This window comes from Ipomoea triloba, chromosome 15 (assembly GCF_003576645.1).
Source record: "Ipomoea triloba cultivar NCNSP0323 chromosome 15, ASM357664v1".
In the NCBI taxonomy this organism is placed as follows: domain Eukaryota; kingdom Viridiplantae; phylum Streptophyta; class Magnoliopsida; order Solanales; family Convolvulaceae; genus Ipomoea; species Ipomoea triloba.
The window spans coordinates 4,493,348-4,564,277 of NC_044930.1; the positions used below are offsets into that span (position 1 = coordinate 4,493,348).

At 34.3% G+C, this 70,930-nt stretch overlaps 8 protein-coding genes and 1 long non-coding RNA gene across 11 annotated transcripts; 6 read left to right on the plus strand and 3 right to left on the minus strand.

Annotated features, from left to right (window-relative positions):
- Window positions 1–1,391: 1,391 nt before the first annotated feature.
- Window positions 1,392–1,854, plus strand: LOC116007174. The gene is made up of 2 exons (XR_004095205.1): window positions 1,392–1,478; window positions 1,580–1,854. It is a non-coding gene; the product is annotated as an uncharacterized LOC116007174 (long non-coding RNA).
- A 3,335-nt stretch (window positions 1,855–5,189) lies between these two features.
- Window positions 5,190–8,029, plus strand: LOC116007422 (solute carrier family 40 member 2-like). The gene is made up of 8 exons (XM_031248089.1): window positions 5,190–5,330; window positions 6,000–6,150; window positions 6,253–6,449; window positions 6,591–7,076; window positions 7,160–7,331; window positions 7,431–7,568; window positions 7,643–7,753; window positions 7,850–8,029. Exons 1-8 carry the CDS (start codon window positions 5,224–5,226, stop codon window positions 8,003–8,005), a joined length of 1,518 nt encoding a protein of 505 aa, XP_031103949.1. The 5' UTR covers window positions 5,190–5,223; the 3' UTR covers window positions 8,006–8,029.
- A 10,969-nt stretch (window positions 8,030–18,998) lies between these two features.
- LOC116006927 (F-box/LRR-repeat protein 3) lies at window positions 18,999–23,455 on the plus strand. 2 transcript variants are annotated; one of them, XM_031247447.1, is made up of 8 exons: window positions 18,999–20,197; window positions 20,864–20,989; window positions 21,273–21,377; window positions 21,456–21,849; window positions 21,940–22,069; window positions 22,164–22,458; window positions 22,548–22,799; window positions 23,038–23,455. In XM_031247447.1, exons 1-8 carry the CDS (start codon window positions 19,553–19,555, stop codon window positions 23,089–23,091), a joined length of 2,001 nt encoding a protein of 666 aa, XP_031103307.1. In that variant the 5' UTR covers window positions 18,999–19,552; the 3' UTR covers window positions 23,092–23,455. The 2 variants fall into 2 exon arrangements, with proteins under 2 accessions (XP_031103307.1, XP_031103308.1); XM_031247448.1 differs by having other exon boundaries at window positions 19,002–20,197; window positions 23,041–23,455.
- Window positions 23,456–28,162: 4,707 nt separating this feature from the next.
- Window positions 28,163–31,189, plus strand: LOC116006478 (probable WRKY transcription factor 26). Of its 2 annotated transcripts, none has more exons than XM_031246872.1 (5): window positions 28,163–28,641; window positions 28,793–28,942; window positions 29,546–30,132; window positions 30,224–30,382; window positions 30,498–31,189. In XM_031246872.1, the coding sequence occupies exons 1-5, from the start codon at window positions 28,315–28,317 to the stop codon at window positions 30,925–30,927; spliced, it is 1,653 nt and encodes a 550-aa protein (XP_031102732.1). In that variant the 5' UTR covers window positions 28,163–28,314; the 3' UTR covers window positions 30,928–31,189. The 2 variants fall into 2 exon arrangements, with proteins under 2 accessions (XP_031102732.1, XP_031102733.1); XM_031246873.1 differs by having other exon boundaries at window positions 28,165–28,641; window positions 29,549–30,132.
- A 75-nt stretch (window positions 31,190–31,264) lies between these two features.
- LOC116006479 (CASP-like protein 4B1) lies at window positions 31,265–32,922 on the minus strand. The gene is made up of 3 exons (XM_031246874.1): window positions 32,433–32,922; window positions 32,161–32,296; window positions 31,265–31,614 (listed from the first exon to the last, which is right to left on the minus strand). The coding sequence occupies exons 1-3, from the start codon at window positions 32,714–32,716 to the stop codon at window positions 31,423–31,425; spliced, it is 612 nt and encodes a 203-aa protein (XP_031102734.1). The 5' UTR covers window positions 32,717–32,922; the 3' UTR covers window positions 31,265–31,422.
- A 10,403-nt stretch (window positions 32,923–43,325) lies between these two features.
- On the plus strand, window positions 43,326–45,490 carry LOC116006921. Its single transcript, XM_031247442.1, has one exon. The coding sequence runs from the start codon at window positions 43,757–43,759 to the stop codon at window positions 45,302–45,304; it is 1,548 nt and encodes a 515-aa protein (XP_031103302.1). The 5' UTR covers window positions 43,326–43,756; the 3' UTR covers window positions 45,305–45,490.
- A 1,180-nt stretch (window positions 45,491–46,670) lies between these two features.
- LOC116006399 (probable protein phosphatase 2C 65) lies at window positions 46,671–49,528 on the plus strand. The gene is made up of 5 exons (XM_031246750.1): window positions 46,671–47,321; window positions 47,653–47,949; window positions 48,290–48,407; window positions 48,487–48,710; window positions 48,964–49,528. Exons 1-5 carry the CDS (start codon window positions 47,085–47,087, stop codon window positions 49,351–49,353), a joined length of 1,266 nt encoding a protein of 421 aa, XP_031102610.1. The 5' UTR covers window positions 46,671–47,084; the 3' UTR covers window positions 49,354–49,528.
- On the minus strand, window positions 49,502–51,797 carry LOC116006400 (aldose reductase). The gene is made up of 7 exons (XM_031246751.1): window positions 51,583–51,797; window positions 51,345–51,469; window positions 51,145–51,232; window positions 50,587–50,793; window positions 50,410–50,481; window positions 49,822–50,058; window positions 49,502–49,750 (listed from the first exon to the last, which is right to left on the minus strand). Exons 1-7 carry the CDS (start codon window positions 51,721–51,723, stop codon window positions 49,661–49,663), a joined length of 960 nt encoding a protein of 319 aa, XP_031102611.1. The 5' UTR covers window positions 51,724–51,797; the 3' UTR covers window positions 49,502–49,660.
- A 6,417-nt stretch (window positions 51,798–58,214) lies between these two features.
- Window positions 58,215–60,633, minus strand: LOC116005605 (patellin-6). Its single transcript, XM_031245849.1, has 4 exons — window positions 59,758–60,633; window positions 59,556–59,680; window positions 59,121–59,262; window positions 58,215–58,695 (listed from the first exon to the last, which is right to left on the minus strand). The coding sequence occupies exons 1-4, from the start codon at window positions 60,502–60,504 to the stop codon at window positions 58,435–58,437; spliced, it is 1,275 nt and encodes a 424-aa protein (XP_031101709.1). The 5' UTR covers window positions 60,505–60,633; the 3' UTR covers window positions 58,215–58,434.
- Between the last annotated feature and the right edge of the window lie 10,297 nt (window positions 60,634–70,930).

Sequence of the window (70,930 nt, forward strand, 5' to 3'; positions counted from 1 at the left end):
GCACCATATCCCAATAGTTCTTGCTCCATGAAAACCGCATAGCCAAATAATCCATCTATTAAGGCATGCTATTTTTATCTCTTAAATTCACTTCCAATACACATTTTGATATAACATCATATCATATGAGGTTCTTTTATATATATATATATATAGGATTTGGATCCAGTGAGATCCCTATACTTACACGAGATCGTGAGATTACATCTAAACCATCCGTTGGGTTTATTTAATTGCCCAGATTAAATATTGTGTGCATAGGTAAAATTAGATGTAATAGGGGTATTTAGGTATTTTGGATCATTATTTTTAGAATTAAATTTTCCGTTCCTTTTTTATTTCCTTGTTGATTCTCTTTCCATCATACCCGTTTGTTTTCCTGTTTTCGTTGTCGTCAGTCGTTCTGCACCCATCGTCGTGAAGTCGCGTTTTCTGCGTGTGATCATACTCTGACGTTGCCGTTCATCGTTGCCGGAGCCTGAGCATCGTCGACGCCCGTCTGCAATCATTGTCGTCGGAGCCTCGTCTGCGCGCGGTCTTTCCTCGTTTCTCCTTTTTTCCGCTATTGGTTCCCTTTTTTTATTTATTGGGTTTTTGTGTTATGTGGAGTGTTTAGGTTCGGGGATGGTGGTTTGTGTTGGTAGCGGATAGCAGCTTGTATTTTTTTCCGGAGATGGGTAACATCTTGTTTGGATTTTTTTTGTTAGGGTTTTTCGATTTTGGGGGGNGTGGGGGTTTAGGTTGGTCGGTTTTCCAGCGGGGGGTTGGATTGGGGGTGGTATTATTTGATTTTTACGGTGTTGTTGGGTTCTGTTTTAGGGGCTGCGGGGGTGGGGGGTTTAGGTTGGGTTCTGGATTGGGGGTGTGTGTTTGGTTTTTACAGACTAAACACTAGAGTATGAGAGAGTTAAATTAAATCCCTTTCATAGTTGATAGCGGCTAGTTGCCTGCATTTAGTAGGATCGCCATTCACATGCAATGGCCTCTTATTCTAAGGGTTAAACGGAGATATTCCTCATATGTCCATCTTGTAATCATTTTATCATGCATACACTATTAGAACAATTCTTCACTTAGTTTATACCTACACACATGATGACTGCAAATTAATTCTTTGATCACATATAGGTGACTGCAAATTATTTCTTTGCTATTAACTATTAAGTCTTTGATGAATACTCCTAAGCACATGATGTTTGCAACTTAATTTGTAACTAATTCTTTGATGGCATACTCTGTTGAGTTGTTTTAGAGTATTAGAATAGGACTATGCGTTTTGTACGTACTCTTAGAGTTCTAGTTTAGTATAATACAGTACAAGTATTATTCAATGCTATACTAGGGAGACCTTTTCAGTTTAGATTATTATCCTCTAAGGCGATTTTTGCTTCCCTAAAAAGGAACTATAATTGAGAAACTCACAGAAGATACTCTGAGATATTGGAATCATCTCACCGAACTCCTATCCATATGTGAAGGTTGGTGGAATATATCATCTTTTTCATTCTGCAGTCTCGTAAAACAGCACTATAATTTTTTATTTTTGCCATATTTCATGTATTTTTGTTGCCTCTTGCAGCTCAAAGACAAATTGGAGAGGCTTACTTGAATGAAACAAGCTCTAGATCTCATCAAATTCTTAGGGTGGTATCAGTTGGTCAAAAACTTAAACAAGGCTGCCATATAAACCATATGAAACACAAGCTCCTAGCGATGAAGATTAAGTAATATATATTTTCATAACTTCTTTTTTTGTGTATGGTAATAGTTCGTTGTTAGAAGTACTATGTACATGACCATAATTTTTGTTGTAAATAATTTTGATGTTTAAATATATTTTCAATTTGAAATTTAGTGCGTTTTGTTGATTTAACAGCAGGTATAAACAAATTTATGGTAATATAAGTGTGTGTGCACCGTAGGTTTTATGTGTGTGCTCTGTTGGTTTTGAGTGTGTGCACTGTAGATTTTACGTGTGTGCTCTGTAGGTTTTAAGTGTGTGCAGTGTAAGTTATAAGTGTGTGCGTTACGTCTGTGCATATTACTCTGTGAGTGGTAGGGGGGTGGGGGGGGGGGGGCTCTTTCCACGAAAGACACCATATTTTTAGTGTATGCATTTGAGTGTTGAAGTATGTGCGTATAGTTAGTGGTGGTGTGTGCGTGTTTGGTATTATATGAGGAAATTAGTAATGGAAGTGTTTGAAATATGGTGCTCTCTAGTCATGATTAAATATTGTTGTGTATATGATATTAGCTGTGCGTATTAATTATGTGGTATGTGCGATCTAGTTTGTTGGTGAAATTAAGTGCAATTTGTGGTGTGGGGTGTAAATGAGTTGAGGGAGTAAGTGTGATGTAGATCGTTTTTCCACTTTGTGCGGGACAGGTTTGGCGTGTGTGCGTAGTCACTCATCATAATATGGGTCTGTCCACTTTAGTTTATAATATGGGTATGTGCACTTTAGTCATTCAGCCTTTTGCACACGCCCAACTTCATACGCGCACACAATACTCAGATTTCTAACACACTCTTGTTCATGCCGAAATTCACTAATGCACACACCTAGGAATAAAAAAAAAAATCAACAATTCACAAAGCATGCAAATCCAACAATTCACGAAGGTCCAAAGGCACGACTAATATTCCTACAGAATTATGCACACACCCGAACTCACAAATGCACACACCTATGAATAACAAAAAAAAATTAACATTTCAAAAAACATGCAAAACCAACAATTCATGCTGGTCCACACACGACTAATGTTCCTACAGTATTGTGCATACACCCAAACTCACAAATGCTCACACCTACAGTTCCCATTATAATCAAAAGTACCGTGATAAAAAAAAAAAGATGTCAACCTATTCATTGACTTGTCATTATTTTGCGTGTATTACGGTAGTCATATGCACACTGTTTGCAAGAAACAAACGTTGTTGATCATGTGTGTGTGATAAAATATTCTCGTGAACATGAAATGAACACTACACCGCTGAAATGCACCTAATACACTCCAATCAAAGTTGCACCAACCACCAAGACTGTGTGCACACACGCTAAAAGAGGGCACATGTTAGAGTACTGTTCCAACAGGCTTTCGCACACACCTAACTCCATGAACGCACACACCTACGAACCAAAAATAAATAAAAATTTCAGACGGAACTTACTGGCAATGTTGTCTGTCATTATCGCGTCTGGACGTCTAATATCCTTTCTTTATTTTTCTCACTATTTTTTTGGTTAATACCACACAAAGAAACAAACAAAAAAAAAAAAAGAAAAAAAAAAGAAGTATATAATGGGTTACCATGATTAGGATTCCTTAATATATGGAAATTATTATATTTCATTTATTTCCATTATCAAATTACAATTCCATCCTTTTGAATTAATTTTGTCCTAATATAAATGATATTTGAATATCAATCCTAACCATTCATTCCAATAAAGTTACTACAACTTTTGATCATCTGATTATTATTCACTTCTCACATTTGCTCATCAACTAAATTCGTCGCATTTGGTGTACAAATATGTTTTTGTTGCTACATTTGGTCTTGTCAGCCAAATTTCTAACAATTACTTGCTGAAAAATGTAAATATTCTTTTATTCAAAGTTGTTACAGGAGAAAATTTCAGTAATAATATTGTGTATTTAGATTTAAATGACTAATTTTTCTTTTATAACAACTTTAGGTAAAAAAAAAATTACATTTTTAACCGAATAATTGCTGAAAATTTAGTTAGCAAGACCAAATGTAGAAACATTAATAATTGAAAGTTAAATATGACAAGTAATAATATAAAAATTGAGGGACTATCGAGACATTTAAAAAAAAAATAAAAAGGAAAAGAAGGAAACAAAATAGGCTTTAAATAAGTTAATATAAAATACACGAACTAATAAGAAGCGGCCTGTCCAGTGTTGACCTTAAAGTCATAGACAACTTTTATGTTGTCGTATATATGGTTTTAGTTTAAACAGTAATCGCCGCAATTGAAGAGATGGAAATTTGCCACAACTACCCAATTATAATATCCAACATCATATTTTTGTTTTTGTTCTCTTTCTAAAGACTACCCCAACAATTTTGTCTTTGTTTTTCTTTTTTCTTTTTTTTTCTTTTTTTTTGTTGCACTTGACATGTCTAATAATCATTCATTGTAATATTGGATAAAAATTTTTAAGCTCAATTGATTTTTGAGTAGTAGATTATAAGTCAAAAAGAAAAAAAGGATCGAATCCTTACGATTACAACTTATATAAGTTCCACCCAAAATTGCGGGTTCCTAATAAGTACCAAATACAAGTCCTCTCATCTAAATATCTAATGGACCACAAGCTTCTTGTGACATTAGAGTATTAGACACTAGTCCTCCAACCTAATAAGTCTTGTGCCCTTGTGGCATCAGATATTGATCCGACCTCATTAAGAGCATCCTTATCAATGGATTTTTTTGTTCATTTTTTAGGAGTTTTTGTAAGTGTGATTACGAAAAAGAAAATGGGAGGGGATGAAAAAAATCAAATAACAAATCTGAAATAACAAAAATAAATAAATAAATAAAATTGCGCCTGACGCGCCCAGCGGGCGCGTGCGCTGGGCGCATTTGTGCTTTCCACGCACAAATTGTGCGGCTGAGTTTTAAAACATGTGGGTCCCATTTTCTGAAAAAACCCAACATTAGCAGATGATTCCTCCCCCTCTCTCTCCTCCCTTCTCTCCGCCCATGTGGCACTTTTTATGCAATATCTCACATAATAATCCCTGATAGGGGTGCTCTAATGAGCCTCCAAATTACTTCTCTACATGCTCGAGTAAAATGGCATCTAAAAATACGATTTAAATGTCAACCCTAAAAATGTAAATTACCTTTAAATTTACTAAGGTTGATCAATTAAACTATTATTGAGCAATTATATTATACGAGCAATCAACAATTAAGAAACTCATAATTTCAGGAAAAAAAAAGTAATACGGACTAATAAATTAAGACACTCATGTAATGCAGATCTAAAGCATGGTTTCTCCCGCTCATGGGTTTTGTCCACGTTGACTATCCGCCATTACTACAACTCTTCCCAAGACTAAAAAGTCAGCAATCATCATACTTGTCCCAATCATTAAAAGAAACCCTTTGTTTTTTTTTTTTTTTTTTTTTCCAGGGGAGAATCTTGAAAGCCATAGCAAAAGGGGGAGGAGAAAGAAGCTTTATGATGAATGAGCCATTGCTTCATCAAGAAAATCAACGGCCCCCTTTTCCATCATCTCTGCTCATCTATCTATATTTTGGACACTTCCTTTCCAGATGGACTGCCAGGTCATTTCTTGCTTTCTTTTTGTGTACCATCAATTTCTGTCTTTTAGTGGTAATTTAATTTGATTCATTTTATTCAGGTTTCAGTGTTCTTTCTGGTACAAATTCATGCAAGCAAAAAAAGAAAATCAGAACTGGAAAACTAACAATTTTAATGCCCAAAACTTAGTTTCAGCACAACATATAAATTGATTATTAGGCTGGATAGAAATTTAGAGGGTTCTGTTAGAGGATTCTAAGAAATTTACTAATTTAGAGGATTCTAAGTGCAAAAACAAGAGTTGTATAGTTGAGGATGCTGATTCAAACTAGTAGTGATTCTGTAGAACTAGTTGATGGAACACGTTTTTCAATTTGATATCAAAGTTAGACTTAGACGAAAAGGTCAGGAATATATTCTTCAATTTGGTATCAAAATTAGACCTAAACGAAAAGGTCAGGAATATATTCTTCAATTTGGTATCAAAATTAGACCTAAACGAAAAGGTCAGGAACACATTCTTCAATTTGGTATCAAAGTTAGACATAGACAAAAAGGTCATGGGTTCGAAGACAATGTTTTTTGACACTTAGATTTTTAGCTGAGACGAAACATGTCCTTCAATTGGATACAAAGATTAGTTTTTGTAAGAGTTCATGAAAATTGAAAATGCACCTTCTTCCTAATTGCAGGATGTGGGAATTCTCTGTGGGATTGTATATGATCAATCTGTGGCCCAATTCTTTAGTCCTTGCTGCTGTTTATGGTGCTGTGGAGTCTGCTTCCACAGCTTTGCTTGGACCAGTAGTTGGAAAATGGGTGGATACGTTTACATATGTTAAGGTTCATTCACTCGACCTCTCCTAGTTTCATTCGTGGTAATTGTCTGTCATGAATTCGCAGTTTAGTCTGTTCCCCACACATAGTCTGATTTTGTACTCGCAGGTTCTCAAGCTATGGTTGTTAAGTCAAAATCTCTCGTTTATCATTGCCGGGGGTGCAGTGGTTGCGCTTCTGGTTTGGGAAGATTTGATGTCAATCAACTTCTCGGCATTCATGTTACTCGTAATACTGATCAATGTCTCTGGAGCTGTTGCAATGCTTTCCACTCTGGCAGGAACGATATTGATCGAACGAGAATGGTGAACCGTCTTAAGTCTATATTTGATTAGTCTGTTGCTCTAATTTTTGAATTATTCTTTGGAAATGAGTCTTAGTTGTGTCGAATTACATCGATGCAGAGTTTTACAGTGCGAAAGATGAGAAAATTGATTCGTTTGCAGGGTAGTGGTGATATCAGAAGGCCATCCTCCTGCACTGCTGACAAACATGAATTCGATAATAAGGCGAATCGATTTGATCTGCAAGTTATTTGCCCCTGTCGTTTCGGGGTTCATCATAAGTTTTGTCTCCCTAACTGCATCTGCTATGGCTCTAGCCCTGTGGAATATCGTATCGGTTTGCCTAGAATACTGGCTTCTAACATCGGTGTTCTTTGGGATTCCGGCTTTAAGAGAAAGCAGTGAAAGAAGGGTCTTAAGATCCTTGCCAAACAACACAGAAGAACGCCCCTCGGTTCATCATGAACAGGAAAGCTCGGTTAATTTGGATAGGAATGCATCTGCAGAGACATCTAACAGCAGCTGGTGGATAAAAATAAGCGATCACGTGTCAAGAATTCCTTATATCAGTGCTTGGAAAGTGTACTTGCAGCAAGATTTAGTTATCCCGGGATTAGCTCTTGCGCTGCTCTATTTCACAATCCTCAGGTAATTTTAGTATTGTACCACTGTCTATCGAATTTAGGCAAGAAGATGCTGTGATTAATTAACTTTTCGACCCTCGATTGCAGCTTTGGAACTTTAATGACTGCTACGCTAGAATGGGAAGGCATACCTGCATATATCATTGGCATTGCCCGGGGGATAAGCGCAGCAATAGGAATTGCTGCTACGTTTCTGTACCCCGTCTTGCAATCCCAGATTTCAACCCTTCGAACAGGGCTATGGTCAATCTGGTCTCAGGTACTAGTACTAAACTTCTGAGGCATCACGAAACCATGGCGTGTGACAGAAACAACGATTTTCTTGACTTTGTATCGGTTTTTTTAATTTTCTCCACAGTGGAGCTGCCTCCTGGTATGCGTAGCGTCCATATGGATGCACGATAAGCTCGTATCAGCGTATATGCTTATGGCGGGAGTAGCTGCATCGCGCCTGGGGCTATGGATGTTCGACTTATCAGTCATTCAGCAAATGCAGGTAATAAGCACAATGTTGAGTCTAACATAGTTGTTAACATTGCACTAGTTACCATTGTTGTCCTTTTTGAGTAGGACCATGTTCCCGAGAACGATCGTTGTGTGGTAGGAGGGGTTCAAAACTCGCTACAATCTATATTTGATCTGATGACTTATCTCATGGGCATTGTCATATCAGATCCCCAGGTAACCTCCTTTGTCTACCTTCTAAATAGGAAAATATTTCGGTGTCTCGCTAACTTGGTTGGAATTGCAAATTTGTTGTTTGTGCATTTGGTTTAGGATTTTTGGGAGTTGATATTGTTGTCCTTTGTGCTGGTGACACTGGCGGCCATTTTGTACAGTATACACATCTATCGTGTGAGGAAGCACCTCTTCCATTTTGAGAAATTGCCTATTATTGGTAGGCATTTCTATTATTCAAATAGAGTAAATTAGATAGTTGTTTTTCTTTTTTAATTGTTAGCATTAATGTTTTGTATTTCTTGATTTCCATCCCTCCATGGGATCTACCTATTCTTAATAGTTGATTGTATTGGTGTGGTCTTATAACGTTTTATGTATTTTTTTTCAATAAAAAGAAATGTGTGACAAAATATTAAAAAATTTTAAAATGATTTTATTTTTGAAAGTACAGCTATTTAATTATAATAAAATTTGATATAAAATACAAATATCATATAGAATAAATATATGAATGGATATGAGTTAGATATGTAATATTTACCATCCAACATTCCAACCCATCATTCAAAACGCATACCTACCTTAGCAACGTTGTCATACCAATCATCCCTCTTGTGAAATAGTTCGTAAATTGCATATGAAAGGTAAATTGCATTTTAAAAAAATCATGTGTCATGAGCTCGATTGAAAAAATGTTAGTAAGAATCAAACTTGTGAACAATTACAAGAATCATATTATACACATGTTTTTTGTTATTTTATTTGGTGTTTGGCCCTGTTTGGTAAATAATCAGCCTATCAGCCAATTTTGACTTATTTGACCACTATTAGTTGTTTGGTTAATAAGCTTTTTGTAACTCCAAAATGCTAAAATTTAAAAGGCTACTCAAAGCAGCCTTTTCAATTAGCTTTTTGAAAAAAAGAAATTATACCAAATAACTATTAGCTAACAGCCAATTTATTAAACAAATTTCTACAATCAGCTAATACTATCAACAAATCATACCTTCTAACCTAAACAGCCAACCCAATCAGCCAACACCATTTACTCAGGGCAAAAGTCTTTGTTTGATAGTTGTGAAGGAGTTGTCAAGAATGTGGTGGTTGGAAGCGATAAGGTGGTTAGCGGTTTAGTAGTATCACAGATTCGTAGTTAGTTGCAGTAGTTTCAGCAGCGGTTTAAGCATTTATTAAACCAAGAAATTATCCCTCTTTTTATAGAGCAATAAAAATTTGAAGAAAAGAAACAAACAAAAAATATTTTTTTTTTCCAATTTGAAAAGAGAAGATGGAAAATATGAAACTGAAAAATGCGAATGACATCAGTCTATACTCTATAGTCAATACCTTTATTCTAAGATTTATTTGGACCGTCTATTTGTTGTATTTTGTGCCAGTATATTTTATAGATTTATTTTAAACTATATTCTTGGACATTTTCATTTTAAACTATATATTTTGTGCGTAATAATAAAATCTTTCATTATTTGTTTGGACTGTCTATTTGTCGTATTTTATGCCAGTATATTTTGTAGATTTATTTTAAACGGTATTTTTGGACATTTGCATTTTAAACTACTCCGTATATATTTTGTACGTAATAATAAAATCTTCCATTATTTATTTGGACTGTCTATTTGTTGTATTTTATGCCAGTATATTTTAAACTATGTTCTTGTATTTAACGATATTTAAACTGATTTGTTGATAGAGGACCAAAAATGGTCATGCCACAATAATACTAGGACCAAAAGTGAATGTTCTAATAAAAAACGACTAAAAGTGGATTGTCACCCATAAATCTAGGACCAAAATGGAATTAACTCTAAATAAATATAAATATTATAATATGCAATATTACAATTATGCAATGCAGTATATGTTCATAACTACTTTCTCAACGTACTGAAGTATAAAAAGTCATTATCGCCTCCATTGAGACTTGAATCCGCTCCTTCTATATGAGAGTGTAATTTCGGTGCCACTAGATCGCAAGGTCTTGATAGTGAAGCAATCTATTAATTTTAATTTAAATTGGTTTAAGTAATTAAGTGACGGGGAATTTTCCATACGGAATCAGCATCTGCCATGTGATGCCGTCATGCCGCCATTGTAAGCCACGATGATCCTATATGGTGTAAATGCATGCATGGTCCAAGATTTCACGATAAACCTTCACCATAAGAACTTATGCGGCGCCATGTATGACCTTATAGACACTGATTTTTGTTTGCACTAGCTAGTGAAATAAAAGAAAATATTGAAAGATTTAGGGTGTGTTTGGTCGGGGGTTTAGATATAGGGAATGGGTATGAAAGTGATTGCTAATGTTTGGTTGATAGGTTTTGAGAATGCTACTATGGGTTTGGAATACCCCATTAATGAGAAAACTCATACCTTTTTTAAATAAGGGTTTCATTTCACTTCCTCATTTCTTCCCCAACTATTAATAATCATTCACATTCCACCCAACTACCAAACATGCTAAATACTTTCACCAAAACCCATTACCCTTACCAAGTATTTGATACCCATTCCGATTCCGATTCCCGTGTGCGAACCAAACGCAATCTTAGAATATACATATGGAAATATTATTATAGTTTAAAATATTAAATCTCAGTCAAGTTGATTAGGATGTTGAATTGGTAACTACAAACTTATATGTTTTTTCCAGGATCACAAGAATCAGATAGTGGTTGAGGATTTCCCTTGCCATTAAAAAAAAACATTTGGACATGGATGCATGCTTAATTTTTATATATTACATATTAACATCCCTAAAACGTAACATAGATTTAGATTCTTAAACATTTACTTATATATATATATATATATATATATATATATATATATATATATATATATATATATATATATATATATTTGTGTGTGTGTGAAAAAAAAAACATTTGAACATGGATGCATGCTTAGTTTTTATAAAACATTATTACATATTTACATCCCTAAAACATAGATTTAGATTCTTAAACATGTACTTATATATGTGTGTTAGAGATCAAATGCGGATGTTGTGCCCAGGTGAAATATGCGGTGAGATAAGAGTCATTGATCTTGCTAAAATCAACGTCCAAGATTAACAAGGATTAAAAAGACGCGGTGGCAATTTAGTCATTTTTCGTATTGGTCAAACTTAAGTGTGTAGTTTTTGTACTTAAGGTGCATCGATTGTGAACCTTCTTAAGGTCCGTGGTTTCTGTGCTTAAAGTGCGTCACTTATTCAGTTGAGAACTTAAGGTACATTTTTTGTTGAAACTTAAGTGCGTCATTCTAAACCTTTAGGTGCGTCTTTCCATAGCTTAAGGTGCGTCATTTTAACATTTAAGGTGCGTCATTTTAACATGTAAAGTGCGTCAATTATAAACTTAAGGTGCATACGTTCTACGCTTAAAATGCGCCATTTTTATGCTTAAGGTGCGTGATTTTACTACTGTCACTTTACCCAGAAAATATTAAAGAAGAAAAAATAAAAATAAGGGAAAGTGTATCCCCTAAAGTTCGTTGTGAAAAAATTAACTGTCACTTTACCCAGAAAATTGGCACTAATATAGCATAATTTGAGGGTTTACATAGAAAAAGGATGGGTTCACATGTTTACCTAAAGAAAAGTTAGGATTCAGGTTTTATCTGGGGAAGGGATCAAATCTTCCAAAGATATATCCATTTTTTAAATAAAGATAATACCATTTTCATATATCAAATCTTATATACCTTTTTTTAAAAAAAAAAATTATTTGATTAATTTAATTATAATCAGATCAATCAATTTAAAACAATTAACAGATATAAAACATTATAATTTTTAATTGGTTGAGCCATTCAAAATTATTGAAACTTCTACAGTGGTTTGTTTAAATTGGTTATTTTTTCAAAAATGAAAAGAGTTGAATTATTTTAGTATTTTAATCAACTTGGCAAAAATAAAAATATAGCGTGAAAATATTAAATTGTCGCTATCCATTTTTTAAAGGTAATGCGGCGATGTTAAGCAATGAGATTACCTCCTGAAAGGTAATGCAAAGTATGCGAGATTACAGAAATGTTATTTTACCTTGTGCGTTCAGTTGGGATTGTATAGATGTAACACTAACATGTTTAGTTTATGTCTTATTTTAAGGTATGTTGTATAATTAATAGAGCAAAATTGAAATATTAAAATTTAATATAAAAAGTAATTATCTTAAAAATTTACATAAAGATAATGTAAAATTATCAAAACAATCTCATAATTTGAACAAAAATTATATAATTATATAATATGAACATACTAACATTGAAATAACGCACTTGGAAGTTAAGTATAGAAAGAAAATGGAGCAAATAATTGATACGGAATGGGCATCGTGCAATAGTCGTTCGACACGTGTATTTACCGTCGTGGATACGATGAAATAAATCGCCCGAAGATTTCATAATAAGTTGACTGATAAACCTTCACCAGAAGAGTTATCAGTGATGCGGCGCCAAGTACGACCTTTTGGCACAGATATTTGTCGCCAAATCAAAATGACTACTCGCGTACTCCATAAGTCGTCCTCTCTTTTAGAAGCTTGTCAAGATATGCCATAGTGAAATAATACTAGAGTAAGTGAATTATTAATATAATTGTAAATTAATTTTATATAAAAAACAAGTATTAGAGTATTATTGTTTTAAAACAGATTCAAAAATATCTTTTCATATGAAAAATTATTATTTATTGTGAGTTACGAATCACAAAAAGGATCAAGTTACAATCATTAAAATATTTCATTATCCAAAACAATCGCACATTTTGTGAACCAAGTTTCCCCTTAAGACTTTAACTAAGGAAGAGATATAAAATTTAGTCTTCATTGGATATAATGAGTATTTATTTTTCACAAAGGTTATTTAAAATAATACTATTAATTTGTATATACTTAATTATATTTTATTTTAATGTCAAAATTTATTATTTATTAATCAAATAATGACACTTTTATATTGAAATGACCCAATAGATTTTAAAGAGGTAGGGAAAACAAAGAATCGATGTTATTGATTAAATGCTGGCCTTCCCTACTTCGTTTTTATTTATTTTAGTTAGTATTTGTTTATAATTTTTTCTTTTTAAAAAAAAACTTTAAATGTATTTTCTAAAAATATAATTTTAATTATAAATATTAAATTAAACACTAAAAATTATTATAAATTACTTGAGTCAAGTTTGATTAATCATTTTATATATACAAAATAATATTATTTTTGAGAAAATAACACTTTTTTTTTTAGTTCTACTGACTCTATTACATTGTAATATCTGTTCGTAACTATTTTCTCAAACCTATTGAAGCACAAAGAGTCAACAGATGCCTCCACTGAGGCTCGAACCCACTCCCTTCCACATGAGTCATAGTGATATAATTTTTTCATACTCAATTTTAAGCATAATATATTTCCCCCTTCAAATATCCCAAAAGTGACTAATTTTAAATAACCTTTATTAACATAGCTATTAAATATTGACAAAGCAGCACAATGAGAATTAAGAACCGCAAATTATCTATTGTTTATCTTGTAATGTCTAATTGTGCAATTGCGGATACCTGCTTGTGTGATTCGCACATTTTCACGAGATCAATGATATTCATTTGATCATGCCCCTATATATATAATTGAAAGAATTTTTATGTAATTTAAAATTACTCACATTAAATTATCTTTCCAATAATCAAATAGGTTGCCCTCCCCCTTTAATTATAAGTTTAAATTACACAATTTCAAAATTTAACTAAGTTTTTAAACTGCTTCAATTCATGCCTTCATCAATGCTATTTAAAAAAAAAAAAAAAAAACTCTGATTTCCTTATTTCCTGAATTAGTTGGATTATATTATTGATTTCATGAACCTACCCAAGCTTATGAGGAGAATTAACAACCCTGTTAAAGATTGAGTACAATTAATCAATAATCACTTTGAGAATAACTATTGGGAAAATGTGATGTGGTTACAATTGTCAAGGAAAAAAAATTATATTACTATAATTTATAAGTCAAAAGGTCCATTTTTTTTCTATTTTCTTTTACTTGGAATAATAACTTCTTCTTTTTTTAAATTCTCTTTATAGGTGAGATAATACTCACGGAATTGGCATCTGATGCCACGTCTAATAGTAGTGGATCTGATAGAGTAATTTGGACCAAGATTTCATAATCTAATCTAAATTAAAATAAATTAAAGTAGAAACCTTCGCAACAAGAATTATGCGCCACCAGGTATGACCTTAAGACAAGATGACTACTAGTGTAGTCTTTAAAACCATACCTAAATACATAATAGTCTAATACCTTCATTAATGCAACCACTATTATAATAATGAATAGAATATTAATGAATTCCAAACATGCATGCGTACGGATATGTTTTATACTTTAAGACAATAATAACATTAAAAAAAACGCGTGAACTTTATAACTTAAAAAATCACACACCGTTACGTCACATTAAAGTCTGTGTACGAAAATATTTTATACTTTAAGAGAATAAAAATATTATAAGTGTTCAAATTTTATGATTAATAAGAATCGTACGTCATTACATCAGTCTAGATGATTGAATATTCACGTAGAAACTATGTAAAGATTTAAAATATGCATGTAGAAATATTTTATAGTTTAAAATATTAAAGAACATTCAAACATGCATATATTCTCAAATTTTGTATATACAAAAGTATAGTTCATTACTGCTTTAAAACATCAGTCTAGATTCCTAAACATTCATACATGCATAAAAATCATTGTTTTATAACAATTTTTTTTTACAAAATTCTTTTGCTATATTTTCATCATCGACCTCTAAAAGTTAGAAGGTCTGTTAAAGGGTTTGATCTACCGATTATCTGTCTGAATATTTATGTTAAAGTAATTCTTAAAATTTAAGGTTATTTAACTTCAAGGCTCACAAAACACTTACTTTCAACTATCACTTTAGTACGTAAACAATGTTTAGCTTATGTAAATTAATGCAAATGGAAGATGAATTATTCATGGTTAACAAATCACTAAAATTTGACATGATGATTCACTACCTAACGAAAATGTCACTTTAAATTATAAACGGTGGTTTGCTCTAATCTAGGATCAATTTACAGGTTTACTATACGTAGCATGAATGTAGGGTTCACAGGTTTACCTAAGGAAAAAGATAGGATTTAGGGTTTTATCTAAGGAAGGGATAAGGAATCAACCTTCAATTCAATATTATTTGTATATACTTTATCTTGTTTTATTATTATTATTTTTTAAAAAATTGCATTTAACACTTTAATTTATGTGAAAGTCTGCAATCGCTGTCAACTCGAAAGTGAACTTTAGGTAAACCTGCCTTGTGATGACCCAATTTTTTTTTTAAACTAGTCTAAATTACTTATAGCCGACCAATATAAACCGAAAATGTCAATAACTAATAGCTCTCTCAGACAGTCAAACTTGAAATCTTGTAGTATAGTTTTTTTCCCTTCAATTATAAACACACTATATTTCTCCACTCAATTATCCTCATAGTGGTTAATTTTACACAGCTCTTACATAGTTGTTAAATAATGACAAAGCAGCTTGCAGGAAATATACAATTTGTAAGACGATTTTATGTAATTTTAAACTATCTTATTAAATTATTCTGCCATAATCAAATAAATTGTTCTCTCCCGCTAATTATTACTTTAAATTACATAAAATTTCTTTTCAACTAATTCATCAATATTTAACCGTTAAGAGTTTAATAAAATTAATCACTTAGAAAATAACTATGATTAAAAAAATATTACACTAATAATTGAGAGAGAAAGCAGTTACATTATAATAATTTATGGATAAAAATGTCATTTTTCTATTTTAATTTAATAGGAATAAATAACTCTATTAACTTTTAAATCTCTATATACGTGAGATAATCGTCACGGAATAGGCATCGGATGCCGCCACGTGTTTTATCGTAGTGGATCGGATGGCGTAATTTGCACCAAGATTTCATAATCTAATAAATTTACAATAAAGTAGAAACCTTCACCACTTGGACTTTATATGCGCCACCAGGTATGACCTTAAGACACATGTTTGAATTGTCTACGCATCAAGATGACTACTAGTGCAGTCTTTAACTCCATACTTATTAATACATACCTTCATTAATATTTGCACTATTATAATACTTATATGAATTTCAAACATCTGTACGGAGATGTTTTATATTTTAAGACAAGAATAACATTTGAATATGTGTAAATTTTATAATTAAAAAAATTACACATCATTACGTTTCTCTAAAATTTGTGTAGACCAATATTTTATACTTTAAAAGAAGAAAAACACTCGAACAGACTCGAATTTTATAATTAATAAAACTGCCGCACATCATTACGTGCATGTCTATAAAATATCAGTCTAGATTCCTCCAAACATTCACTCACACTGAAAAGCTCATTGTTTATCAAAAATTTAAAATTCGACTATAAAATATAAGATAATTAGAACATGCAAAGCTAGCTATGAGTCAAAGTTATTACTCCCTTAGGAGTTTTAATGTATTTGCATTTTTCGGTCTAGAATATGAATTTTCTAGTTCGTTAACTTGGAAAAGATTCACGTTTCTTATTTACGCCCCTATGAGTAATAGGATGCATTATACATGTTGATTTAAGACTTGTACAATCAACGATCGACCAACACGATACTTTAGAAAACAAGAAAATTGCTAAGGAAGAATAGAATAATTATAAGAAAGTGTTTTATTACTTTGTCAAAAGGGTTGCAAACACTTTACAATCCCATTTTTAGGGTACTTATACACCTCAACTTAATTATAATACTCGACCTAAATTAAAAAAGTAAATCTACCCCAGAGCTTAGTGTAGTTGATTAGTCGCTTGACATAAAGATTATGACAAGAGGCGACAGTGTGAGATTCGAATCCCACGGGAAGCAAATATGAAAAAAAAATGTTCAAAGATGTTGGAATGTCTAGATTGGATTATCTCTTGTGATCACATAAAGATTATGATCTGACCGGTGGACTTATTATTATTATTATTTTGGGTAAATAAAAACAATTTTTTTTGGGGGATGGGGGGGTTTAAGGGGGTAAAGGGGCAAAATGGGAAGAGGAGAAAGGTGATACTTGGGTAGAAAGAAGCTGTACGAGTCGGAACCTCCCTCAGTCCCTTTGGCCTTACTACCAAAATGAAAGGCGAAGTTGCCTCCCTCCATTTTGTGGACCCTACCTTCCACATTTTCTCTCTCTATCGCTTATTATTACACCGAATTTCAAATGTTTTTTTTTTCCTCAAAGCAAAGCCGTTCTTATCAAGTACGTATCCATATGATATATTCCGCATTTCCACCCTTAATAAGTACGGCCTGACCCTACTCTCAACATTATATTATATTACTTAATATATTACTTTATAAAAATAAATATTAATATCAACATCCATTATCAATTTCGCACCTAATACCTTATACCAATCAGAATCATAGTAAAAATCTAAATTTTTATTCGATCAAATATCATAATAGTCATTTCACTATTTCAAAATAATAAAATTGACAATCAACTTTTAACTAAAACAAATTATTATTTTTCTTTTACTTTACATTTGCAACATAATTTAGTGTTCAAACTAGTGAATGCTTGTCGTACATTCATTGAAGATTGAGAACAAGTATTATGCAAATATTTCAATAGGAGTAGTTTAAACACCCCAATTTTCTAATTAACTCGTCAATTTAATTTGCACTTTAATACTTAAACGCATTTAATTTTATAAAGTAAATTTCACGTTTAGTTATTGACAATTATGAATTTGTCACATTTAATTATATTCTTTTTAATTTTACATCACTATATCCTTAATTTTTATTTGTTTGCCACAATAAGTCATTCATTTAAATTTTTGTCATTTCATCATTTAATAAAGAGGACTAACATATACAATTTTAGCATTCAAGTCTCTTAACATGCAATTTTTTTTCTTCTTTTGTAAACTCTTTTAATTGAACGATGAAATTATATGTTAATCATACTTATTAAATGGTGAATTAACAATATTTTAAAAGAAAATACTAATTGTGACAAACAAATGAAAGTCGATGACATAATGTGGCAATTTTTTTTTAAAAAAAACAATAATAAATGTGACAATGTCACAATAGGGTATAAGTAGAAGTGAAATTTGCTCTAATTTTACCATGATAGATGTTACGCAGTTCAAACATTTTTGGGTGTAGTTGAACTTCATATAAATAACTAATTAAATATCATGTACTAAACAATTAAATAAATGTATAAGGAAACTGATGATTTTAGTCCATTAATTATCATATGCAATATAATTTTTCTCTTTTAATTCTGTTTTAATTGACAGTTTTAACTTTTAATCTATTGATGAGGAATATACACACGCGAACATGATTGTGGAATACGTTCACTTCCTGATCAGGGATAAGACGTTCATGTTAGATATTTTGTAACAAGGTACACATAAACCTTCTTATGCCTCGACCAAGACCTGACTATCTAAGGTCAGGAAAGGTAAAGGGCATTCAAAATCACCACACCGATTGCAAACGGTTAGGTAAGGACATCATAGCTATCATAACTCACGTGGAGCCATACTGACTGTTTCGTTAGATGATTAGACTCATCGAGACAAATGGCGCCCCTCCACTTGCCGTCGAGTTTGATGATAACATGTCAAAGAGCCGGCAAGTGTCCCCCAAAAGCCCCTATATGAGGCGCATTAATTGCACCATAAAGAGAGGGAATGGAATCGGGAACTTACTATCTTTCCTTTCTCATTTCTCGTTCATATTAGTAAAGTGATTAATCATCATTGATCGAGCTCAATAATATATACAATTTACTTGGTTTACTCGTTATCTTGAGTTATACTTATAGTATGATATAATTAATGAATTAAAATTTTCTTTTTCCAAAAGTCTAAAAAAGAATATTAAAATTATAAAGAGGATATAAATGTTGATTATTAAAAACTACAGTGTTCTCGAGTCTCGACGTTGATTGAGACCTTAGAGCACCGGCTTCCGGTCTTCCACTAACCCCGAAAATAAATTAAAAAAAAAAAAAAAGATTCGGTAGAAAAAATTGCGGTTCAGTACAAAATGTGAGTGAGTACGTACGTTTCGTCCGGACCGGACCTGAATATGTCCTTCCTCACATACTTTCTCCACCGAGTGAAATGGTCCACATTGAAAATCAATTCCACTTTTTTTCTATCTTCCCAAACTGCCCTCCTCATTTTCCCCATCCTTTTCTGTCCTTTACCGTACGGCACTTACGTTTCACTTCTCCAATTCCCACAATGCCCTTCTAATCAATCAGCTGAGATACCATACCGAGGGTGTTTACGTCTTTTTCCAATATGTGTGGGAGGGCAGTAGAGTAAATTGCATGTTCTTCTTCTTCGCTGGATTATCAACATATCTAGACAAGGCCTGAGTGCTTTTCTGTTAACGGTTGTTTCTTAATCTACCAGACATTTTTGGTGATATCGGAGCTTTGTGTTCATTAAAAGAAATCTGTATCTTCATCGCCTGGGCCTTCAAAGTTCATATCTCCCCCGAGAAGTCCTATAAATAAATTCTTCGTCAGAACCATCTAGTCTTCTCGGTTTTTCTTCACAACTGTTCTCGGAAAATCAAGGCTGAAGCAGCAAAATCTTGGGGTTTAGATGTAGAAAATCCCAAAAGTTGACTTTTTAAGCTGTTGGGTTTATAAAAGCTTCAATCTTTGCAGCAATGAAGAAGCAGAAATCCAGCATGGAGTCCAGTTTCAACCACTTCGATCGTCTCTCCGAGGAGATTTTGTTCACGGTTCTTGATTCCCTGAATGAGAACCCAGCCGACAGAAAATCCTTCTCGCTTGTCTGCAAGGCATTCTACGACGCTGAGTCTTCTCACAGGAAAGCGCTGAAGCCCATGCGGTCGGAGCAGCTGACAAAGATTCTGAAGAGATACCCTCACGTTTCTCATCTGGATCTCTCTCTGTGCCCCAGGGTTTCAGACGATTCCCTCGCGGCGATTGCGGGTTTGTGCAGGGAAATGCTGAGGTCAATCAATCTGTCTAGGTCTAGGTTCTTTACCCACGCGGGGCTGTCGAATTTGGTGATGAATTGCGGGAATTTGGTGGAAATTGATCTGTCAAACGCTACAGAATTGAAGGATATGGCGGCGGCCGTCATAGCAGAAGCTAAGAATCTGGAGAGGCTGTGGTTGGTGAGATGTCGGGGCGTTACTGATATTGGAATTGGGTGTATTGCTGTTGGGTGTAAGAAGTTGAGACTTCTTAACTTGAGATGGTGTTTGGGTGTTGGAGACCTAGGAGTTGGTCTGATTGCTGTCAAGTGTAAGGAGATTCGTAGTTTGGATCTCTCATATTTGCCGGTAATGATCCCCTTGTCTTTACCCCTTAGCTTGATGCTTCATTGCTTAAAAATGTTGTCTTTGTATAGTTATTTGTTTCATGGTTATGTGTAGTTCATGTTACTGATTTTGGGCTGCAAGGAAATGAAATGGGAAATGGACATAACATAGATTTAAGTAGAGATGAGAATGCTAAGATAGATGTCTGCAAATGTAAGACCAGATCATTTTAGCAATTAACATAGCCAATGCAATGAGTTATGGTTGATTTAGGTTATAGAGGTTTGAATGGAGAAATGGGGGTTCTAGGTTTTTATGTATTTTACTTTTTCTAGGGGAAAAAATGGTTTAATGAGTTTTTGTTGGCCAAGAAGGGCTGATGTAGTGATGTGGGATCAAAGCTTCGAATTCAATGCTGTTACGTTTTTTATGTGCAGGAAATCGCCAGTGATTTCATAATCATCATTATATGCAATTCTTTGTTGGTAATATGTGTTTCTTGAATGTATAGGCTCTATATTGAGCCATTGAGGTGATTGATAACATTCTGCAATACAAACTTGGTTTGAAACTAATTAAACTTTGTTGGTAGCCGTATTTGATCCATTGTAAGCTGCAATCTTCTTTTTGTTTCTTACTGTACAGTTTATGTGATTTGTTGATTTTCTTGTCTTTCTTGGTCTGCAGATCTCTAATAAATGTTTATCATCAATCTCGAAGTTGCAAAATCTTGAAGATTTGGTGCTAGAAGGATGCTATGGTATTGATGATGACAGCCTTATAGCTCTCAAACAAGGATGCAAATCGCTAGAGGTATTTACGTTTGATGGAATGATTCAACATCCAGCTTCTGTATTTCCCTGACAAAATAGGTGTCAGACAACATCCAAATGTTTAAAGTTCATAAATCTGGTTTAATTTAAAGTAAGGATTTAGCAAGTTTGTCACTTTTGTAATGTCTCTGTTCCCTGAAGTTTAACGCTTTCCCCTCCCCCATCCTCGACTATGAAAAAAGTAAAAGACAATTCTTACTTTACCCCAAAATTTTTGTTTGTTCACGAGATATTAACTGTAAACTTCGTGTTTCCTTTGACAGACACTTGATATGTCAAGCTGCCAGAACGTTAGTCCTGTGGGTTTATCTTCATTGACGAGCAGTGCTGGATGTCTTCGACAACTTACCTTGTCGTATGGTTCTCCTGTAAGCCCCGTAACACTTCGAGTCTCCCTTTCTCACAAATTTCATTTTTGCCCGTTACTCACTAATGTTGGTGAACAGGTCACTCTTGCTCTGGGCGAGAGCTTGCAGAACCTTTCTATGTTGCAGTCCATTAAACTAGATGGTTGCCAGGTGACGTGTTCTGGACTCAAGGCGATTGGGAACTGGTGCGTGTCGCTAAAGGAGCTGAGTTTGAGTAAATGCCCAGGAGTTACAGATGAAGGTCTTTGCTCCGTGGTTACAAAGCACCGAGAGTTACAGAAGCTAGACATCACTTGTTGCCGCAAGATAACTCACGTGTCGATTTCCAACATAACGAATTCGTGCTCCTACCTGACTTCACTCAGGATGGAGTCTTGCACTCTGGTTCCGAGAGAAGCTTTTGTTTTGATTGGACAGCGCTGCCGGTTTCTCGAGGAGCTTGACGTTACAGATAATGAAATTGACAACGAAGGTCACCGCTGTTCCCTGATTCTGTGACAGTTGTTCTTGTTTGAACTCTCAGGATTTGATTATAATTGTTGTTTGCAATATGTACATGCAGGCCTAAAGTCCATTTCAATGTGTTTGGGACTGTCCTCGTTAAAATTGGGCATTTGCCTGAACATAACTGACAAGGGGCTTATCCACATTGGCATGTGCTGTCCAAATCTCAAGGAGCTCGATTTATACAGGTCTGCATTTTATAGTCCACCGCTTGATTACCGAAAACTATCATTTCTCGTTCACAAAAAACATAACATGCTTATTATTCCCCTTAACTAACAGGTCTGCTGGAGTTACTGATTCGGGCATTTATGCGATTGCTCGTGGCTGCCTCAGCCTTGAGATGATTAATATAGCCTATTGCAATCGTATAACTGATCATTCCTTCGTATCGTTGTCCAAGTGTTCAAAGTTAAACACGCTTGAAAGTAGAGGATGCCCTCTTCTCACATCGTCGGGACTAGCTGCAGTTGCTGTCGGTTGCAAGCTACTCGCTAAGCTAGACATTAAGTGGTGCTACAATATCGATGACGCGGGAATGATTTCGCTCGCTCAATTCTCGCAAAATCTCAGACAGGTATGCTGTTTCTTCCCCATCACGTGCTCTAGTAAGCTCAACCCGAATACCAACTTCTAACTGACGCTTCATATTCATCGGTTCCGTAGATAAACTTGTCGTACACCTCGGTCACGGATGTCGGTCTCTTGTCCCTCGCTAGCATCGGCTGTCTCCAGAGCATGACGGTACTCCACGTGAAGGGGCTGAGCCCTAGCGGACTAGCTGCTGTTCTTCTGGCATGCGGTGGACTGACAAAAGTGAAACTGCCATCTTCGTTTAAATCTATTTTTCCACTACCTCTCATCGAACATTTACAAGTACGAGGTTGTGCTTTCCAGTGGAGCGACAAGGTGTTTCAGGTATGTTTTTTTCTATCTCAACCTCGTCCAATTTTTTTTCAACAAAACATAATCAAAGAACATGTGTATACAACTGCCTCTTTACAACATCATAATGCTCAAAACCCAAAGAACACATGAAAGTTCGATTTTAGGGTTACACATGAAAGTTGGATTTTAAAGTTTGGTAATAATCCACATGATATGCACAACATTAAAGTGTGCTAACTAGACTTTTCATCTGTCTTGCTTTGACTAGCAGGCGGAATTAGACCCGAAATGTTGGAAACTTCAAATGGACGACGTGGAGTAAAGACTAAAGATCCGCCATTTTTACTAGTCCTCATCGGCAACCAACACAAGATGATAACAATAAAGACGCGCAACAAAGGTGCGAGGCGTAGCATTTACAGTCTAACGCGAATTTTACTCGTGTGAATGTTGAATCACGGGACAGTTTAGGATATTCTAGGATGTGAATGAGATATACGGGCCATTTGATGATGATTAAACTGCGGCTTTTTAATCGATTTTTTTTTGTGGATTGGTATTTATCAACTCTACTGATCATATCTCTTGCAGACAGAGTAGAGAAAATTTGTGTGTTAATCAATGTGATTAAGGAAGCCTGTTGTGCATCAATTTCTAGAATGGCAAAGTCAAGATTTTGGTTGGAACATGTTTTGAAAAGTAGTTGTTATTGGAGCCTGGCCATTAGATTCTTGAGAAAAATATTAGCGTGCAAAACCAGCGTGTTTGACTATTTTCGCCTGGAGAATTTTGCCCCCCAATAATATCTTCAACCATACGAGATTCAGATACAAAATTGATACTCAAGAAGTTAGGGGTTGTGTAATTAATGATCAAAATTCCCACCTCCCTCCATCGCCCATCCCTTGATGGTTAACTTTTAATACAGTTGGTTTGATAATTATATGATTTTTTGTTGAGAGTTGGCGTTTAGTTTTTTTAGTTTACCTTGATTAGTTATGGACAATCAAGAAATTTTTTACTAGCTAGGGACAATAGTGCACATTCGAATAGTGGTGGTAAGCTGGTTAACTCCGAAATTTGTCACAAAAAAAAAAAAAGGAAGTAATAACTGGTTGGTTAAATACGAAAACGTCGCGATATATGGGTGCAATTTCAGCGTAAAATAAAGGATGTCAAATAGACTATTGAACTTGTAACTTTTGTATAACTGAGTCATTGAATTTAAAACGTGTGCAATTGAATCATTAAGCAAGCAAAATGTATAAACTTGAGAAGTTTTCTAATCCCCGCCCCACCCCTAATTAGCACAATAGAGAAATAGAGAAATAGAGAAACTCTTAGTACATACTATATAAGTAATGTAATCATATTCTATTTATATAAACTAGAAAATTATCACAATTACACATACTTTATTTGTTTGATGCTTCAATTAGGCATGTTTTAAATTCAACGATCAAATTACACAAAATTGATAACTTCATCTATTTAACTTTTCTTTCTTAAAATTAATTTTGTATAAAACTATTGAAACAAGCTGGTGGGGTTCGCCAGCCTGCCATAATCTGTCATTAGACAAAGCGGGCCATCTTATAATCTTGATTAGTTGAAAAAAGTTCAACGTAATCTTCAGTGTTATTAAAATAGCAAAAACAAACTTACCAGAAAACGATAAAAACATTTAATTGTATATACATAATAATAGAAGATGAAGACAAAGAAAGTCTCAAGATAGATAGATGCATATAGACACACAGAAAGGGCAAAGAAAATCTACAAAAATGGAAAAACAGACGCATCAATTTAGTAGGCGTGAAGATTATGATAATCTTCATTGTCCAGTGCTACCTAGTATTGGGCCCCCTTCACAGATCACAAATGTCATAACCTTAAAAAAAAAGAAAATGGAAGATTAGATTAGCATTCTCATCACAAAGCCGTCAAGCAAAAGACTTCCATCATCTCAGTACTCGACAAAACAGACTTTCATCGATCTCATTTCAACCTTAAGTATTAATTTTATTTTATATGCTTTTCAAAAAAAATAAAATTATATGCTCTTTGATCAAGTTTGTAATTACAAGAACTTTCGCATATTATTATTGTCACATTTAAATTCTAGCCTCTTGCTCATTACATTTGAATGAGATTGGCGATCTTTTTTTATCAAATACAAGATATGACATTGAGCTAACAATAGAGAGGCGAGAAGAATGACTAAATTTAGTAAAATCATATGAAAATCAATGCGATTATTTGTCAAAATTAAATTTTAAAAAATACAAAATTAAGGACTAAACACCTACTCATCCAACATAGTACATCATGTAAATTTGTGGATCTTTTCAAAATCTTAGTATAATATAATTATGAAAAAATGTGTACTTGACATCCATATCCTAGCCTGTCATAATCGATATTTGTCAATATTGGCATGCTAGCTAACACTAATTACAGGGTTAGTTTTTCAAAAGGAAAATGATTTTTTTCCTTCATGAAATTGTTATCGAATACTTTTTATTTTGACGTGACGTTTATTCATTGAGTGTAATGAATATATTAGAGTTGGGTCTGGAGCGAACTAGCCTAAGGAAGTGAGCTAAGTCGACACAAGCCTAGAGTCAGGCACTCAGCCCAGAAGCCCCGAAACTGGCCTCCGTGGCCGACCTCGAGGCCCTAAAATCGACCTCCGTAGTCAGCCTCGAGGGCCCAAGGTTAACCTCCGTAGTTGTAGCTGGCCTGAGGCTCCAAACTCGACCTCCTTAGCTTGCTTGAGGCCCAAAAGCTGAACACCTTGGCTGGCCCCAAAGAAGTTGGCATCCGTGGTCGACCCCAACTCCCAAGGCCTCAAGGCCAACCTCAATGGTCAACCTCGAGCGCTTAAGGTCAGGGCCAACCTCAATGGTCAACCTCGAGCGCCTAAGGTCAGTTCCGTAGCCGATCTTGAGGCCCCAAGGCCGACATTAGTGGTCAACCTTAGGCACCCCAGGCTAGCTAGTGGCCCCGGCCCGTAGCCAGCCTCAAGGCAGACCTTAGTGCTCGGTCTTGGTCGCTTCTCGACCTCAAGGCTAAATACTAGCGGGCTAGTCGAGGCTTGGTCAGAGGAAATCGTAACTGTCCGTCCAATTTGTGTGGAGTAGTTATAGAGCGGATTTAGTTTAAATAGATTCTTTTGTCTTATTATCACATCATCTTGTAATCTCCTTACAAACCATCTTAATACAGGGCACATTGTCCTCCGAGAGACCGAGACTAATATCTTGTCTTTACATATTTTCCTTGTCATCATAGTTCTTTTAATTAATTGGATTTTGTTAATTCAGGCCCCCAGGTTATTTAATTCTATCGGGATGCTATGAAAGTATGAATAGATAGACCCCGTCACTAATTTTTTTTAAAAAAAAGTTAGTTACTAATTGGATAATGCCACATCATAAACTTACAATGATGGGAAGGAAAAAATAATAAGTCGTTTGGTTCACGGAGGGTATCTAACATTACTCTTTTCAAAATTAACTAGTTAAAAATTAATCGATTTAAAAAGAAAAATTTTAAATCCTATCTATATTACGTACATAAAAAAAAATATATAAAAGAGAGAGAGAAAACTTATCGTGCATAAATGAATTTAATTAATACTATCTGGACCTTGAGTAGTTGAGTAGGATTACTCTTAAGTATTTCATTGGACATGGCTCCCACTTGCATAATAAACTTCAAAACACAACTTTTTTTTTGTTGGTTTCATTCGCAGCAATTTCTGCCATTATATTTTGGATTAATTTAACAAAGTGAGAACCTTCCAAGATCATTGCATTAATATAAATAAGGATTATCAAATTGTTAGTTAAGTAAGATGACTTGTTGTACCACCTGCCTTCAACCAATACCCATAGAAAAGAGTGCAAAATCTTTGGCAAATTGGTAATCTCCATACACAAGTAACTCCTCGTGCAATGACTACATGCACAATAATGGAAATGTGTTGACTTTATTGATCATTGCGATATTTAGGCATTGGATTCAATTTTCTAGATCATATGGATGAAATTAGATTTTGATTTTGATGTTCATGTTAGTGGTGATGCTTAATTTAGGTCAGGTAAAAAGATTGATTTGAAAAGAAGAGAGTAGAGAGCGAGTGATATTGTATGTGTATTCAAAGGGAAAAATTAACATATAGACGTTATTAAGGTTGCTTTTAGTGAAGGTTGAACTCATGATTAAGAATTTTGACTATATAGTTTATGTTCTTACAAATCATATCAAACTGACGGGATATACGACAAATATAGTGTAGAATGTCCTAGGTCCGACAAATTCTTAAGACTTCTCCACCTTCGGAGTCGATTTTCGATCATAGAAGCATCACATCAACTGTCACTGTCTTGAAAGTCACATCAGCACTGAACACGTGTCACTACCAATCTAAGCCACGCGTGACTGTCTACCGCGTTAACCTAGCTTGTTAGCAAATTTTCAATAGTATGCGTGTTCCCTACTCTGATCTAACTATATACATACTGTGCTCTACTAAATTTTCAACCTAATCAGAGTTTTACAAACTCACTTGTAACCTGAGATTGTAATTGACATTTGTACTAAAACCAATAATATTATTACTTCATTTCATTTCATTATCTCTCAACTTTATATTATAATACCTGGTAGTGTATAAATCCCATGCCATCCACGCTATCAGAAACTTAAGCATGATTCTCTTTTTGAGACAAAGCAACTAATTACTTTTACAATTAAATTATTTAGTTGTTTAAACCAAACCAATAACTGTGGAGTACCCTACAAAAATGCAAAATCCCAACAAAAAAAAAAAAAAAAAGAAGTCTTCGTGTCGTGTACAGAGGGGAATCAAAATACAGTTTTGGAATAAGCGTATGTTACGATGCACATGTGCTGCTTAATATACGGAGAGATGTTGAGGCACATGTCCGACTTTATGAATCAATTTAATCTGCTCACTAAAAATAAAACTTTTAAATTATTAGACAAATTGATCAGATTATTCATTTAATAACCACAAAATTTTAAGAATAATCTATTAACTTTATTAGTTTGAATCGGTAATTAACTTAGATTAATTTATATTTATCTAAATTTACTTAATATAACTTTCAATAGTGATTATAGATTTTTCGTGTCATTAGAAAAAAAAATTGAGAGCATGACGTGGCATGATGACATGTGAAGCGTGGAGCGTGCAGTGTTCTGGCGCGCAGAGGATCGTGTCACCTCCAGTCTGATTCAGCCGCCGAGAGGCGGTCAAACCCACAAGCTTTGACTCGAGCAAAGACAGAAATATGTGTTTTCCGCGGTCAAACCTCCATCAAGCTTCCTAGAAGAAGCCTCCATGACCTTTTCACCAAGCAATCCACCACCATACATATTAAGCCTCCATCATCTTCTCCCTCACAAAATCTTTCATTTTTTCCATTCAGATTTCATCTTTCTCCGTTTATCTTCTCTGCAAAAACCTGAGAGAGATCGGTACAACGCAGCAAAAGCCAGTCAAACTAAAAAAAAAATGAGTTCTTCAGGTGGAAGTTTGAACACTTGTGTGGATAATTCCCATCACCATAACTCCTACTCTTCTTTCTCCTCTTTCTCCTTCACCGATCTTCTCTCCAACAACGAAGAATCCAAGAACCCAGAAAAGGGTTTGGGTTCTTCTTCTTCCTCCTTTAACTGGGGGATTTCAGACACCCACGAAATCCCAAAGTTCAAGTCTTTCCCGCCGGCGACTTTGCCCATATCACCGTCTCCGGTGTCTCCTTCGTCTTTTCTTAATATCCCCCCGTCCTTGAGCCCTTCTGTGCTGTTGGACTCTCCTGTCTTCTTCTCCACCTCAAATGTAAGCTCTTCCACTATTTTTTTTTTTTTTTTTGTGCCGTCTTGCATTGACTTTGAATTGTTTATGGGTTTTTGGAGCATTATTCTTGGTGTTTAGGTTGTTGTTCGTTTTCGAGGGGTTTGAGGTTATGCTAATGTTGTTTTGTGCGCAGGTTCTTCCGTTATCTCCCACCACTGGTGCATTTGCTGGATTAAATAATAACCCTAAGGATGAAGAAAGGAAGAGCAATGATTTCTCCTTCCAAAGTAGGGCTGCTTCCTCTTCATCCATGTTCCAATCTTCTCTTGGAAGAAATTCAATGGTAAATATATGTTTCATTTCCATAGTTTTGCATAGTCACTCCCATTAATTGTGTTATAACTTCCATACATACATAAACACATGCATATATACACACATACATACATAAATTTCTGTGTATGAGTAGGTAATTTTCGGTAGAAAGAGAGATTTTTAATTTGAGTTACTAGATAAAACTTATCGTCACTATCCGTTTTTAAATCCCGCCTTGTCGCCCTAATAAACAGAGGTAAATCTGCCTAGGTTGGTTAGGTTATTCATGACTGATCGGCTTAAATCAATAAGGCCAATAGGCTGCTTTAGCTGGAAATAGGCTGACCAACTTGACTAGGTTATCCAAATTGTTTGTTAGGTAGTATTAGATGTATGGATGTTAACAAAAACCTTCACAAAGGTTGAAGCAAAATAAGCATATAGCTATAGTTAGCTTTGTACAAAAGTAAAACAAGAAATTTAAGGTCGGGGTTGGACCACACAAAAACATTGAATCTAACTGATTAATTAGTATAGTTGATGACTTGATGGTATTATAAACTCATTTCTTTCTTCCTAAATTATTGATGTGGAGGAAACATCATTAAATGAGTGTTTTGGGTTGTTTAAGCAGGAAGAACAAATGTCAAGGCAACAACAACAACCAAACATGGGATCTGCAGATTTCTCCACAATGAAGACTGATGTAAAACCAGAACTGCCTCAAACCCATAGCTTCTCCCAGGAAAACCCTGCAATGCAGCAGCCTACAATGGTGCATTACAGCCAGCCATCTCAGTATGCAAGAGCCCAGAAGGCAGAAGACGGGTACAACTGGAGAAAGTATGGACAGAAGCAGGTGAAAGGGAGCGAAAACCCGAGGAGTTACTACAAATGCACATTCCCAAACTGCCCTACAAAGAAGAAGGTTGAGAGAAACCTGGATGGACACATCACTGAGATTGTCTACAAGGGCAACCACAATCACCCCAAGCCTCAATCCACCCGAAGATCATCGTCGTCTTCCCAGTCAGTTCAGATCAACCCCGAAAGCTTTAACATTGACGTCGCGAACCAATCAAATATGATGCTTGGAAGCACTCAGCGCGACAGCTTTATCACCCCTGAGAATTCCTCGGCTTCTTTTGGCGATGAGGATCTCGAGCAGGGCTCCCCATCCAGAGATGACGATGAAAACGAGCCTGAAGCTAAGAGATGGTGAGTTTTAACTTTTAAGGCTATATAATGTGGAATTTTGGATGGTTATAGTTGATTAGTACTAATGATATTTATGGTTGGGTTTCTGCAGGAAGGGTGACAATGAAAATGAGGCAATATCTTCTGCAAGCAGAACAGTGAGAGAACCAAGAATTGTAGTTCAGACAACAAGTGACATTGATATTCTTGATGATGGTTATAGATGGAGAAAATATGGACAGAAAGTTGTCAAAGGAAACCCAAATCCTAGGTAAGGATTCCATATATGATATATCCAACCTGTTACAGGAATTTATGTCACATTATTACATCCTTAAACTGTTATGGAACTTCAGTCCTGATATTCATCTTACAATTCTCTGCAGGAGCTACTACAAATGCACGTTTCTGGGTTGCCCCGTGAGAAAGCACGTGGAGCGAGCCTCCCACGATCTTCGGGCAGTGATCACAACATACGAGGGAAAACACAACCATGATGTCCCTGCAGCACGCGGTAGTGGGGGCTATTCCCTCAATAAACCTCAGCAACCTCAGCCTGCCGGTAACATGGTCAGCAGTGCAGCACCAGTTGCGCTGAGGCCTTCAACGATGCCCAACCACTCGTTGAACTACCAGAACGCCATTTTTAACCCGAGGCCACAGACCACACAGAGCCAACAGCCAATAACCTTGCAGATGTTGCAGAGACCTGCAGGGAATTTAGGGTACTCGAGCTTAGGGAACTCGACGGGATCCTACATGCCCACTGGAAAAGACGAACCTAAAGACGACTTCTTCAGCACTTTCCTAAACTGAGATTTCCCAGGACAGGAACAAACCTGCAGAAGTTTCTGGGAGCAGTACTAGTATATAGCCATATAGGTTCATCTCTAAAGTTTTTGCTGATTTATCATGTCAGACAGTAGTTTAAGAATTCATAGGTTTATGGCTGTCAGATCTTAGGAATCAAAATAAGGTAGTGTATTTTTTTCATTTGTTCAATGTATCGCTAAGATGCATACATGTAAACACAGTTGTTCAATTCATTTACTAATTAATTAAACTGCAATTTTCAACACTTTCTGATCTTGATGCCTATTGACCTGTTAAAATCACCAAAAAAGGACCATTTCATAGGAGAAATCAAACTGAGTTTTGAAGAGGATAAATGAAACTCTATTAACTGTACTTTTTACACCAAGATTCAGCACACATGTACATGGCCAAAGTTTATGTGTATAATCTACAAACGAAAACAATAAACTAATGACAGAAAGAATCATCGTACAAGTGTCTGGTATGATGGTGTAATCAAATGTAGGACTGGCGAGAAAATTTATATCCAGAAATGACAGCCGAAATCGCCATAGCAAGGAATGCCAAGAACTCCATACTTATAGCTGATGCAGAGGAATCAGTAAATAGGTTGTCATTGCTTTCTCTCATCCTATTTGTCATTGGCACTGCAGATGATGCTGAGGATATTAACAAGTATGCTGCCACCTGCAATTTGTTGAACAAGAACAAAATGAATATAGGGCAACCCTAGCCAAGTTACTCGACATGTCCAGTAACCACAGGGTTTCAAGTTTGACTTCTATTGGGACCAGCCTATTAGCTTTTTTTGGTTTGAACTGATTGGCTATGGACAATTGATTGTCGGTTAGGGTCAACTGGGTCTAGCTGTCCTGATAATCACAAGGTTCTAAGTTCAACCACTACGAGAAAAAGCTTATTAGCCTTCTTGGTTTTAGCCGGTTAGCTATAGACAAGTAATCATCGGTTAAGGTGAATTGGGTTGAGTTGTCTTGGTAACAAAAAGGTTCCAAGTTTGACCATTGACGGGAGCATCCTATTAGCCTTAGCCTTATTGATTTGAACCAGTCAGCTATAGACAAGTGATCATTTGTCTGTTAGGGTCACTAAAATTACCCAATACATACACTCGGGTAGTGATTATGGGTTTCCTTTGTCACAACAACAAAATGAATATTCAAGAACTCATCATTCAACAATGGAATGAGAAAAAGAATTGAAAATAAAACCAACCTGATCACCAAAAAAGTCTATCATAGCCCAATTTCGTCCGGAAGAGTATATTCTTCCGGTGGAAAGTTCATGGAGTTGCCGGAAAGTCTGCAGTCCAGAATACAGCGTAGACAGAATTGATATTGCCAACACATACCTATTCATCACGAAATCCCACAATTCACTTTCGTAATTCGTAAGGAAACCAAAAAAAAAAAAAGAAATTCAAAAAAAAACCCACGACCGTACTACGAAAGACTAAGCATTTATGTAAAATTAGGATCTGGGAATGCCTGTATTCCTCGTATCTGTCGAAATCTTTCCAATCCCCATGCTTATTACTAGCCATGATGATGAAGGCGAGCAAGGAGAAGAGCAGAGCGGCGGCGCGTGCGCCCAAAGAAGATTTCTTCAGCAAATCCTCTCTCCTCCACCGCCGGACGATGTTCCCCACTCCGGTACCCATCCCCGCCGCCGTCTGGCTCTCGGCATCCCGGGCGCCGGCGCCGGGAGGTGGCGGTATCGGAGCCGGCACAGTCTCGGCCTCTTTCGCCGAATTATTCATGAGATCCGACATATTCTCCTCGGAATCAGAAACCTCTGAGTACGATGAAACAATCGACTAAAACAACAAAAATCTCTGCTAAGAAGTCAAGAAATTAAAGAAGATCAAGTAAATAGAAGAATGGAGGGTGGATCAATGATCATGGATATGATGTGGCTTCTAAGGGAGACAACTGAGATGTTTACGAGGGCAAGCAATGGGAATTTTACAGCTCAGATATTTTTATTTTTATTTTTGTTTAATTTAGTATCCAAAATTAAATGGTAATAAGTTTTAATTGAAAACTTGTTTCTATAAAAGAGTTAAATGGATTAATTAATTGTAACAGAAAACAAACGCTGAGCTGGTAAGCCATGTGGAAATAAATGGCATTGGAATCTTCGGGAAAGTTCATGAATCATGATAGGTTGTAACGAACAAGAAGAAGAGTTAGTTATATTGCCGCCAAAAGGGGAATTCCTGATTGTAACCAACTTATTAGGTTCGATGCGGTATCTGGTTGCATCAATCTTATAGTACTACAAAGGCGGCATGGCTCTCATGTCTAGTGTCCACAAAAAACTTACGAGACTTTTAATATTTGATACCTACACAAAAATTATAAAGTTGTTAAATTTTAATTATGTCTCCATACTTATAATCTACTATTAATTGAGCTGTCTATGCGTGTAATTTCATAGTACTACATTTTTATACTCAATATTATTTAATGAAGTTATTTTTTTTTTAAGTTATAGAATCAAATGCGAAAATATAATTGAATTGTTGAATAATTTAAAATTATGTAATTTTTTTAATTAGTTGCTTTTGATAAACAAACTAATATTATGAAAATTATTTTTTTTATATGAAGTATCAAATATACATTATTTAATATAGAGTGCAAGACAATTCGGTTGTTTTTTTTTTTTTGGCGAGGATATAATGCAACTTAAGCAACAAAAAAAATGGTGTAACCTTAGAAGAGAATAGTTTCATACTTTCATCTTATGTTAAGATAAGATGATTTCTTTGCCTTAAATCTAAGATGAAGTCATCTTAAATAGAGATGGTTTCTTTATTTGAGGGTAAGACAAAGCTGTTTCAGATTGAGATGGTTTCTTCATCATCTTATGTTTTTGAGACTTGAGACAAAGGATCGGAGCATCTTAAATTAAGATTGTTAGTAAAAAAAAAAAAAAAATCCTAACTAACTTTCTATGTTAGTAAAATAAACAACAACAACAACAACAACAACAACAACAACAACAACAACAACAATAATAATAATAATAATAAATGTTCATGTGTAATTAAAGAAATAAAACATTATTTCAAAATAAAAAAGAAATAAAACATCATGGTTTGAGCCAGTAAGCTATATGAGCAATATAGGTTGGTTTATCTCTTTGTGGTCTTTTGTCGGCTAGAGCCACAAAGTAGGATGGTTTATTTAGGGTACACCTTCAAGTAGTGGCTACGAATTTTCCTCGTAACTCAAAAAAAAAAAGTAACTAGTTATTTAGATCATTTGTATAATTTCATAATATTTAATAGAAAAATTGCAGGTTTTTTTTATCTACTTGCATATTCACATCTACTTTAGTGATTGACTCTTTTCTTCTTCTTCTTCTTCTTCTTTTTTTTCATTCATTTATTTGTTATGGAACTTGTCAATATATGTTTTGTATTGATAGGATTTGAACCCCACTTCCTTTTTTGGTATCTCCTTATTTCGTCATTGGTACGATTTAAGCCCTACACTTTGCAGATGCTAACAAAAAGCTTATAAAACTATTTTGGATTAGTTAATCAATTGAGCTGGTGATAGTAATATATCATATTTGTCTTTGGTGGAAAGATATTAAATTGCTGGCTTTAAATTGCATTGAAACTAAATAGAAAAAGAAATAAAAGAGGTTTCATGACTTGGGCCCAATTGCTATATATGGACTCAGGCCCACTTATCATATATTTTGGGCCATCACTCTGTTTCATTGATTTTTGCTCATCTCCATCACTATAACAAAGCAAATATTTTTACTAAGTTTTTTGTACTAAAATATTATAGCAGTGTTTTTTTCTGTAATTTATCATTTTCTGTTTTTTTGTTTTTTTTTTTCAATTCGAAAAATATGTTTACTAGCATGCGCTTTTTAAGTCATTATTTTCTTTTCTCCAAATTTTCATTTATCTAAAGTTAACGTCTAAAAGTAGTTATACCATTAGAATCAACGGGCGAAAAGTTAAATAAAACTAATTTACATTCATTTGAGTACAATGAACAATTTAAGTGTTATAACTTATAATTAGATAGACCGCGTCAAAAGAAATAAAATTTAATATGACTATAATGATGTCATTACTAAAAAATTCAAGAGTTATTAAGTTACTTGTAAACCCTCACATGGGATAAAATAAAGGTTGGATAGGGCAACAAGGAACCAACAATTAGCCAAATGCTATATCTTTGTCAAAGCTTGTAAGAATCATCAATGTTGGAAAATAACGTCTGATTTATGATATTTATTATGTCAATTTCTTTCAACAAAAAAAAAAAAAAGTCAATTTCTGTCATTCTTCAGAGTCCAGATATGGTTTCCTAATTATACCATTTTGTCCCTTCAATAAAACCAATCTTATCATCTCATAGAATTTCCAATTTTGCCCCTATTTATTCCTTTTCTATTTATCCACTTATAGGCCCACAAATTATATAAGCCCAAAGTTGATGTGTGGGCCCATGAAGTGCTGTCAGGGGCCCACAAAATGGTTGGAACCAACCCACTTACCCGACTAACCAATATACCAAAAATGCTTAATTGCTAACCGTATGTTTAATGTGGTGTTGTCGCTGTCCAAAGTTGAAGGGGCATTAGCTGTAAGTGGCATCGAAGACGGCTCTGCATATGATATGTTTCATTCTCCTTTCCATTATGTTCCATATCTTGTTAGGGTTTCTCAATGAGAGGTCGAGAGAAGTTACAATTTTGTAGAATTTTTATATATCTTAGTTACAAAATTATATGTATATTTTTTAGGTGATAAAAGAAAATTTGTAGTCAGTGTCTGAATGTATAGATTGAATAAATTCTGATAAGTCATTTTATTCTTGTGAATGAGTTGCACTATTTCTTTTTTCGCAAACTAAACAATATAATAAAATTTTCATTCTAGGAATGGTTAATTTCACTTCCTATGAAATAAAAAAGTTATTCCTCCTAATATAGTAAAATAAACGTGCAATAATTTAATTATTTTTACCTATTTTAGATGCAATAAATGCACCTAATCTTTAAAGAAGAAGAAAAAAGAAATCGCCCATCCATTGTATACGGGTTGATGAGTTGATTTCAACTAAAGTTTTATGGGCGGGGAGGGGCGGGGCCTATGGGTGTGATTGAAGAAAGAAGGGACAAATTGCAAAAGATCAGAGGGCCACATAACATGCGATGCAATTATCAATGTAGAATATTATGGCTAAGCAAAGAATCATTAAAGATGATTAATGCAATCTTCCTCAATTATTATGCTCAGCTCGCTGCTCCCTAAACCGATAAGAATTTCTATCTTTCTTTTTTCTTTCCTACTCTTTGGACTTCGTTAGATGCTTTAGGGATTCCATATTTATTACATATATATTGTAAAAATTGGTTAATTATCTGCATTATTATTAATTTAAATGTAAAATTAATCTAGATGTAGTACCCTTTGAAACTCGAGAAAAGAAAGTCTAACTCACTCTTTAACATGATGCATTGATGCACCATTTACAAAAAATCGCATATTGATCTCTTACCTTGCAATTATTGCATTAATCATCTCATGTTATTAGTTTAAATGTGAGTATGTGACACTAATTCAAATTTAGTATGAATCAAAACTCAAGAAAAAGTCTTATCAAAACTCTTTAACATTATGCATTTATGCATATATGACTTTACAATTACATTAACAGTTTAATTATTGGAATTGATTAATTTTCTTAAAATATTAAGCTTTGATATTAAAGCAAGCAAAAAACCTTCCATTTAAACGAAAAATTATTAAATTAATTTATTTGGTTAGGATAAATGATTAATAATTAAAAATTTGTATGCTTAAAACTTAAAAGCTAATAAAATATTCCTTCAATACAGGGTATAAAAGGCCGGCAATACTAATTAAGGCTGTCTGTTTGTGACAATATTTTATGTTCAATATATTGTTAGATTAGCTGTGTGTTTTAAAATAATAATAATAATTATGTACTGCTGGACTATACATAATACGGAGTAATGTTGTATTCTTTCATATTCGATTAAATGAATCTATAAATAAAGAAATAATTTACTGAATATTTTTGCCTTTGGTAAAATATATTAAATAAATTTTAACAAAACTTAAAAGTAAAATATTTTACAAAGAGAAGGTAACTTAAAAAAAATTATATAATGATTTTATTTGTTATTAAAATTTATTTTAAAAAAAAAACTGCAATACCAACTTGAAATAAGAAAACGAAAGGTTAATTTGGTAATGCAGCCATTATATACATGGACTACAGTCTATAACTCTGTAAGTAACAAAAGGATGATACACGCGTCTAAAAACTAATTGATGATAAAACTTAACGTTTTTTTTTTTTTTTTTTTTTTTTACATGTACAAATTAACTATAAATTATATGGGATGAGAAAAACAAATGCGTTAAAATATAAATCATTTTGTCAAGATTTGCCTTTATTTCTGGCTAGTTATAAACTTCTAAAAATTTATGTTACAATTTTATTATTTATAAAATATTCTTATATATTAATAAAAATCTTTCGAATAAAAACGTTAATATTGAATAATGTGTTAAATTATATTTATGGATATATTAGATTGGGTTCAAACTTTTAAGTCCTAGAGGTGTGGTACGATTACAAGGTGAAGCATGCAAACTGAGGGCCAACGTTAGAGTCGGCCTAGACGCGTTGGCCGAATTAAGAGGTCAAGTTAGCTAGGCATAAGCTTGTAGAATAATGTAGCTGGGAGACCGAACTCATGTTCAACCAAAGGCTGCCCAAAGAAGTAGTGACCGCCTTGGTTCTCGATCCTAGCATTAGCATTGAATGAGGTCAGTCATGGGGCCTCAGGGTCAGCTGGCATGGTTGTTGGACAAAATTGAGTCTCACAGAGGTGCCTTATTTGCATAGAGGTAGTTAAGTGTAAATAGTTAAGTTGATCGATTTTTATTTAGGACACAATTTGTTTCATCCTAATACTTTCTTTTGTAATACTCGACCATTCTATAAAGAAATATGTGATCTCGTATTCCCGTTGTCTCCTCACGACATTGTCTCCACGCAATTCATATTTCATTGATCATGGCCTTAATCTTGTTATTAGGTAAATTAATTCAAATTCCCAAATTACTTTAATTTTCTCCATCACACACATATAGTGAATAATTTAAAAGTTAAAAAAAAAAAAACCATCAAATTAGAAATATAAAGGATTTAAAGTGTCACCTCTAATTATAAGAAATCAAATAATCTGTAGGAGAAGTTTGTACAAAATGATGACAACGTAAATATTGCAACAACTTCAATTTCCAATCATTTAGTGTATAAGGTGATATCCAATTATCCCCCTTAGCCAATGGAGGCCGACATGATCCATTCATAATCGTACTACCAAGAGGATATTATTAATATCATAATATGTTACCACATAATGAAGAGATATTTATGATCCCAAAATTATGAGTAAGGGGTTGTCATATATGTTTGGTTGAAGGGATTGGCATTACCTTAGCCTCTTAATTAATTACAGTTTCAAGATTAATAATTATATATTTAATTGTTAATCGCTCCTCTAATGAAAGGATGACACATTGTGATCGGGAATGCGTTAGTTAAGTTAAATTTATTTTACATACTATATATGAGAAATATGACAATTTAGAATTAAATTAATTTTTAATAAATAAAAAAGTGATATAATATTATTGAAGAATGCAATCTTAAGAAGGGGGTGAAATGGTTCTTTCTATGATTTCCATGCAACATAACATAAATGATAGGTTATAAAACATAACATTTTAAGCTATGCAATAAATTTTTAAGATGAACTATCCATCGGAGATGAAAAGAAGAATTTAATTATGTAATGGAGATGAATTTAAAACCTTGCGTATTGAGGTAGGGTAATTAAGTCTCTTTGATAACTATACTAATCATGTAACTAACTTTCGACTGACGAACATGCATGTAGGTATTACTATTGTAGTTCATTTGATGGGAGTCTTAAAACTGTATTGTCATTAGATTAGATGCCTTCAATATATATAAAGACAAAGAATGTGAAACTTGTTGGAAAAATTAGCTAAAAGTAATATTTTAAGCGATCATTTTGATACAATATTTTGAGTGAGTTTATTTTTAATTTGAGTCATGTTAAAGTGAATTTAAATTCTTCTAGTTGAGAGGTTAATTTTTTTTTTTTTAATACCGTTGATTCTGTTACAATGTAGTATTTGTGACCTCTCAAATTATACATATTGACATATTGTATTGTTTAATTGTGCATTCACAACACAGTTTTGATAGTATAATTCGCAATTTTCATTTAAAAGAAAAAAAGAGAAGTAATTTAATATCATCCTGTCCCTATATATATATACACCTTTTTGCCTCGTCAGTATATTGCCCCACCTCTATTTGTCAGTGAATCTGTGATTGTTTGTTGTTTTCTTTCGTCATAGAAAATACCAGAAAAACACAGCAATATTGTCTAGATTATTAAGAAGCTAGCAACACTAAAGTAAATAATACAAACAACATTATAACAGCAGGCGGGCTAGGCAGCAAGTTAGACACCTAATCCCAACGGTCTTAACGCATTCCAACCTGGGACCCACTTTTTGGACACTTTACAGTTGAAAACTTGGATATTCGAGAAAATTTAGGCTGTAGTGTCCATAAAAAGCTGAGAATTCACAGGACAATCGTCTACCCTCTCTGCACTTTCCACTTTTTTTGAGTTCTCAATACTTCATTCTTCTTGTTTTCAAAAAAAAAATAAAAAAAATACTTCATTCTTCTTTGTTTATCTGTACGCGTCGTTCAACAACCACACCTATAAATATACCTACTTTTATATAGATTCATGAATATCTATATTATATTTACCAAAAACAAGAAACAACGTAACAGAATATGCTAATTAAACGACAATGAATTGGAGTGTGTATAAATCTAGTACAGTATGTAAGACTCATTAACTTGTCATATTATCTAAGTTGACATATAAATCAAATAGTTTATACATGTAATAATAGGTAAAAAGAGGCCAATCCCAAATATATAGTTTTCGTCTTCTTTTAACGGAATAGTTTATTGATGTGACAACATACTTTATAAGAACAAAAATATGTAGTGTAATTGAAACCAAAATCCAAATTGGCAAGCGCCCAAAATAATGGTACAGCTGATTTCATGAAACCGTTGAATTCTGAAAGCGTAAGTTTAGGCGTTTAGCATGTGTGGCCACGTGGGGCCCAGTCGGTAACATTTTCTCGCATTCATTTTTTTTTTTATACAAAGAAAACTCACTATAAAACTTGAGGGGTCACACTTGTGTGAGACCGTCTCACGGATCCTTATTCGTGAGACGGATCGGGTCAGGTCAAAGCACCATGCAAATGCCATACTTATATGTGCAAATCTCACACTTATATGATCAAATATAACACTAATCAAAAATACAAATTTTGTTACTTATAAGAGAAAAAGTAATACATTTTTCATAATAAGTAATATTGACAAGTGCTTCTCACTTACAAGGACAAATATAATACTTTTGAGGAAAAATGTAATACTTTTAAAGCGAAATGTAAAAGTATTGTATAAGTATTACATTTACCCTAATAAGTAACAAAAATTTTATTCCTAATTAGTATTACATTTGAGCATATAAGTATGACATTTGTGCATATAAGTGCTACATTTACATCTTGACCCGACCCGACCCGTCTCATGGTGAGACGACCTTACACAAGTTTTTGTCAAACTTGAGAATGTGTTTTTAAATAAACCTTTTTCTTTTATATGTGAGGTAATTATATTTAAAAAAATTTGTATAATGAACTCAATAAAAAAATGTTAATAATAATCAAACTAATTAACCAAACTTTTCAAGACATTCATATTTTTTTCTTTTTAGGGGAGTAGCGGTTGCATTATAGAATTTGTCACCTACTATGACAACAGGTGTCACATGTATGACAACATAATATATTACTTTATTCCACAGAATTTACTTTCCATTTTAATAATGAATAAAGCTTTCATCCTTTTTTTTTTTTTCCTTTAATTTGTTGAATTCAATAATGGGTTTCCGAACCCAAGTATAAGGATTAATTATTAAGGGCAAGGGCAAGAACTAATAGGCAAATTATATCATGGATCATGATTTATCAGTACATCATAATTTAAAATAACTTTTAAATTATGTATTTTTAATTATTATTTTTATCTTAATTTATTTATCATGTTTACTATTTATTAGTTAAATTAACTTTTTTCTCTTTGTTTATTTTCTTTAGTATTTTTAATAAATTTTAGATTTATTTTTTTTGTGTTTAATTATACTTTTAATGTCATTTCTAAATATATAAATTTTACGGAGTATAAACTAATATTAAATTTAATATTATGAAAAATTGAATTAAAAATAACTTCATTTAAACTTTGTTAACCAAATCAAACAAACAAAATAAGACGAAAGAGTAACATATTATGTGTCTGCAATTAACACATTATGTGCGTAAGCAAATTGAATAAACTTATAATGTGCAATTAACTTATTATATACTTGTAGTTAACATATTATGTATTTATAGTTAACATATTATGTGATTATAGTTAATAAATTATGTATTTTCAATTTATTTATTCACATAATTTTTTGAGTGAATACTATTATGTTAACTGCAAAGGAGTACAACATAGTAGAACTTCCTTAACAAGAGATCAATGTTCAATATATAAAATTTTTACCAATTATGTCTAAGTTATTTAAATAAATAAAAATAGTAAGAAATTTGCATGAATTAAATGAAGATTTGATATAAAAAAATAAAAAGAAAAAAAAAAGAAAGAAAGAAAGATAAAGAGAAGGAAATGGGTCCAAAGTGAATTAAAGTGGTTTACTTTCTCCGCCTATGCGTTGCTTTCTCCGTGTCTGTCCCGTCTCAACTCTCAACAAATATTTTGCTTACTATCAATACACTATACATAGTTTTAAGCTAGCCTAAAGGGAAGGGGATGGCGTGATGTTGCCACCTTTCAAATTCCAGCTGCCATGCCTATTCATAATTTGTAGCTTTCCTCATTAATATACCCAACTTCAAATCATATTCTAATGCTTTTCATATTAAAATGGTAAACATTATATATTTATGTTATCATTGTTATGTCTAATTTAAGTTATGTAAGATAATTTAGAGAACGTGTAAATGAGTATCTTCAAAGTAATGTGAATATCTGTCTTATATTGCGTTAAATTATGAGGCAATTAACATATATAATATGATGTTATTGTCATGTTAGATTTTGCGTTATCTAGCTTCAAGGTAATGTGATTATTACCCTTCTCACCTTGGATTTTATATCGTTGCATTGGTTATGTTGTATGATTTTTTTTATTTTTACCATTTCAAATACACCCAAATAATTATGTATATTTTTTAAAAGGTAAAATGAAATAGTATTATTATGAAATTGTAGCATTACAAATAAAAGGAGGAAGAGTGATGGTCCAAACCCGTAACCAGTTTGGAAACTTGTAGCCCTAGCTTAAATGAACTACCGAATTAGTTGATATTCTAATAAATAAAAGAAACTCCTAATGTTATCAAAATTCTACATCACAGATAGATTCACAATAATACAATTCTTAACTATAGACATGTGTAAGAGAGATCAACTATATCAAGCTTAATTCTATGTTCCAACACCAAACAATTTATCTTAGAAGAATGTCTCAATTTCTTAAGCCATGAGAACACCTCTTTTCATGCCAACATTTATGCAATTCATTAGTCTAACTTGCAATTTAAAAACTCATTATTTGCTACTACAATTCTACAAACACTCATTGATCATCCTTGATAATCAAATTGAAGCCAATCTTGTTAAAATGAAGAAAAAGTGCAGCATAAAATTTTCATTTAATAAGCTCAATCAAACACTAACACTGGAAAATAATCTAAAATATTTATACAAAATGTCTTAAATTATTAATTTTAAATACATAGATTAATGACATTTAATAAATTACATAACATAATCTAAAATATAACTCAATCTAACAATTAACTTAAAATTATATTCTCAAAATCTCAAATAAACATGTAAAATTAAATATACTCATAACCAATAATCTTTAATATATATATATATATATATATATATATATATATATATATATATATATATATTGTAATCTCACGTCACTCTCAAAAATAATGCTTTCACATGTAAAATAGAGTATATGTTTTGATAGAATTATAAATTGGACGGATTCGATATGTAATAAGGAATAGGGATAGGGATAGGTTTTAACACCCAACGTCATTGGCCCACTATTCGGCGATACCGCGTGGTCAACACTTGAACCGTCTGAACCGGTTAACTTTAACCCCGCTGTGTCTTCTTCACCGGAAACCCTACGCTCTTTCTTTCCGCTAATCTTCATCTTCTTCATTTTCTCTCTCTCTCTAGAAAACTCTGAATATGGTGAAAACCGGTGGGAATAGGAATAATATTCTTGTGTAGAGTGAATTTCGCCCACTATTCATCGCCACCATCTTCTCCGGATTCTGGTTTTCGTCTCCAAATCATGCGTTCCCCTCTCCTTTCTTATCCAATCGCTCATCTCTCTCTCTTGGGTGCCAATCACACCTCCGCTCGATTCTGTTCGCGATAAACCGCGTTTTTTTTAATCTCTCGCTCTGAACCCTTTTCTTATTTTTCTTCTCAGACGGGAAAAATCGAAGCTTTAGATACAGATTGTGTGCGTATAGTTTCAAGGGATCTTGTTCGGGATGGATCACGGGGCCGGGAAATCGAGTTTTCTGAGGAATATACTGGTGCGGGTGTTCTTGTTTTGCGTTGCAATTATTGGGTTTCGGTTCGCGTATATTGTGACACTGCGAGGGGAGTCATGTGACCTAGGCGACTTCTGTTTCTTCTCTCTGCCGGAGAATTTCAACATTGTCTCCGTGACTACACAGCTCACGAAGCCGTCGGCGGCGGTTATGACGAGCGAGGCGGTCGGAAAGTCGGCTCCGGCGAAGCCCAAGCTCCCCGATCTCTGGGCCACCAAGGATTTCCAGAAGGCGGCTAAGTTCTACTCGTCGGTGTTTCAAGATCTGATCGCCGAGGGGTTTTTGAACCCGTATTGGAAGGCCCTTTGCGTGGACACGGAGAAGGGTCCCGACGTTTTCGCCCTGAGAGAGATCGGAGTTTCCGACTCCGTCGGGATTTTCAAGAAAGCGTCGAAGCCGCTGGTGGTTTCCGGGCAGGGTATTAAGCAGCCGTTCGACGATAACTCCTTCGATTTCATATTTTCCGGCGCCGGAATGATCGATAAGTCCAAGAAGCCCGCAGACTTCGCGGGCGAGATTTGCAGGACTCTGAAGCCCGAAGGGTTTCTGGTGGTCCATACAGGTTCCAAAGATACGTATAGTTTCAATTCTTTGATTGGTTTGTTTAACTGTTGTAAATTGGTGAAGTCTAGGGATATTGATGGGTTTGATTCAAAATTGTTATCAATTCGTGAAATTATTATGCAAAAAGAGGGTGAAGGTGATAGCCATGGCTTGAGAAATCCCAATTCTGGGACTAAATGCTCTGTTCCAGATTACAAGCTGCAATTGATCAGAAAAGCTGAGCCTTTGATCATGGAGGAACCGAAAAAGCCATGGATTACTCTGAAGAAGAATATAGGGAACATAAAGTACTTGACTTCAATGGCTGATATCAATTTCAAGCAGAGATATGTGTATGTTGATGTTGGGTCAAGGAGCTATGGCTCCAGCATTGTGAGTTGGTTTAAGAAACAATACCCGAAACAGAACAAGACCTTCGAGATTTATGCGATTGAGGCCGACAAGACGTTTCATCAAGAGTACAAGACCAAGAAAGCTGTGACATTGCTGCCATATGCCGCTTGGGTCAAGAACGAGTCGTTGTTCTTCGAGATTAACCAAACCCCGGGTGACAAAGACGTGGTGAAAGGGCGAGGAATGGGGAGAATTCAGCCGGTTCAATCATCAGCCAACGCTGTGAGCGATGTGGATAGGATACAAGCTTTCGACTTTGCTGAGTGGTTGAAGAGCGCAGTGAGCGAGAGAGATTACGTGGTGATGAAGATGGACGTGGAAGGGACTGAATTCGATTTGATCCCGAGGTTGTTTGAGACGGGGGCGATTTGTCTGATCGATGAACTGTTTCTCGAATGCCATTACAACCGGTGGCAGAAATGCTGCCCGGGGGAGAGGAGTTCCAAGTATGAGAAAACCTATGACCAGTGCATGGATGTGTTTACCTCTCTTAGAGAAAGTGGAGTTCTTGTTCATCAATGGTGGTGACTGATAGCAACCCTGAAACATTGTGTCTAACTTCACCTCCTTTAGTCTGTTGCCATTTTCCAGTTTACAGAAAAAGAAAATTATACCAGTTCTTTTATTTAGATGCTACTTGTACTCTCATTTCATTTGTATCTATTCTTGCTCCTTTCAAAAGAAATCAATCTACATTCAAAGCTGTTCCATATCTTTACTTCCCATTCTTTGAATTACAAACCCTTGTTTTCTATGTATAGAAAGAACATTGAGATGATATCCAAAGTGTAAATTTCAATTTGAATAGTAATCATGCAAGACTGTCTCATACTCTCATGTAAGACTAAAAATATAATTAATAATAGTAGATCCTGTGTAAGGATACTGGATCAAGTCTGACCGCTGCAATGTGGAGTTATACCTACTCAAAAAAAAAAGTGATGGTCTCTTTGCGGGCATTAGCACGGGTTCTTTCTATCTTATCTGTGTAAGGATACATATCGAGTTGTTAACACGGGTCCTATCTGTGTAAGGATACATATCGAGTTGTAACACGGGTCCTTTCTATCTTATCTGTGTAAGGATACAGATCGAGTACTTTCTATCTTATCTGTGTAAGGATACAGATCGAGTTTGACAGCTGTAACTCAATGTGGTTATTTCCTTTTGGGCATCATATACGAGTCCTTTTTATCTTATCTGAGTTTGACAGCTGCAATGTGGAGTTACACCCAATATGGTTATTTCCTTATGGGCATCATATACGAGTCCTTTTTATCTTATCTGGTTGGTGTGTGGGGTCTTGGGGTGACGGATTTTTGCCTTTTGTGGGCAAAAATGTACTTGTGGAATTTGGGTTGGCTAAACCTGCTCCAAATTGAGCTGTTAAACCTCAAAGGCATCATTTGTTTTCCAGTTCTTTGAACTCAATGTTCCTCTTCTTTTTCAGAACTATCACTGCAAATTCTGTGATTAGACTGTGGAGTTCTCTGATTTTATGGTGCTTGATGAACTTGCAGAGGAAAATGATTAAATAATGATTGAAACCCTGTGATTCTTTATATCTTTTGCAACATCTAATTGCTCTTGGTCTCCAAAGAACCATTTTTGCACCTTATCATCTTCTACCTCCCTAACTAACAATTAAAAAATCAGAATGAGTCTGAAATTCATGCTGAAAGAACCACAATCCTAGAGGAATGAGTTGTGGGTAAATTTGAGACCCAGAGGGACTTAATTGGAAGCCCTCCATGCCATAACTCAATCTTGTGGAGGTAAATGAGTCAAAGCTCATCCCATCAAAAATGGGGGGATCAAAATGAAAGGTAAAAGATGAAGGTTAAACCATAAATGTATAACTAAGAATAAAAAGGAAAGGAGGGGAGAGAAGAGGGGCAGGGGGTGTGTAGAAACATAAGAGAGGTGAAATTGATGTGAGAGGTGCCACATTCAGTGGCCATCTTCATCTTCCCCATCAAACAAAGCCCCTCTTCTCAGTTTGATATTGGGCGATTAATCTGGCAAAAATACATATCAAATTTTCTCCTAATAACATAGTTGATCTCATTATTTTCCCCACAAATCATGAATGTTTTGCTCCAAAACATTCATGATTTGTGACTTTCTGTACTAGAAACCAAAACATTTGTCCCTTTCGTTGTAAATCCAACAATTCTGAATCAATTCAATCCCCAAGATTTGATCATTGTCTTGGATAAAGTTGCAATCTTGGCCATTGGGTCGATCTAAATGGAATGTCATTGATTGATTGATTGATCTCCAAAAGTTCAATTTATTGAAGGGCTGCATGAGACTAAGAATGGGTGCTTGCTGTACCTGCCAGAGGGTGAAAAAGCCCGATGGAAATCGAGGTAAAAATGCAGAAAACAGGGAGGAGAGGGAGGCTGAAGAAGAACATGATGGCATCGTAGGAAGAGGAGATTGCGGCGCTCGTATCAGGGTGCATGGATCTACCAGATTTGTTTCCATGTATTCTCAACAAGGCAAAAAGGGTGTCAATCAAGATGCCATGACTGTTTGGGAGGTACCCACATTTCCCTTTCATCATTGTTTTACATGAATCTTCATTATAGTATGTTGCGTAAGTTCCAATCCCGGCAATGTATTAGTTCTCTGTGTGCACGAAAACCAGAATTGTTAATTCCAATCCCTGCTCCACATGGAATTGATGTGTTAGTTCTAATTCCTGCTCCGCATGTAGGACCGGGATTGCTGTGTTAACCTAAGGGTCACATTATTATTGTGAACCTACACTTGTAACTGTGAATTTATATTGTTCACGACACAATATTTTTTATTTTCACATTATCAGTCTTATTTCTGAACGAAGTGAATGATGTTATGATTATGTTCAGCACTTTGGGGGCGAAAAAAATTCATTCTTCTGTGGTGTGTTTGACGGCCACGGGCCCAACGGCCACAAAGTGGCGCAATTCATTCGCGATGGGTTACCGTCGAAGCTTTCAGTGGCGTCAAAGGCTACCGGCGACAAGAGCCATGATGTTGAGAAGGACATTCATCATCATCCAATGTTTCCCAAGTGGAAATCCAATTTCCTCCAATCCTTCAAGGAAATGGATGAGAGACTTGAAGGTGAGGAAATGATTGACAGCTTCAGCAGTGGCACAACATCTGTTACTCTAATCAAGCAGGTATAATCAACATTAAAAAAGTAATTATGCATTAACCAACGTATTATTTCTAGACCTTGTGACAAAAAGATAGAATCGGATAGACACCCCTACACTGTTAATACAGGTAGGTGAGGTGGGGCCAAAGCTCATGACCCGCCAAAGGTATGACTATGAGGCCCACTTTTTGGTGGGCCTCTAATGGTCTGGCCCACCCTGCTTATGAGGCCCACCTTTTGGTGGGCCTCTAATGGTTTGGCCCACCCTGCGGGCTAGTAATACTTGTTACCAATCAAATTTCTCCAATCTTCAATAACCATCATACAACATATGCATTTTTATAACAGTATGAAATTTGCAGGGTGAACATTTGATAATTGGTAATCTGGGAGATTCTCGCGCCATAATGTGCACCAGAGACGATACGGATCAACTTGTTCCAGAACAACTCACCGTCGACTTAAAGCCTAATCTTCCGAGTAAGCTACGTTTCATTTCTTTTTCGTGTTATATGGAGTAGAATTGACCGTAACTGATATAATATGTTGTGCTAATTAGGTGAATCTGAACGTATTAAGAGCTGTAAAGGAAGAGTAATGGCGACTGCAGAAGAACCAAACGTGTATAGAGTGTGGATGCCTGATCAAGATTGTCCTGGCCTCGCCATGGCTAGGGCTTTCGGAGACTTCTGCTTAAAGGACTACGGCATCATCTCCGTCCCTGAGATTTACTACAGAAAGATTTCCGAGAGAGATGAATTTGTTGTTCTAGCTTCCGATGGTGTAAGTTAAATCATAACATATCCATTCTACTTCTTGTGACAAAAATCTCTATCCCGTGTCTTGTAATTCTGGCTGTCTTCAAACTAAAAAGGTCAATAAACTGTTTAAAATTAAACAGTCCATCAACAGTCTAACCAACAGTCTAACCAGCTTGGCTGACTGTTTCAATTGAAAATTAAACAGTCCATCAACAGTTGACTAGCTTGGCTGTCGACGGACTATAATGTTGTTGTGACACATTTTTGTGTGCCAGATATGGGATGTACTGAGCAACTATGAGGTGATCAAAACTGTGGCGACGGCGAGGAAGAGATCCATGGCGGCGCGTCTGGTGGTGGAGCGGGCGGTCCGGACATGGAAACAGAAGTACCCGCGTTCCAAGACCGACGATTGTGCAGTGGTGTGCCTCTTCTTCAAACGCCAGAAACCAATGATACTGAAAACCGTGTCCCAGGCTCGGCTTAACATGAGCTTCCCGGAGACCAGCGGCAACGAGGAGAACTCCGCCATCGTTGAGACCGACGACGGGCTTGACACGCTCCTCAATTACAAGGGCAATGAGGACGGAGAGGACGGAGGAGAGCAACCGGATTCCGCGGGACGCCACCGTCGCAGACCTAGGTATCATCCAATACCGAGCTGATCTGAGCTAAAATTTTGAGTATGTAGAGGCTATGAATTTATTGTCTACATTATTTTTGTTCAAAGAGATGTAAATGACTTGAGCAAACTAAAGAAATTGAAATGTAGATGCATAATCAAGAATGTCGCGCAAGTTTTCCACAACTGAATTCAAAGATTTTTATTCATTTAATTAATCAGGTGCTACATCTCAACTATCTCAACTAAAAGCCTAAGCTGATAGTTTGGATTATATATGTTATGTATGCTTAACAATTCTAAGCTTACACCTTTAATTATTCCATTTGAAACTCCCTAACAGAACCTAATTAATCTTCATGATCCCATAAATCTGCAACGCTCTTGAAAGGCCCATCGGTCTTGTTCACAAACATATCTTCCCCGTTGAGAACTCGTCTCTGTAGAATACATTCTTGTTTAGTTAAGGATTCAAAAGGAAATATATATTTGACAGAAAAAGAGTTATTACCTGATCTGGGATACTGGAAAGAGCTTCGAAATCTTGTTTGGGTATTTCCCAATCGAATATGCTAATGTTCTCTTTGATCCGGTGAGCATGGTTTGATTTGGGAATGGTGCTGGTGCCTCTTTGAATAGCCCACTTCACAAGAACTTGCCCAGGGGTTTTGTTCAGTTTCTTCGCCACCTTCTCTACCATGGGGTCATGCACAAGATCACGTTCATCCGAACCCAGAGGTGAATAAGCCTGAGAACCAATTATGAAGTTACAAATTCGACTTATTGATGATCTTCTCAGTTTGAGAAGGTCAACTATAAGCTTATCTAAGCTGATTTAGATCTTTGTAAGTTAGGATCACAAACCGGTAACCTAGATTGATTTATTCCCTTTATCAAATAGGATCACAAGGTTGGCAGACAACCTAAATGGATTTAGCTCATTGTCATTCTTTATCTGTTAAGGTCACAAGGTGTACAAAGGTTGAGACCGATTTACTTTTTTGTGATTCTTTATTGATCAGGGTTACAAGGTGGGCGTGACTACGAAGGAATTCCTAAGTTACTAAGGAAATTTGAGTTTTAAATGAAGTTTATTTACCGTCACATGGATGTTGTTGTCCTTGCAAGCATCTAACATTTTGTCATTCCTCCATCCCGGATGCATCTCCATCTGAGATATATGCAGACAAAATATAATGAATTCCCAGTTAGAATGAATTTCTATAATGATACCAGATGCCATGCCATTTATATAGGATGTGGAAGCAATATTCACCTGGCAAACAGAAGGCTTTATCTTGGCAATGTCTAGAAGCTTGTTGAGTTTCTTGACAGTGAAATTGCAGACTCCGATATCTCTCACCAGTTTATCTGCAACAAGCTTCTCCATTTCTCTCCAAACTCCATGCATGTCAAAGCCTGAGACGTCCCCGGCTTTTGGAGGCATGCTAGCTCCCTCCTTCAGGTGGAATGGCCAATGAATCTGTTCACCAAAAAAACCATATTCTCCATTATTACACGCATAAAAAAGACTTGTGACCCTAGCCGATAAATTCAACAAATAAAGGACTGGTAAATCAATTTATGTTGCCCTAGTCTGGGTCTATAAGTACTGTCGTTTTTGCTGGAATTAAACTTGTAACTTGGGATAATGGGTTACAAAAGCATAAATTTTTACCAAAAAAAATCAAGATAATCAATTTGCAGCTCCTAAAGTGTACCACAATGTGGTAAACCTGTTTATGTTGCCCTAGTCAGGGCCTATAGGTCGTTCTTGCTTGAATTAAACTTGTAACAACCTGGGATAATGGGTTAGAAAAGCATAAATTTTTACCAGAAAAAGATCAAGATAATCAAGTTGCAGCTCCTGAAGTGTGCTCATGAGTGCAGGGCGAACCCTGTCAGGTGATAAGTCAGTGCACCTGCAAATCCAACAATTAGAGCACAACACTGTAAAATTTATAACTCTGGGTTTCCAAGATTTATAGTATGTAATTAATGTAAATATTGAGCACTCATATATATATTTGGTACCATAATTTAGATGTAACAAACAGAGTTTTTCGCTCAACTCCGGCGTGTATGGCAGCTTTCAGTCCCTCTCCTACCCCCTCCTGGACTCCATACTGGGCAGCCGTATCAACATGCCTATACCCACCCTGCACCCACAACAATCATTAACATTACACAACAACATTTAATTACAAATGTATAATCCAATAATCAACTTAGACTAGCCTTGAATTAAAAGGAAAAAAAGAAGAATGGGCACCTCAACAATGGCGGTGTATACATTATCTCTGGGGTTTTGGGCTTTCCAGGTGCCAAGCCCTATGGCTGGGATCATGTGGCCGCTCAGCAGCCTGAAAGATCCCACTTTCTCATTTCCGGCTGTTACCGTCATCTGCGCCATTTTCTGCTTAGCTTATTTTCTTCTTGGTTTCTTCTTAGTTTGCAGTTTGAAGCTTCGTAGAAACAAAGGGTGGAAGTGTATATGGAGGTTGGAAGAGAGACATTCCAGAGGATACACGTCCGGCGGTTCATGAAACCTGTCCCAAAACTGGGCAAACCACGTGTCTTTTCTTTTCTTGTAAACCCAGTGCCACCGTATCGGATTATCAGTAACCGAACATAGTTGTGAACCATGCAAATCATGATCCATGGTATAATTCGCCATCTGTCCATTTTACCTCTCATGTTTATTCATTTGTCAAACAAACTCTTTCTTCATTGCTTATTTTCTTTAGTAATTTTTAATTATTTTTAAATTTAAATTTTTGTGTTTAATAATACTTTTAATGTAGTTTCTAAATATATAAATTGTATATACTAATACTAAATTTAATATTATAAAAAAATTGAATTAAAAATAACTCCAGTCATTAACCGAATCAGAAAAACAAAATGGGACGGGGTACATTACTACATTCGATACACCAACTATTTATGAACTTCTGATCGAATTTAACTTTCATTGATTGGGTCGAAAATTGTATGAAGCCCAGCTAATATAGTACGTCTATAATCTTCTGAGTCTTGCAGGCCATTCTTTGTCGGAAAGGGAAACAAAGCTGGTGGGCCTTAGCCCATATATAATGTCCACCGCAAATTATACTGTGGACCATGGTCCAAAACGGTGCGAGTTTTTTCTAATGAAAAGAAATGGCATTCGTCCGCACCGTTAGAAGTAAAGTAGCTCTATGCCTCTATATTAGTATAACATATTCATTTTCATTTTATATACACTGCAGTTTGTTTTCAACACAACTACAATTTCTTTTTGATATAACTACATTTTCATTCGACATTATAAACTCAAATTAAATATATGAAATTGTTATTCAATTTCATTTTATATACACTGCAGTTTTCTTTCAACACAATTACAGTCTCTTTTAGATATAACTATAGTTTCATTCAACACTATACACTCAAATATGTTAAACTATTATTCAGTTTCACTTTATATACATTGTAATTTCCTTTCAACACAACTACAATATCATTTTGATATAACTACAATTTCATTGAACAATATACGCTCAAATAAATGTGAGGCAGTATCATTCAATAAATTGTAGAACCTTATGAGATGATCTCCAACACATGTTCTACCTTGTGGACAAATATATTTTCAAGCATAAATCTGTTCCACTTCCCAACTTCATTAGAGCCTTCTAACCCCATTATAACTAAAATTTGTACACATCGTACATGTAGTGTATTACTATCGCTCAAGTAACTTAGAACATTCTTAGTGGTTGGGTTCTTGGTTGCAACTTGCAAGTAGATAAATTGACTCTAATGTGCTTAGCAAAAGCACAAGTAGCCTAGGCTTGATCTTTTTTCTTGTTCTTTCTTTATTCCTTAAAAAAAAAAATCTTTCATCTCTCTGCTGACTCCACGATTATACAAATTTTCTCAAAAACTTTACTAGAACTTCTCCATGAGCAAGATCTTAAATTTCAATCAAACTCAACTCAATTCATGGAATACTACTTTACTAGGGTACATCATTCCACTGCATACAATATGTAATACGGAGTACTAATTCCGTGCAAAGATTACCCGCAAAATTATTAAAGGTTAAAGTGGTGGCTAGATTGATTTTTTATACAAGAGGAAGTTCGAACTCTCGATCTTTTTTAAAAGATAATAGTGCATGGTTACTTACACGCTAACAAAGCTAATTATTGTCAAAGGCCTTATGGTCAAGCGACATAGTTGTGGCCCTCCTAAATGAGAGGTCACAAGTTTGATCCTCAGTGGTTACATACTAGTAACAGAGTCAATAGTATTCTAAAAAAATGGTTTATTTTGAATTTTTTTAAATTTGTTATACGAAAAGAAATTATTTTTAAAAATTAGATGAAATTTTATATATTTTCGAAAAAATAGTAAAAAGAATTTAAATTTTAATAATGTAAAAATACAATCTATTTTTATAATTAAGGGAGTATTTTATAATAACGATAGACTTACTTTGAACTATTGACTTGACATTTTACCCTCATTTTTTTTTGTGAGTACATTTTACCCTCATTGATCCACCACACAAAGATATTGTACAAGTAGTAGTAGTAAATCCTTCACTATTGGCAACACAACAAAGATATTGTACTTAGTAAATAAATAAATAACCAAAGATATTGTACAACTAGTAGTAGTAAATCCTTCACTATTGGGAACACAAGAAATGGTACCATTTAACCCAGACGTAAACGACACGTTATTTGTGAATACCGTGTCACCCATGGACACTTGGCCACTTCTTTTGCTACCAAACCAAAATGTCTTTTCAACTGTTTTTTAGAAGTTTTTTCAATAAGCAATAAAAATAAATAATGAAAACAGAAAAATTCTTATATAAGAAAATCCCGAAACATATAATAAATTTTAGTCAAAATTTAATATTTTTATTAAATTCATAAAAATATTACATTTTACTCAAAAGCATTACATCTATATGATCTCACCTAAGGCATACTTTAAGAAAAAGTATTCTAAGCTAGTAATTTCATTCTCATTTAAGTGTATAATATTTAAGTTATTATTAATATTTTTAAAATGGAAAATAAAAAATGAAGAAAGAAACTTAGTTTAATACGGAGTAATATAGTAACAAATAACACATGTAAAATGATATAAGTGAATATCTTTGAATTATTTTCAATTTATTAAAAAGGTCACACTTGTGTAAAATTGTTTCACAGATCTTATCTGTGAGACGGGTCAACTACAAAATATATTTTATTATAACGTAAAAAAGGGAGAAATTAAAATTACATAATCCTTCACAATTACAAATGTATTTTATTAAAATCTAAAAAAACAACGTAAGATATAACTCAAAATATCACACTTACATAATAATCATCTTAGAAAAATTTATTCTACCATGTGCTGATGACTGATGAGCATGCAATGTTGTATTTTGTGTTTTCCAAATTATACATTCCCCATGTAATTTCGGTAAAGTACAACTCTACAAAATATATAACACTATAGAATTTAGTTAATAATAATTTAAATATCACAATTTATATATGAAAAATGATAAGTGGACTTTAAGAGAGTAAAACTCTCACATGTGTCTTAATTTTATTGGAGGAAGATGAAAATAAATAATAGGAAAAATGACACTTTTTTTCCCTATGTTATGTGCTTATAGCACTTTTTCCCCCTGTGTTATTAAAGTGGTAGTTTTTCACCCTCAGTTAGTTTAAAAGTGGTAATTTTCTCCCCTGAAATGTTAAATTGACATTTTTGCCCTTAAAAATAACTATTTCACTTATTTTTATTCTCCAACCAATTATTACTAATATGTATGGAAGATCACGGTTCGATACGAACCTAATCGAACACCGTAGCAATTGAACTTAAATAGTATAGACGATTACAGTTACGATTCAGAATCGAAAAAATAAAATAAAATAATTGTTAAATTTAGACTCTTTTTAAATAAGAAATAAAATTATAAAAATAAATAAATAAATAAGTTTTGATTGGCGGTTCAAAATCGAAATTGGAACCGAACCGTACTGATTTATCAAAATAAGTGTTTGATCATTTTCACTATATATATGACTGTGGTTAAGTTCCAGTTCACGGTTCAACAATTATTTAATTTTATTTTTTTCAGTTCTGAATCGTAACCAGAACCGTTCATACTATTTCGGTATGATTGTTACAGTTTTTGGTTAGGTTCGAACCGAATCGTGATCATCCATACATATAAGTAATAATTTGTTGGAAAAGAAAAATAAATGAAATAATTATTTTTAAGGGTAACAATGTCAATTTAACATTTTAGGGGAAAAATGTCACTTTAATAGCACAGGGGGAAAAAGTGCTATATGCACATAACATAGGGGGAAAAGTGTCATTTTTCCTAAATAATAAATAAAAATTTTGGCCCACATTTTTTAATGAATCAAAGTATGCCATGTAAGCAAGAAATATATAAAATGGGGCAGAAAATAAGAGTATGTTTAGTATCACTCTTTATATAACATTTTACTGGGTGGTCTGTTGTACAATATTGTACTTTATATTTTACACGTTATACTATTTCTTTTTCGATGACGATGGAATCTCATAGTCACTATTTGAGTATGAATTGGGTAAATTTCGCTCTTATGTAATAGCTCACAAACTACACAAGAGAGGTAGACCGCACTAAGAAGCTAAGACTCAATATGACAGATTCGACCAATACAATGTTGACAAATATCGGACTCGTGATCTCTTGATACAAGAATCATTTTTCACCCATTTGACAAACCTTTTTGTGACAGGTTATACTAACACAATGCATGTTAACTTTTTTTTTTTAGAAAGGTTATTTTGTGATATTATGGTAACGAGTTCTACTACATGGACTACTCTCATTTTCTACTCCATCACTTTTACTTCATACGTGGCAAGATATGATAGGTTATCTTCATTCTGTGGGTCACAAAAAAAGTGTCAACATCAAACTTTTGTGTGAGGTGATAAAAGTACCTAGGGAGTATAACTTTCCTTCAAAAAAATTCCCAACCCTAAGGGGCCCCCACGACCCTCGACAAAGTATATGGGAGGAAGTAAATCATGATAACTCAATTGAACATAAATGTTAGACCTTTGCTTACTGCATACGAGCCCCTCTCACTTTGAGAGGTTGTCCCCATACGGGGTGGTGAGACTCGATCCTGATCTTTTCTCCTAAACTTCATTTATGTGATGAGTTGAGCTGTCCATGTGTACTCCCAATTAGAGAGTATATCTTGGGTGTACACGTAATATTTTCTTATGGTAACTAACACAAAACACATAGAGAAAAGTTACAATGCATGGTAACTTATTTGCCTAATCATCATAATATGGTATTTTGTGATGAAAGGGCAGGGTGTAAAGTTGGGTGAAAAAATGTAATTAGCAAATGAGAAATTAAAGGGGAGAGTGGGGAATCTTCCAAAGTGTGTAAGCAGATGGGAAATAAGGGAAGGTGACGCAGAGATTGCAGGCCACCTCGGAGACGGGGAAGGCAATGGAAATGGTAAAAAGAAAGGAAAAGAAGACCACCATTAATTGCACATAAAGACTTATTGGTATGTACAGATATATAGCTAGATGATTGCATATATATATTGCCGTACCCAATATTGAAGAACACAAAACCACCACTCGTACTGTATGAGTGTATGTAGTTCTGTCACCTTCTTCACATTTCAGAAGTGACAAACAATGATATCAAATCACAAAAAATAAAAAAGAAAAAAAGAAGAAGAAAATCTATTGATGCAGTGATGATGATTAAATAAAACGCTAGAAAACACAACACGTTGTTCTTTGGCAGAGGTTGACCCCACCCCCACTTTGCTTTCTTCTTTTTTTTTTGATTTTTTTTTTTTCTTTTGGGGGGTTTTGAATCCCAGGCCAGCACCACTATGGTTCAGTCAATATCCACTTCTCCCTTTCATTACGCTTTCCCCTTTTACTCTTCCCCAAAAAGCATGCATGCCCAATAATCCAAACATTCACCCAAAACATTATGGCTTCTGTGTAATGTTCCTTTCATCACAAAACATTATTCACAACTATTTTTTTTAAAAACTAACTTTTTCAAAAAATAAATATATATAAATTTTACTTTATTAACAGCCGCATAGTGTATAATTCAAATTTACCTCTGACCAAAAATGAAAGCATGTATTTAGAATTTATAAATCGATCAGTTGAGACACATCTTATAATTTATCTTTTCTCCACTTATATCCGGGACGGAAGCTTTGAACAGGAAATATAAGAAGTTTTAATATAATAATTATGAATATAAGAAAGTAAATTTTGGTAAGAAAATGTAGGACATTTGGGAATCTAAATATATACCCAAAATAATAATAATGATAATCCTATTCAATTCCATCAGGATATTGCTGTCTAAAGTCTTAGCAGAGTGTGGCCCTCCACAGACAAAGCTAACCAAAGTTTTTTTTTTTTTTTTTTTTTTTTTTTTTGGGTACAAATTCAAATCTGCATTCACATTTTCTTGTTGAATTTCACAACTAATAAAGACACTCTAGATTTGTGTCCATTGGCCATTGCAGAAGTGATCCCACAAGGTCAAGAATCTAGTCTACTATTATAAATTCATATTCAGATGCAAATCAAATTGACAAATCTTTATATGTAATTTAATAAAAAAAAATTAGTATTTTAACCGTAAGTAATTAATTTATGAGTATTTTACTCTCTTTTTTTCAGTGATATAAGGTCATGTATTCAATATGCAAGGAAAGATTGCATAAAAGATGATTGGGTCACGTTTACATTGTCAATAGTGAAAAAATTACAAAAAACGTGATCACATTATATAGTTAGCAATTGTATTTGGTGAGTATTGTATTTGATGACTAAGAATTAAGCAAATATAATAACACCATTTATATATATATATTCATACCACTAAGCTAGTAGTAAGTACACCCACCAAGTACATATAATTAAAAGTTACCAAGCATCACAAAGGTAATTAAGCCCCTCAAAGAAATGATTAAACAAAAAAAGAAAAGAGATTAGCGTGGCCGGCCAACTAAAAGCAACCCAAAAGATTCTTTATTACTATTTGTAAAAAGCATTATTAGATGGTCGATGATTTGCGGACTAGGTATCGATAAGCCGCCACTTTTCTCTTCCGGGAAGCCGTGTTGTCGACGGAGAGCACCAATTTCCCGGCCTCCGGCGACTTGAAAGAGTTGTGAACCGCCTCTTCCCCGGCGGCAATCCTCCGCGGCTTCTCCACGGCGATGGTATAGCTGCTCTCGGCGTTGGGTACAAATTCCACGCTGTACTCCAACTCCCATCCTCCCACCACTATGTCCCATGTTATTGTCGCGCCGCCCTAACAACGTAATTATCCAAAAACAACCTCAATTATTGTCTTCCTAATTCTCTGTAATTAATACGAGGTTGAAGATGACTTTTGGAGAGGCAGAAAAAATGGGTAGGGTTCATAGGGATAAGGCAAATTATTTTGAAGACTCGAGTTCAAAATACAAAATTTACATACGGAATGTTCACAATTTGAACATTCGGTATTAAATTGTGACGGGTACAACTTGTAATGTGAACCCAGGTCTATAGTATAATATTGTTAGTGAAAAATTGGTGGGTGCAGTTAATTCTTGGAGCTCAGAGGGTGAAACCCAGAACCGAGTTCACACGTTACATTTAATACGGTGCTAGCAAACGTGACAAAAAGTTGAGGAATTTATCTTTTTGTGCAAAATTGAATAAAATCAAAGAAATTTTGTGAAGAAATTAAACCTCAATGCCTTCAATCTGAATGTTGACTTTCTCCCCTCCTTTGACAGTGAACTCGGAGGCCGGTTTAGGAGGACCGTTGTGCAAATCGCTGGGTCGACTCAGACCGCCATACTGGACTGGCACATATTCCGGCCTGATGAACCTAATCCCACAGGACAGACGAAAGATCCACCTCAAGACAAGCGAAAATTTGAAATTTGAAATTTGAAAAGAAACAAAACAGAAGAATGAAACAAAGGACACAAATATAGCAATTATACAAGTAAATTAAATGTTTAGTTTCATAAACCCAAACGTGGCATTATCTTAAACACCAAAAGCAGAAAACATAGTCATTTTCGAATCAGACAAGATCATTAAAGACAGCAAGGGAACGAGTTTAAGATTCGTTTAATAATAATGATTAAAAATTAAGACGATATTGATGATACCCACTTGTATAATGTCTCGGCAACATTGCCTTCCTTGGAGATCACGAACTTGCTCTTTGTTCTTTGGGTCAAGAATGGGCTAAACATTGAGTAAAGCACACTGAAGTACCATGGCACATTGATGAAAATCTGCAGATCAAAATGAAAATGAAATTTATAGAATATATAAACATAAATAAATCCAACTATTTAGTTAGAGATGGAACCTTGCGGGCCACCATTTCTGGGTAATTGTCCTGGAAAAGAGAGAGGATGTGATTAGAGGCGACACGGAGTTCTCGTTTGGGCATATCTTTGAGATCGGTGACTTGGATAATGGAGTTTACGCCGCCGGGTTTGAAATGGAGGAGCTTAATCCCTCGCTCAAGAACCTGGACTCTCCACCGCAGGAATCTCTGGAGTTTCTCGTCGTCTCCGAAGATTCTCTCGTACATTTCCCTGTCTTTGAACACGCCGTAGGCGTTGTAACAGACAGGGTGTCCCTGTCTGTCGAATCCGTTCATATACGCAACCACTCCTTCGAGCTCCTTGAACCCCAGGTCCTCCTCTACGACGTCGTCCGCTCCGAACTCTTTCCTCCACCCCACGCACTTCTCCAGCATGTGGAGCGCGTCGCCCACCTTGAAGTCGCGGGCGCGGAGGAATTTGAGGAGGACGACGTCGGCGCGGTCGTCGGCGCCGGCGGCGGAGAGAAGCGGGATGCCCCACATGGACGCGTTGGCGGAGGAGGAGGAGGAGGCGGCGAGGGTGTGTTTGAAATCGGAGAGGGCTTTCTTCTCGGAGTGTTTGAGGTGGGAGATGTAGTAAGTGTCTTCCTTGAAGGAGGGGCTGCGGAGGGCGGCGGCCTCCATGAGCGTGCTGACTAAGCTCTTCTTGATGGGCTTGGGAGAGGCGTCGTCGTCTTGCTGGAAATGGAGAGGCTGGTGCATTGAAATGGGGGATTCGGATTCCATTGTTGGAAACTTGAAATGTTAAACAAGTGGGTTTTAAGGGGTTGTTTGGATAGAAGAATGGTGGAGGTATGGGAGTGAATGAACAGAGAGAGTAAGTGAGGATGGCAGGTAGAGAGACAAAAGGATGAAAAGCACGGCGTGTCCTGTGATTGGGCGCTGTTACCCATCCATTTATTTTCTAAATAAAATCATTAAAATCACACTGATTCTTGACTTGATAATTACAAATTTTTTTTAGTAGAATTAGTCAATTACGAATAACTTACTTGTTTAATTCTTTGTAATTCTTGATTTTCTAGTATCAATTCAGAATTTATTTAGTCTACATGCTCGAGTAATAGTTACGGATTTCTTATCACTAAAAAATCATTAAAAACTCAAATTCTATGATTTCTTATCACTAAAAAAAATCATTAAAAACTCAAATTCTAAAGATATAATAATACACAAAACTTTAAAAATAATAAAACTGTTGAGCATGTGTTCGTGACTTGTTTCTCCGTACTGTATTATTAGTCTATGAACAGTAGGTAATATAAAGTGTACACGAATATTCAGAATGATGTAGGTAATTCTAAGTACGGGGCATTACATATTTTAATTAAAACTTTGTTCTTCTTATGCAAATGATTATATACAATAGTGGTTAGTTGGTTACTAGTAAAGTTGTAAATACAAATATCGTAGTGTGAAACTCTTTCATGGGACTAATATGAATTTAGTCTTAATTGTGCCTTCAAGATTTTTCTATTAATCAAAAGAAAGTCTTCATATTTTGAACATATATTCATCCCAATAACATTAATTATAGGTATTTACCCATGAAATTTTATCAAATCATTTCAAATTGTCTTTAAAATTATTCCAAGAAAAACCCAAACAACCAACAATATAATAATATTTTTCACCACAAATGACGAAATTTCTCAGCACTTTGGCTTCCACACATTGACCCGACAGGATAGTAGTGATAAATCACAATGACTCAATGACCCATTAGGTAAAAGGACTAACGGCAAAGAGCCCACCACATTAAGTGAAACTCTCACACTATCAATATCAAGACCCGATTATGTGTCATTGCTCACAATCTACCACATATGAAACAACTAAACAACCCTGTAGTCCAACAATAAATAGACCAACGACTTGCTTAGTTTTGACTCATACACTAAGTTGTATCTTTTTCAATTCAATCCTATGCTCATACCAAATTAGCAGAATTCATCTCTAAATTATCTATGGAGTTCAAACTCTCACCTTATCACTGAAAATGAATTTCAATTCAAGTATAGTTGTTGAGCCACTTGACAAATGCCTAGGACAAGAACCAACAATAATAGAAATGGTAATCTCATGGCTAACAAAAAAACACCGTGAAACGTGAAACTCATATGTTGAAATGTGGGACATTGTTGGGGGTGGGTGGGACAGACCAAGACCAAGTTTGAAATATTTGGCAAACATAAATATGGAAGGGGCTAACTTTTCACCCGGATGGAATTTTTTTTATACACATATATGTATTCCGGATGGATCTTGTCTTTTATATATATTCATGGATCACTCCCATTCACACACTCATTCACCTCTGCCATATATGAAGACCATGAAAGAAACTAATCTTAATATTGCAACAACATTGTACATGTACTACCACTGCATCCCTCATGCAAAATTATAAATTCGCAGCTTACATTCAAAGGATGCCATAATGATTGCATGACTTGGGGCCTCTCTGCATCCCCAAATGTACGTATTTACATGGCAGTGACAAGACATATAAAGATGATAAGGCAATAGTTGCTTCCAATGAAAAAAACCACAAAAAAGTGTCCTAGGGAAAACCCTATATCCTCATCCTGATTTTGTTGGAGAAAAAAATAAGTAATAAAAGACATGCATGGCTTATATCAATTACAGGGCGTTGCGTTTAGTTGGAAGAAGGGAATTAGGAGGGAAAATAATTGTAATTCGGTGGAATTGCAATTCAATAAATAAAGTAGGACTTGAAATTACGGTGTTTGGTATGCAGAAATAGGGGTACAGGGAATTGAAAGGTAAGAAGCGACAAAATGACTAAAATGCCATTATGTTGCAGTAATAGTAATAGTAGTAATAGTAATAATAATAATAATAATTCATTCAAAATAATAATAATAAGTATAATAATAATAATTCATTCAAATAATAATAATAATAATAATAATAATAATAATAATAATAATTCTTTCAAAATAATAATAATAATTCTTTCAAATTTTTTTAAAAAAAACAAAGGGTTTGGGAGGATGTGCAAAATTGTCTTTACACCAACAAATTGCCCCTCCTCTCCATGAATTGCAACCAAACACTGTAGTTTGGGAATTCACTGAATTGCAATTCCCACCAAACTACATCCAACTAAACAGGCAATTAGAATATGTTATATTTGGTAAGTATAATAAGTCTAATATAGACACTACGAGAAAAAATCATTTCATGTCACTTGGCTATAAGATTATTGGTATGTTTAGTGATACCTGTTCAAAAGAAGAATGATAGGTGTATTATTAATTTATTATAAGACAAAACTATCATTATATTTTTGTGAATGGATCAAAACATATCACGTAAAAAAGGTAAAAACACACATAGTATACACGGAAAATGAGTGAAGTATTGAAAATAAAGGAGTAATTGAAGGGGAGTAGAGGGCCCCATCACGAAACGAAGTTTGTGTTGATTACAATAAATATAGGGAGTGGTGAAGAAAAGGGGATTAGAAATAGAATTAAAAATGGTTAAATATGACAAAAGTTAATTTGTGTTTTGGGCAATTTTTACTTTTGACTTTTGGGGCATTGTCCAATCGTACTTCCTTCAATTTTTATATGTGCTCCACAGCTCATTCATTTTTATTTTTATTTTTTAAAATTTCGAGCATGCACCGGTTTTACAATAACCTTGCACTTCAAAAAAGCGGCTAAACTATTTAAATATAGTTTATTGTTTTCATCGCAATTGAAGATAAAGGAGTAAAAGGAGTAAATAATTTGTTTAACTTTTGTCATTTTACTATTTTAACCTGTAGTTATGTTTGGTTCACGGAATAAATTAAAAAATAATAATAATTATTCATAGAAATAGAATAGATAATTAAGGAATAGAATATAAATTTTATTTTATTGCTTGAAGCACTTGGGCTGTTAGAGGATGACATTAGCGGCTTTCTGTCTTGGGGTAATGACTGTAATGCTTAAACACTTTGTGCGTTATTGGGTATTACCCTCCAGTTAATGAAAAAGATAAATTTGTATTACATAATTACTAAAAGGATTAGAAATAAAATAAGTATTTAAAAATCATTAATATCCTTTATATAAAATGCTAGTACATAATAATAATAATAATAATAATAATAATAAGACGTTAAGCATCGAAGTCAATAATACAATTAAGCACAAAAAAATGTTGACGCCTAAATCAATTTTGGCTGACTCTGTTACAATGTAACTGGAAACAAAGAGTTAGGGGCTTGAACTCATGATATACAATCCATTTGAAAAAGTCACTTCGTGTCACTAGACCAATGTCATTGGCTTTTAACCAAACATTTAAAATCAATATTAATAAACGGAATTCAGTAACAGTAGATATTGTCAATCGATAGAAGAATGAAAATAGATACTCAGGTGGTGTGCAAGACGATTATTCAATCAGTGTCAGTCATGGGTACGTTTGACCAAATCATTTAAGAAGCTTTAAGTTCATTCAAAAAATTCAGCTTCAAATTTGTGAAACAGTCTACGGATCAAATTTTTTATAACATTGCTAAGGAAGTTATTTCTATGTCTGAAACTCTGAATGTACGGAATGTTTGACCATTCCATCTATCTTTAATGTAAACGTTTCAACTTATAATTAATGAATTAGCAACTTTATTTTTAAAAAAAAATGTACTAAAGTCCTAAAATAAATAAATAAATAAATAAAAACACCTTACCGAAAAAAGAGATGAATTTTGCTTCACTTTCACTTCTAGAGTTGTACCACAGTCCTAGTTATACTCTTCGTCCCCTTTTTCTTTTTTCAACTAATGGGACAACTAAAGGGTAGCATAACGCCAGAAAGAGTTGCAGAATGGGGCGGGCATAGCAGATTGTCACAAGGAGATTGAAATAAAGTCTGTTCAAAAGATATGAGGATTGGCAGTGAGTGGTACCTGGGCAACTATATGCTCACTGTTTCAACTTTCCTTTATTAAGGAATAAAATATCAATTTTGATGGAAGGATCCCTGTGGATTGAAGTTAAAGGCTGTTGTTGAATTCAGTCGAAGCATGATATAATGATCATCATACCCATTCCGCCCATTTTGAATTGCTTCAATAAACACACAAGCCTATATATCACAATTTCTAAAATATTTTTTGATATCTTATGAATAAATACACATTAGGACTACCTGTGGGATCGCCCAAGTCAAGGTCACCCGGTTGGTCTACCCAAGTACTTGGTCGGCCAGTTCCGTCACCTTGTTTTGGAGATTGGTGAAAAAGCCAAGCTTAGACTACAAGAAAGGAGACCAGACTCACTTGCGCCTGCAAGAAAGACGTCGGATGACTCACAAGAATGATGGTCTTATTGCCTTCAATAGTCAACCTACGCGTAGTTGGGAGAAGACCGACTGACTAGACCAATGAGAATGTCCCACACCAAGCCACTTGCGTTTGGAACATTTAATGCCTAGCCGACTTACCTAGTATAAATATGTGTCCTCCCCTTAGTTCTCATATTAACTAAATTGTAAACATTACTCCACTTGTAATCAACTTCTACCCTCAATACAAAACCTTAGTCTTTCCACTCTTCGACTCGGCAGACCGACTGACCAACCCGATCGACGGATTAAGTGTCATTTTACTTGTCCACTACCTTTATTTCCGTATGTTGGCCTTGGTCCAATTTACGCTATCAATATCTGTATTAATAGTACATGATACAATCATGTATAGTACATTAATTTACGAGAAAATATGCAACCGCAATTAAATGTGCACTCCGGGTGAAACTCGTATTGTAACTGTAGCCGTAAAGGAGAGAGAAGAAGGAATAAACCTGCTTACGATGAGTCGAATTTGAAAATTTGTAGTTATCAAACCAACAGTGTAGTTAATAATAAAACTTATTATTATTGATAATAGTTTTTAACAACATATCTAATATACATGAATCATTATTATGCGGGATATTATTAAAAATCATTATCACTAATATTCAATTTTTTTTTTAAAAACCAACACTAATATTCAATTTAGTACATGGTTATAATGAGTATTATTGACACCATAAAAATATTGAGATAATCAAAATCAAATATGATAGTGATGTATAAAAATCATGAACCAAATACTTTTTCCCGTTAACCATTTTTAAATTTTAATAATTTTAAACAAATCCAAATATTACAAAGTAAATAGTATATTCAACTTTTGATCATTTGAATAGTATCTTTAACTTTATGTGGACATTTAGTACTTTCCCACAAATTAAATTGATAAAAAAAAAGTAATTTAGTTTAAAAAAGAAATTATTCTCTCACTATTAAAAAAGTGTTACTTTTATGTAAGAAATTACGTTTTGTAAATTTTTGACAAAGCAAGGACATTTTGGTTTGAAAAAGACACTTCTTTTAAATTCAAATGACTTCCAGTGAAAAACAAATCAAAATTTTTGATTAAAAGTAAAAATACTATTATTGTCGAGTGATAAAAAAAAAAAAGAATAAAAGTCATTGTAAATCTGATGTGAAAACGTATCACGTGAAAAATATAATATCTTTTTAGTGAAAATGTAAAACGAAGTACTTTTTATAATTCTATTTAAAAGTATTATATTATAATTAAAAAGTATGACACATTCCATGTGTGATAATCTTATACAAGATTTATTCTAAATTTTATTACTTCCTCGTCTAATTTAAAGTCTAATTCAGTTAATAAATTTGACTGAAATTACTTAATATTTAATTTTTCATAATATTAAATCTGACATTAATATACAAAATTTATATATTAATTTTAAAATTATATTGAAAGAACTATTAAATAAAAAATAAAGAAAAATAGCTTGCACCCCAAAATTGTAAACAGTGCCAGGAAAAATGGAACAGAGAAAGTATAAATAATGGAATAATAAAGAAGTAATTTGTCTTAATGGTGTAGCTTTATATGCAGTTGCAGCGATGTTCATTTGGAGATGATGCATGCGATAGGATAAAACAAATATTTTTGTTGATAACTTAAGTATCCTAATTAATTTCGTTCGACACTATGAGACATCAAGCAGAAAAGCACCTACATTCTTTATTTGAATCGCAGTAGGCTTAACCAATCAAATATTCTGGCATTAAAAGATGAAATCACCAGGATTTTTCAAAACTTCCTGAGGGAATATAATGAATACATACAACAAAGAATATAGAAAGTCGTACTAAAAAAAAAAGAATATAGAAAGTCTTAACCAAAAGACCATCATTCTATAGCTGAGGACTGAGGTTATCAAATTAACAAAGTAGGTTTCATAATAATTCATACACATTTTTTTACTTCTTTCACATTTTGGGAAAGGCCTAACAGATTTAAGCAACAATCGAGCCTTCTTTATAACGATTGGCACATAAGTTTGAATCTGAAAGCATTTATGTTTTATTATAGCCCATCAGCACTCTATCTTTTGGGCTATCCTTTTTCTGTTGAAAGACCAGTCTATCCAGATGAAGTCAGCCCAAAAGGATTTTAAGGTTGAAAGTAGTTTGCCATGAACATGGGCCTCTAGTTGATGGCCCAACACCATGACTGTCAATTTTTATACCATGAACCAAGGTGGACTCTAGTCTTAAACAAGATTAAATTGTGTATTTTTGAAATTGTAATTGTGAACTTTCAAGGTGTAAATTGTGTTTCTAAGTCAAAACGCATAACAATTATAAAAGAGAATTTGTGAATAGAAGACAGTACTAAATTTTTAAAAAATTAAATTGTGTATTTTTAGTATTAGAATTGACTGCACTATTTGAAATAAAATTATGAAAGCTAGCTTGGCAGATGCTCAAGCGCCCAGATAAACTCTGGGTCCAAGCCATTCGGGGAAAGTATGTTGGTGTTGGTGTTGGTGATTGGCTCAGTACGTGCGTGCTACATGCCCGGGCAAGGCTCTTAGGTCTGGAGGAGCATAGCTAAGGGGCATGCGGTTGTTGAGATCGAGAAGAACATGTTGGTCGGCAATTTGATCGGAATGATCAAAATTGATAAAAATTGAATAGTTAAGGTACTAAATTAGGAGTTTTAAAAGTTGTGGATTGTAATTAACAAGACCCAATAGTCACAAGATCAAAATGACAATTTACTCTATATTTTTTTAGTACAACTATGAATATTTAATATTTGCCAAAGGCCTTGTAGTCAAGTAGCATCCGGTGTCCCGATTAACACTCCCACATGGATAATAGGAGTGGGTTCGAGCCTCAGTGGAGGCAACTGTTGACTCGTTGTGCTTCAGTAACTTGAGAAAGTAGCTATGAACAGAATCAGTATCAGTAGTACTTAAAAAATGAATATTTAATATTTTAATATTTACAAAAGAGCCCACAACCACTATCTAAGGTGCATTTGGGATGAAACTCATCTTGTGATCCATATATCTATTATACTAATAAGAGCCAAAGAGAGTTAGGCCTAAAATAGGTAGAAAAAATGGCGGTCAAATTATTTAATCAAATGGATGGTTCAGATGAATTATTTAATCAAATATATGGTTAAGATAATTCATATTAATATTATTCATAGAGATTACCTAATTTAACCTTACTTTTATGATTATCCGTTAAGTTTTCCGTTAAATATTCTCTTCTCCGTTAATATTCCGTTAACTTTTAACTTACCCATTAATTCCTATAAGAAAGGTCTTAGGTTCGAACCTCATCTCAATCAAATTTGACATAATTAAGTTTCTCACTCTATTTACTCTTATTAAATTAATAAATAAATTAGTAGTTACAACAAAAAATAGTATATATGTATTTCTTTAATTTAGAATTATGTGTCTACAATACCTTTATTTGAAAAAATTATTCATTATCAAAAAACTAAATTAAATAAGAGAAATAATTTCATTAGTTATATTGTCTTTATTTTCTCTCATGCAAAGATTCTTTACATTCAAATTTATCAATTGATATTCATTATATTGTCCATTATCTTATTTTTACAATACCTTGTAATTAAATATCAAAGTTATAGTACAAAATAATGTTATATATTTATTTACCAAGTAATTTATTAATACTATGAAAAAAAAATTTGAAATAATTTGAAGCTAATTATATTAACTACTTGGGGATTGGTTGACAAAGAGAGTACTCAAATAACCCAACAAATTGAAGCGGAATCGCTCTATTTTACTCTTATTGAATTAAATAAATTAATAGTTACAACAAAAAATGATACATATGTATTTCTTTAATGCCATAAAAAAATAAAAAAAAATAGTTTGAAACCAATCATATTAACTACTTGGGGATTGGTTGACAATGAAGGTACTCAAATAACTCATTACCCAGCAAATTGAAGCGAGAAACTACCTTTTAATATCTTTGAAATATATAATATTTTAAAATTTCAAATTTTTATTAATTTATTTAATCTTTTTTCTTAAACTAGGGATTTCTTTATCCACAATAACTCATTCAATAATAATGGTTGAACCAAATGAACCCCAAGCAGAACACCTAAAGGAAAGTCCATAGCTCCTATATCATAATCTCATTACATGACATTGTCATCTATGCTACCAACAATAACCGAATTGCAAATAACACACTACCAACAAAAAAGGAAGAGAACAAATAGTAAAGATGAAAACAATGACAATGTTACTCAAAAGAGAATTAAGAACACTTAGAAAAATTCAAATGAAAAGTAGTATTTATTTAGACTATCATTTTTAGACCAAATATTTAGACTATCGATTTTACAAGGTTGCAAACATTTATTTTAGTAATAATTATAATGAATTTTTTATATTATCTTGGATTCATATACTTTGATTTAGATATTTAAATTAAAAAGGTCGACATTCAATTACCCATGTATAAACTTCTCCTATATACTCTTGCATTGATATACTTTCAAATATTTATTTAAATATAAACATTGGGCATTAACCCATTCGCGCAATGCGCATATAAAACTAGTACCAATAAAGGATCACCTATAGCTGACTGACTCAAATCTATAATGCCAATAAACCGCTTATGGCATCTAATTTGGAACTGATTATCAAATTAAGCCAAATGTATTGACAAACTTGACTCTCAAATAATAGCTCAATGAGGTTACTCTCAAATAATAGCTCAATATTGTTGCATGCAAAATACATTTATATTATATTAAATCATGCCGGACGACCAACTCGGTTGAAGATTGCCGAATAATATCCCAATATTGTTGCATGCAAAAAACATTTGCATTAAACCATGCACAACAATGGTAGAACCGTAGAATGAGAGAAAAAGTTTATAACGTTTAAAGGATAAAATTTGTGGAGCGTGGGATGAACAGGAAGAGCATTTCTAGACGACAATATATTATAGACTAAGGCTTCGTTTGGTTCGCGGAAAATATTTGAAGGGGAGTGGAAGTGAAATTCCGTGGAAAAGTAGTTACCAGGAAGATAAATTCTGTTGTTTGGTTGGTGGAAAAGAAGTTGCTGGGAAAATAAATTATGTTGTTTGGTTGGATTTAGAATAGTAAGGAATAATGTGTATAAAGGCCTAAATGCCCCTATTATTATTATTATTATTATTATTATTATTATTATTAAACCTACCAAAATGCTAATGCGGTGACCCATTTGCCATTTTTAACCCATCAACCCAAACCCATTACATTTATCCTACCCATTGTTCACTACTGCAAAGTGCAAACCTGCAAAATAAAGAACAAATCAATCGAAGCAGCCAAGCTCAGAGAAGAAGGCAAGACTCAGGTTGGTTAATTTTTTTTCATCCATGTTTGTTTTCTCCTCTTTAATTTGTGAAATAAAGGTGGAGAGGGTGAGAGGCAGAGACGACGTCGCAGGAAGTGGACTCGCGACGGCGGAGGCGAGGCGGAAGGCGGCGACTGGCGAGTGGCGAGGTGGGCGGCAGTGAGCGGAGGTCCATCGTCGTGAGGGCGTGAGACGGCAAGCAGCAAGGGTGGCAAGATTCTGAAGTCTCCAGGAAGAAGAAGAAACCAGAGGAAGAAGAAGAAGAAACCAAAGGAGGAGGAAGAACACAGCCATGGAGGGGGTAAAATGATCTTGCCAAATCAATTTTTCTTCCCAACTACTCCGGAAAATAAAATTCGAGCTTCTACCAAAGAACTTCTTTTCCTCAAAAATGAGGA

Coding starts and splice junctions, on each gene's coding strand:
- LOC116005605 (XM_031245849.1), bottom strand. CDS start 60,504: ATGGAATCCGAATCCCCCATTTCAATGCACCAGCCTCTCCATTTCCAG. Junction 59,681..59,757: donor CAGAAATGGTGGCCCGCAAG/GTTCCATCTCTA, acceptor TTTGATCTGCAG/ATTTTCATCAATGTGCCATG. Junction 58,696..59,120: donor TTCAGATTGAAGGCATTGAG/GTTTAATTTCTT, acceptor TTACGTTGTTAG/GGCGGCGCGACAATAACATG.
- LOC116006479 (XM_031246874.1), bottom strand. CDS start 32,716: ATGTCGGATCTCATGAATAATTCGGCGAAAGAGGCCGAGACTGTGCCG. Junction 32,297..32,432: donor GACAGATACGAGGAATACAG/GCATTCCCAGAT, acceptor CGTGATGAATAG/GTATGTGTTGGCAATATCAA. Junction 31,615..32,160: donor TAGACTTTTTTGGTGATCAG/GTTGGTTTTATT, acceptor AACAAATTGCAG/GTGGCAGCATACTTGTTAAT.
- LOC116007422 (XM_031248089.1), top strand. CDS start 5,224: ATGATGAATGAGCCATTGCTTCATCAAGAAAATCAACGGCCCCCTTTT. Junction 6,151..6,252: donor ATACGTTTACATATGTTAAG/GTTCATTCACTC, acceptor TTGTACTCGCAG/GTTCTCAAGCTATGGTTGTT. Junction 7,077..7,159: donor CTCTATTTCACAATCCTCAG/GTAATTTTAGTA, acceptor CCTCGATTGCAG/CTTTGGAACTTTAATGACTG.
- LOC116006399 (XM_031246750.1), top strand. CDS start 47,085: ATGAGACTAAGAATGGGTGCTTGCTGTACCTGCCAGAGGGTGAAAAAG. Junction 47,322..47,652: donor ATGCCATGACTGTTTGGGAG/GTACCCACATTT, acceptor GATTATGTTCAG/CACTTTGGGGGCGAAAAAAA. Junction 48,711..48,963: donor TTGTTCTAGCTTCCGATGGT/GTAAGTTAAATC, acceptor TTTGTGTGCCAG/ATATGGGATGTACTGAGCAA.
- LOC116006921 (XM_031247442.1), top strand. CDS start 43,757: ATGGATCACGGGGCCGGGAAATCGAGTTTTCTGAGGAATATACTGGTG.
- LOC116006478 (XM_031246872.1), top strand. CDS start 28,315: ATGAGTTCTTCAGGTGGAAGTTTGAACACTTGTGTGGATAATTCCCAT. Junction 28,943..29,545: donor CTCTTGGAAGAAATTCAATG/GTAAATATATGT, acceptor GGGTTGTTTAAG/CAGGAAGAACAAATGTCAAG. Junction 30,133..30,223: donor GAGCCTGAAGCTAAGAGATG/GTGAGTTTTAAC, acceptor GGGTTTCTGCAG/GAAGGGTGACAATGAAAATG.
- LOC116006400 (XM_031246751.1), bottom strand. CDS start 51,723: ATGGCGCAGATGACGGTAACAGCCGGAAATGAGAAAGTGGGATCTTTC. Junction 50,482..50,586: donor TAAAGCCTTCTGTTTGCCAG/GTGAATATTGCT, acceptor CATATATCTCAG/ATGGAGATGCATCCGGGATG. Junction 50,059..50,409: donor ACAACAACATCCATGTGACG/GTAAATAAACTT, acceptor ATTGGTTCTCAG/GCTTATTCACCTCTGGGTTC.
- LOC116006927 (XM_031247447.1), top strand. CDS start 19,553: ATGAAGAAGCAGAAATCCAGCATGGAGTCCAGTTTCAACCACTTCGAT. Junction 21,850..21,939: donor TAATGAAATTGACAACGAAG/GTCACCGCTGTT, acceptor ATGTACATGCAG/GCCTAAAGTCCATTTCAATG. Junction 22,070..22,163: donor AAGGAGCTCGATTTATACAG/GTCTGCATTTTA, acceptor CTTAACTAACAG/GTCTGCTGGAGTTACTGATT.